The following is a 71,260-nucleotide window of genomic DNA, read 5'->3' on the forward strand; positions in this document are numbered from 1 at the left end:
AGACTAAGGTAACTAAATCAGCACGCATACACTTTTCTGTTGGTTCTTATCGTGACTATGCTGATTTTGATGTTGTACCTATGCAATCATCATCATTATTGTTAGGACGACCATGGGAATTTGATACTAATGCTGCACACCATGGTAGAACTAATACATGTACTCTCATGCATAAGGACAAAAAAGTTAATTTGCTTCCTTTATCCCCAGCTGATGTTAGGAAACACTTTAAAGAGCTTGCTAAAAATGTTAGCAATGAATCTTCTGATGCTAAAACAAATGGAATTAAATTGAAAGAAGGAGTTTATATTGCTCCTACATCTGCTACTGCTGAGCTTTGTGATAATCATGATGCACCTTGCTATACTATGCTTTGTCGATATGAAACTTTTCCAAATGCTCCTATGTCTTGCACAATGCATCCTGCTGTCACTAACCTTTTGCAGGAGATTGATAATGGGATGGAGTCGAGGACGACTCCAATTCAAGAAGGGGAGGATGATGAGAACATCGATGCATCGAATGCGTACACGTTGAAGTCCGACTCATCTACAACTTGGACTTCGTTTCCTTCTCGGATTCCAGAAATAGTCTTCAACAAAAACAACGCCACGGCCAAATACGGAGTCCTTTTGAGGAGAACTTTATATGGTTGGAAAGATAATTTCATAACCTTTCCAACTCGACCAGATTCAGGTCCATAGCTGATCGGAATCAATGGCAATTCACAAAACAAATCGACGTCCAGAATCTGGAAAGGTGCTGCGCCACCTCTTTTGGGCTAATGGCCCGTGTATCATGTCAGGCCTTAAGCCCAAGTTGAGGGCACCCACCTCTAGTCGCCCCAACCCTAGGTCACCTGGTTCTTCTATAAACTCAGTAGCCACTGCCGCTTAGACTCGGGTTTTTTTAGTCTTGAGTTTTCCTTTGAGGAACAGACATTGCATCGTTGTATCTATGGCGACAAATCCTTATACATTGATCCAGGGCCCCCGTTCTTGATCTCCTCCACTGTGTCGATTAGTCCTTTGGAATCGAATTCTTGAACCCCACTTTGATTTTCTCTTCATACACATCTGCAATTTCAGATTGCGTGTTTATCCTTTCTTCCTTGTGTTCTTCGATTCGCTTGCAGGAAAAGCCTTCTCGGCGAGGTCAATCAAGTTGTGCTTGATTGATAACCAGCGGAGCGGTGGTGTAACGGTTGCAGACTTCGAATTCGTGTCTGATTATAAGTCAGATCGCCAACGTCTTTATCTAGGCTTTGACTTCTGGGCGCATCGCTATCGTCTCGTCTAGATTTATTCACCAATTATCGATATCGGCTAGATTTGTAGGTTTTCCTATACTTTTTTTCCATTATCACATCTAAAAATATACTAGACCGGCTTTAGGTTTTGAAGTAACACTTTTGTTATCTTAAGAGCCGGTTTAGATATGTTTTCAGCTTCACATCATCTGAGTTACACATTCATAGCTTAGATCTTGTCGTACATACACGATCGGCTGTTCAAAGCGGGTTTTGTCGTTTAGTGTATCGGCTAATCCTGTCGATACGCTCGTTTACTACGCGCTTGCATTTAATATCTTTTTGTCGTCCAGAGTATCGGCAAAGCTTGCCGATACGCCCATCTGAGAGATATTCGGAATCCCAGCCGATATGCTCTCGAATTTGACTTTGTTTTCTCCCTTGTCAATTTCAGGTAAAATTGACTATCACGCTTGGTTGACTTTTCGTGACTCGGCGAACACTTGCCCTCGGATTCCAGTGTGTTGATTTTTGCATCAATAGCCGTAAACGAGTAGTCACTTTATGCCGAGGGACACTACTAGTCGAAGATTGTGTAGTAGTGCCTCGTATTCAGCTTCATTATTGGAAACCTTGAATAGGATTTGGAACACGTACTTTAGTTGCTCTCCCTTGGGGGAGATGAATAAACTCCTGCGCCGCCTCCGTCGAGCTTGAGTGAGCCGTCAAACTACATTACCCAATGCTCTGGAACGTTATGAGGTGCTGGGATCATATTTTCCCACCATTCAGCTAAGAAGTCGACTAGTGCCTGTGACTTGATTGCTATTCTTGGCTTGAAGTTGATTTCCAAGGATCCCAGTTCAACTGCCCACTTTGAGATTCGTCCGGTGGCATGCCGATTGTGGAGTATATCCCCTAATGGGAAGTCAGTTATCACTGAGATCTTGTATTCATTGAAGTAATGCCGGAGCTTCCTGAAGGTGATTAGAATTCCATAAAGAAGTTTCTGAATTGATGGATATTTAACCTTTGATTCAGAGAGTACTTCGCTGTTGAAGTATACTGGTCTCTGGACGCCATAGGCATGGACTTCCTCCGGTCGTTCAACTACTATCACTGTACTGACTACGTGAGTAGTTGCGGCGACGTAGAGTAGTAGTTCCTCACCGGGTAGTGGAGCTGTCAGAATTGGCGGTGACTGGAGGTGATGCTTGAGATTCTCGAGTGCTTCCGCGGCTTCTGTAGTCCACTCAAATTTATCTTGTCGTTTCAAGAGCTTGAAGAAGGGTAAGCCCCGTTCGCCAAGTGTAGACAAGAATCTGTTCAAGGCTGCCATGCAGCATGTAAGCTTCTGGACATCCTTGATGGTAGCTGGAGCATCCATGGCCATGATGGCATTGATCTTCTCTGGATTGGCTTCAATTCATCGGTTACTGACGATGAATCCGAGTAGTTTTCCAAAGGGTACGCCAAAGACACACTTAGTTGGTTTGAGCTTCCAGTGGAATTTACGGAGGCTGTTGAAGGTCTCTTCCAGGTCAGTAATAAATTGATCCTGGGTCTTGGTTTAGATGACGATGTCATCAACGTAGGCTTCAACATTGCGATGTAGCTGATCGGCAAAGCACAGCTGTATCGCGCGCTGGTAGGTAGCTCTAGCGTTCTTCAACCCGAAGGACATGGTCTTGTAGGCGTAAGGCCCGTATGGGGTGATAAAGGCCGTCTTGATTTGGCCTTCTTCTTTCAGGGAAATCTGATGGTACCCTGAGTAGCAGGCGAGGAAGGATAACAGGACACATCCTGTTGTTGAGTCGATTACTTGATCAATGTGTGGTAGCCCGAAGGGATCCTTTGGGCAGTGCTTGTTTAGATCGGTGTAGTCGACGCACATCCTCCACTCATTGTTGTTCTTTTTCTGGACAAGCACAGGGTTAGCCAACCATTCAGGATGGTAGACCTCTTTGATGAACCCTGCTATGAGTAGTTTTGCCAGCTCTTTCTTTATGGCTTCTCGCTTGTCTGGTGAGAAACGCCTTAGCCGTTGCTTCTTTGGTATGGCTTTAGAATCGATTTTCAAGGCATGCTCGATCAACTCCTTGGACACCCCTGGCATATCCGCTGGTTTCCATGTGAATACGTCTCGGATGGCCCTAAGGAAGTTGACGAGCTAGAGTTCCTATTTGTCACCCAGTCCTGCTCCAATGACGGCTATTTTGGAGTCGTCTCCCTCTTGTAACTGAATAGTTTTGGTGCTCACGTCACTGGTTGGTTTGACCGATGATTGGCTTGGCCTTTTGGAAGGCATCGGCTCCTTGAGTGATAGTTCCTTAGCAGCCGCAAGTATTTCACTGACAGAGCTAGGAACCCGGATTGTGGAGGCATGGTCTATTGCTTCCTTGCCGCACTCGAAAGATTTGAGGAGGTCCCCACATAATGAAAGAACTCTTGTGTTGCCTGGCATCTTGAGGAGCAGATAGACGTAGTGAGGTACGGCCATGAACTTGGCTAGTGCAGGTCTTCCCAGGATGGCATGGTATGAAGATTCGAAGTCGGCTACTTCGAATTTGATGTATTCTTTCCGGAAGTTCTGTTCTGTATCGAATGTGACTGGGAGGGTGACCGAGCCAATTGGTGTAGAGGAATTTCCAGGGATGATACCATAGAAAGGAGCCTTGCTTGGAGTGCGCAGACTCGTGTAGTTGAGGCCCATCTTTGCCAATGTGCTTGCAAAGATCAAGTTGAGCCCACTTCCGTCGTCGATGAGTACTCGAGTAAGCTTGGATCCCTGAACGACTGGATCGAGTACTAGCAGGAACTTTTCGGGTTCAGAGAAGCTGGTCCATTGATCTTCCCAGGAGAAGGTAATGGGGACCTTGCTGTATTTGAGTGGCCTCTGAATTGCTGGCTCAACTGAGAGAATCTCTCTGAGTAGGAGCTTCTGAGCTCTTATGGAAAAGCTGGGGTCTCCTCCAAATATGACGTTGACAACATTTTGTTGCTGTTGGAAACCGTCGTGGTCCTTCTTATCGTCTTCATCGTCTTTGTCTTGTTCTTTCTTAGGGGCGGCTGCGGGTGCCGACTGGAAGGACTTGTGCAGGATAGTGCATTCCCACATCGAGTGGTTGCTCTTGGGGTGGATTGGACACCTCTTGTTGTGGAGAATCTTGTTGAACTGGTCATGCGGCTTGTCGCCCCTCTTACCACGTGGTGTGCGATCCATAGTGTCGACTGTATCGTCCGGCTTATGCTTACACGTAGGATCCCACTGGTTACTGGGGCCTCCACGATCATTGTGGCATCTGTTGTTGTCATTGTTGCGGCGGGGAAAGCGACTGCGTTCTTGCTTCTCTTCGTCTGCCCAGCGCTGCATCATGTCACGTAGATCTACCACAGTTTTGGGCCGATTGCGCCCAAAGTCGCGGTATAGTGACTGGACGGTGATGCCGCTCTGGAAGTAGTCGATGACATCATCGTCGATGATGTTGGGGATGGTGGCTCTTGTGTCGAAGAAGCGCTTGATGTAGGATCTGATTTACTCGCCTTGCTCCTGCTAGATCATAGATAGGGCGTGGCGAGTGGCTACTCGGTGTAGCGACCCTTGGAAGTTGTCGACGAACGCCTTCTTGAGGTCCTCCCATGAGTGGATTGACTCGCGCGCCAAGCTTTCGAGCCACGTGAGGAGCGCGGGTTCCAGGGCCATCGGGAGGTAGAGGACATTGGTGTTGGTGTCTCCCCCTGCAACACTAATAGCGGTCGAGTATAATTGTAACCATTGAGCAAGGTCTTGCTTACCATCGTACTTTTGGATGTTTGTAGGCTTGAAATCCTTCGGGTACTCGATGTTGTCGAAAGCCTTACTCAGGGCTTGGAAGCGGTCGGAGTTGTCTGCAAGTTGCGCTCTGCATCTTGCGTTGATAATGTCCCGTGCGTCCATAATGGAATCGGCTATCTCTTCTATGTTATTCCCACGGTTGTTGTTGTTGTTGCGGTTTGGCTGAGGGCTAGGAGCTTGATTTGCTTGTGGTTGGCCATCTCTGAGGTGATGACTACTCGCAGCTTCCTGATCCTCTTGGTTTCTTCGGTTCTGTTGCTCCTGCTGCTGTCGACGCTGGTGGCCTCCGGGGGTACGGCTTGCCTGAGGTATGACTGTTACGGTAGCCCTTGATCGTGTGACATGGAGTGAGGACAGCGGGTTTTGTCTCTCGAGTTGTACAACAGCATTCCTGGTGAGATTTATGACTCAGTCTATCTCTAGATTCTGGGGCATCGTCATGAGTTGTAGGGTTGCTTCTGTCATCGCAGCAATTGGTGTTCTAAAAACCGGATCTGTGATGTTGTTGAACTCATTATTGAGGTTGCGTGGTGGAATTCAAGCACGTTCAGTTGCATGAACCATGCGTGCTTCTTTTCATTGATTCCTTGCCCTACGGGCTGTGCGATTGGCTTCGTCTTCATCAGCTGGAGCGTCTTGGGTCAAATTGTCTGCTGAGATCTGATCCATGGCTTCGTTTGGATCATGGTGGCTTGGAGCACCCCCGGGCTCGATGATTACCGGAACCAAACACTCGTGAGAGAAGCTTTCCAGGTCTGATTCGTAGTCAGCTAGAACAGTTCCGCCAGAGCCAGTTTCCCTCTCAGTTTCGAGGGGAGTGCCGTGTTGAAATGGGAGATCATCAATGCTGGCGACTTCTCGCAGGTTGTCGAGTAGTTCTGCGAGGGTATGGCCTCGGCAAGATTTGAGTTGCATCCTAGCCAGCGCATTGGTGACGAAGTCCAGGCTGTCTTGAGGTGACTCGACTAGATCTGGGTAAACGTCGAAAACGGGTGCCTCCCGGCTAGCGGTGGCTGATTGGTTTTCGACGTGAAGTTGGCGATCCAAGCTATTTTCATAAGAGGATCTAATCATCTATTTGTAAACAAACGATGAATTGCGCAAACCAAAGACGGATTGCACAATAAGAGTCTCAATCCGAGTAGAATTCGGTCTGAGATCAATCTGAGTCCGAGTAGAACCCGACTTGTCTTCAAGTTTCGCCTCGATCTCCTTGGCGAGGTTGGGAAGCAACGTGACGCCGCGATTACTAGTGCAACTTGACGGCACGCACTAGGAGCCATGCACCATCTCTATATATACGGCAGCCTGAACCAAGGATTCGCCCAATCACACTCTTAAGGAACCAGCCCACACAACCTGGAATCAAATGGACCAGGAGCACAAACAGGATGTCGATGAAGCGGCGTTGCATACAGCCTCACGAAGAAGATGCAACACAAGGGTTAGATAAGGATCCCTCCATAAACTCACATGTTACAATGGAGAAGAAGATGCCATGTGGCTGTTCTAAAAAGTCTCAAATCAATATTGCATCAGATAGAGGAGTACATGGTGGTATATATACTAGGAACATCCCTCCTAGTTGGGTGTGAAATAATCTTACAGTTTTTGGAGTTATGGTAACTCACAAGTCACCACGAACTCTGAGGAGTCTCGCGTGGCTGTTGGCCTTCTGTGCCGTCTCCACTAAATCGGTCATAACTCTTTATCGGAAAGTCCAAATGATATGAGATTTGTTGCGTTGGAAAGTAAACTTAATTATCTTTCCATCCATGTGTAGCTTGTACAATGAAACTTTGTAGATTGGTTCAGTTTTGCATGTGAATTTGGACCAAGCTGGATCTGCGAGAAGCCCCTTGAATTTCTGACCAGTTTTCACTAAAGTACTCGGATCTCATTAGTGGATAATACAAAGTACTTGGAATGAATGCCATTAAGAAGTAGACTTGGTAAGCTTTCTAAAATATCCTCATTGACCTTCATAGCTTTTGGAAATCAAAAATTATGACTGATTATATATTTCAGACTGTTCTGCAGGATTGGTCGGATTCGAGTGCGGTCCTTCTCTGTATGAGTAACAACTAAGGAATATGTAGTTTGCACCCATATATCCTTATCATAATCTCTTTTGCGTGTTCACGCTGCAGGAGGGACCATAAAGCCCAGCCAACATGCACTCTGAACTGCATGCATAAAAGAAGTTTTTGCCCTCAAAAACATATTGTTTGGAGTGCAGCATACCCAACTCAAACATATATAACAGCAGCCACTCTCGCAGAGATTGAACTTCTTTGGTCACATCATCCTCTTCCTGCAGTTAGCGAATAATTGCCAAGCATATGATTTACAGATTTAGGTGGAATTAACTAAACCAGTAGTACGTAGCTGCCTAAACAACCGCCCTCAAAATAGATTTGGCATGCTGACAAGTGACAATCAAATGATAAATGTCTAATTATTTCATTGCAATCAGAGAAACAATATTTTTTTATCTCTAGTCCATTAGAATTCTTTGTAGCTAGCAAGTTTATTCATTGTTAAAATAACATCCCCTATGGAGGTACTAAAGAAAAAATCTATATTTTTAAAAGAATCTTAAGCTTCCATATAAATTTATTAGTAAAAGGAACTCTGCGACCTGCGTGCATCAAAAACTCGCCACCACGTAACTCAAAACCTAACAGGCCAGAAAGCACCGTGCGCTACGCCGCAACGAAAAGACACCTGTCGATCATCCGTGTCGACTACCGTCTTGATCCTAATATAAATATAATAACACGACACTACTATCGTCTAGAGGTCCGATCATAATTTTTCTCAATGGACGGTTCGTCTCGACATTAATAAATAATAGTTGTAACATTACAAATCAATGCTTAAAATATCAAAAAAAAAATATGTATACAAATAATTCTGGCATTTGATTCAAGGATGAAAATTCCTACGGCAAACACCATATTTCGTGCAACATCCACTACGAAACATAAAGAAACAATAATTGCAATAGTGGTGCTCGTCTCTTTGCGACATGTATGGAGCGTCCGATGGATGAGCAGCCATCGAACGTTTGATCCGTTCAAAATGAAATTGCCATTCAGCATGTCACGTACGGGTCACATTGCGGGCGGCGCCAAGGATTTTCAATTGAATTCATTGGAGAAATAATAAATTAAAGGCGAGCGTTTCGTTTCCCATGCATACCTAACATGTACCTAACACGATATCAATTCCAAATCCATGGAGCGCGCTTGTGCTACCTCCACCAGCCTTTGCAGCTTTTTTTCCTTTTCTATTTAAACATTCTGTGCATGCATATAACCGTAGGAGGGCGTAGCAACAGGTCCAAATATAATTAAGCTGGTCTGCTCGCCTGATAGCGATCATGTGCTTTAGACTAAGAGGGAGAGGGGGTGAATTAGTCACTCTAAAATTCTTAACATATGGCTCCAACTAGTTTACACAAAACTTAAACTAAAAGAAGCTATCTAGATGTGCAACTACGGTTCACCTTAGTGTGAAACCCTCATCCCAAAAGAGTTTTGCAACCTATAGCCAATCCTAACAAGATATTACACTAAGAAAGTAAAGGCACACAAGTTGCAATATGAAATGCGGAAGCTAAAGGAGAGGGATGAGAGAAAGCGAACTCTCGACACGAGGATATATCCCGTGGTTCGGTTTGCCACAAAGTCACCCCTACGTCCACGTTGTTGAAGCACTCACGAAGAGTATCGCTTCCCGGCAATCAAGTCTCTTCCGTGAACACAATCACGATCACCTTGATCCCGATCTTCACTAAGAGAGATTGCCCACGAAGGAGGGGTCTCCGTCCCCCACACAATATTGTCGACACCACTCCACACCAAGCCGGAGGGTCGTTGACTTGCCGGCGAGCCTAACATGTACCTAACACGATATCAATTCCAAGTCCATGGAGCGCGCTTGTGCTACCTCCACCAGCCTTTGCAGCTTTTTTTCCTTTTCTATTTAAACATTCTGTGCATGCATTGATAATGTGCAATTGTGATATAACCGTAGGAGGGCGTAGCAACAAATATAATTAAGCTGGTCTTCTCGCCCTTTAATTTCAAGCGAAGAATGCATGCATTCAATAAAAGATTCATTCTTATTGCAATCCATCATGGACATTTTAGAGGGAAAACAACATGCGGTCGGACCTCATACAAACTTTCTTTTGTCCATACATATCCCTCCCTGTGTCTTCGAATTTATTTGTTGCATCCAAATACAACATTGGAAATTTCTTGCACTTTGACACCGCCAAAAAACAGAGCGTTGGTCCATGGCCATTAGTATCGCGCTGACTTTCAGCCAATACTAACAGGCAAAATTTGTATTATAAATAGATTATTTTGACAATCTAATGATGTATTTTTTCATGCTTACACTGAAACTATCGAGAAGTCAAAAACATATTTATTTCCAAATATTTATCTTTCATTAACCTTGACCATGCAACAATGACATTGTCATTCGGAGCCAACATGACATCCGCGACACGATGCGGTATAAGGATGTGATGAAGGAGTACGGTATTGGTCTCAATGAAAAAAAAATCCTCACCTTTGAGCGAGGTGCGGATGGCACCACTCGGACCAAGACCGCTCATCGCATCCTTGTACCGCATCGTGTCATGGATATCAATGTTGGCCCCGAATGGCAGTGTACCGCAGGGTCAAGGTTAACGATAGATACATGATTCGAAATAAATATTTTTTACTCTCGATGGTTTTAGAGAAAGTGAGCCAGAAACAAAGTTGTAAACCTTGATTGCATCCCATATGGCATGGGACAACGTACATGTTCGCCTCAAACTAAATAGTATCAAAATTATTAGGGTTTACAAATAGTGAATGTGAAATATGAAGTTGAGTGTGAATGCAAAGATATAATTTTAATATAGCCAGTGAGTATGGGTATATTTTCATTGTAATTCTAAGAATTTATTCAGGATTTATATTTATTTGATAACAGTAGTGAAATTAGTTTTATTTTTTAAAATAGTGCAAATTTCATATTATGTAATTAATAGTGTATAATTAATCATGGTGTGCGATAGATATTTTCACCTTTTAATTCTGAACCTCTTAGTTTATTATTCATTTGTGTGATGGATATTTCAGACCTTTTAATTATTCATATTTTTGTAATAGTAAAAAATATGCATCTTTGATTATACTTCCTTAATTAAAACATATGAAGCTCTATCCCATTGACTTAAATTGCTCATTCAAAGTTTTCGTTATTAGAAAAATCTGATGGTACATGGACCGACAATGGATGTATGGCGATCGGTGCACCTTGGCGTGGATTAATGGTTTTAAAGTCTTTTTCTTGATGCGGATGAGGCCCACAGGTTATCTAAAGATTTCATGTGTTGTCCATGCCGCATTTGTGGAAATAACAAGGAATTCTCTAGAAGAGACACTCTACACATGCACCTTTATGAAAAGGGTTTCATGAATAACTGTACTCTTTGGACCAAGCATGATGAACCTGGAGTTCTGATGGGAGATGATGATAATAACAACATTGCAGACTGGGCTCACTTATATGAAGCGAGTGCCTTTGAAGATGAACCAATGGACGAGGCTGAAGAAAATAACGCAGTAGAGCAACCAACTGCGAACTAGGTCAGATGTTGGTAGATGCACAGAAAGATAGTGAAACTCTGAAGGAGTCGAAGAAGTTCAAGAAGATGTTGGAGGATCACAAAAAATTGTTGTACCCATATTGTAAACAGGGGAACAAAAAATTCGGTATCACACTAGAAATACTGCAGTGGAAGGTAGCAAATTGTGTTACTGATAAAGGATTTGAGGAGCTACTGAGGATCGTAAAGAACATGCTTCCAGATGATAACGAACCGCCCTCTACAACATACAAAGTAAAAAAAGGTTATTTGTCCTCTTGGATTGGAGGTACAACAGATTCATGCATGCGCTAATGATTGTATCCTCTATTGTAGTGACGAATATGAGAAATTGGATGCTTGTCCTGATTGTGGCGCAAAGCGGTATAAGATCATGCAAAATGATACTGCTGATGTCGACGGGCAGCTCACCAAGAAAAAAATTTCCGCTAACCTATAATACCATGTTTGAAGTGCTTGTTCAGAAACAAGGCACACTATGTTGATGCAGTGGCACAAAGAAAAGTGTTAGCAAGATCGGATGCTTAGACACCCCGTAGATGGGTCCCAATGGAGAAACATGGATAGAGATTTGATAAGGATCCAAGGAATAGAAGATTTGGTTTAAGTACAGATGGAATGAATCCATTTGGCGAGTGGGGCAGCATTACAGTACATGGCCTGTGACTTTATGTATGTTCAACCTTTCTTCTTGGCTATGCTTGAAGTGGAAGTACATGATGATGACGGTGCTTATCCAAGGCTCAAAACAACCTGGCAACAACATTGATGTGTACCTATTATCGCCATAAATTAACAGGATTAATTTATGGGCCGAAAGCAAGATGGGCTTAAAGCAGAAGATTAATAAGACTTGTAAATCGGCTCCTGCGTGAGCATCTGGGCCGCATGGGCCATGTATCCTTAGATTTAGTTTAAGATTAGAGATAGAGTCCAATCGGGACAAGATTAGCTTAGATTGTTTCCCAAGTCTCCGGACTATAAATATGTACCCTTTGTTATTCATGAAAGGGAGCGTCATCACGTCTCACAAACAACAACTCTCGGCGCATCGCCACCCCTAATCTTAGGGTTTCATCCAAGTAAGCGCCATGCTGCCCTGATCGCTTCTTGCGATCAGGGCAGTATTGTTCTTGCTTTTACCTTGGTATTACTCGTACTGAAGCGTTTTTTATGGCGAGTAGTACTAGTTATCCTGATGTTCGTAGCATGGCTTTTAGTAGACCCATTGTGCTTTGTTGCTTATCATCTATGAATATCATGTTGTCTCTGTGCAGTCACGTTTCAATCTTATGCTAGTTCTTGTCGTATAGAATTAGTTGCACAGAGGCAACACCCTACTTCTTTTATGTCTAGTAGATCTAATTTGTTATGGTTTGCTCTTATCTTAGGAGTCTGCGTAATATCTGCTAAGTTAGGCCTTGCAAACGGATTGGATGATCCGGTGGTGTAGTAGATGCTTTATCTTAGCCTTAATAGGGATTGTTCCGGGAATCGGCTCTTGCTAGTTCTTAGGCCTCTGTTTTAGGTTATGGTTCAGTTATCTGTTACATTCATTAGGCCTAGTCACGTGTAGGATGTTCCGATCTAGCAGTGAAGCTGTTACCATCATGGATTAGATTAATTAGATTTAATTAAAGCAGTTTCACAGTTATTTGCTTTATTTATCACATCCGGATGCAAACAGATCCCATCTGACACCGGGACTCGATCGGCTCTTTAAAGCCGATGCAAGAGTCGTCCCGGGGAGCCGACCACGGCTCGGACTTACGTTTACCCGTGTCTTTGTACGCAGGAAACTGTTCGGAGCACGTTCGCACCCTCCTGATTGGGTATAGGTCAGGTGGCATGCCCGACTTTCACACATTCTCCGGGCGCGTGACGGAATTGCGGACCGTCGATGAGGGAGCAGTGCCTGCCAGCGCCCCAGCAATCTCCCGGCTCTTCGTGTTGCCCGTCGCTGCTCGCTGGTGGGTTTCGACCGACAACACATTCTGGCACGCCTGGTGGGACACTTCTCGGCAACAACATCCACTGCAACAATGACTGGAGCTCAAGATCAAGAACCCGCTCCCAAGCTGGTCACGTATGAAGAGCTCTCTCCTGAACACAAAAAGAAATATGATGAGATTAAAGCTCTGCTGGAAGCCGATCTCATCGGCTCTTTTGAGAGGACCCGCAGCCATGGCATCAGGTGGAAGGGGTTCTCACCAGAAGGCGCTCTCGACAATGTAGATCTGTATGTGCCGTCAGAAGAACGCACCAGAGCCCTGCGTCAGAAGATGAACTACATGGTGGCCCATGCGCTTCATCGGCACTCTCAGAGCCTGATGAACGAGCTTGAGCGCATGACGCATCGCGTCATCCAGGAGATAATCAAGAACCAGTACTCTCCATCGGGGCCAACCCTGGGGAGTCACACAGAGGAAGCTGCACTGCATTCTAGACCGGTATTGCCGTTCTCGTTTGCGTCCCCAAGACCACAAAATTCGCCGATCTACGTCGTCCACAAGATCGGCGGCGATCCTGGAGAAGGTCAATTCCTCACCGAGCCACCCAAGGAGATCCCGCACGGCTACACATGCGCCTACATCCCTGACAGCGTCAATCCAACACGCTCGGTGCAGATGGTAAACCCAGGAGCTTCTGGAGCAGGCGCAGAGAAACAAGCATGGCTGGCAAAGTACGCTACTGGGCCGAGTGCTGAGCCATCGGCCCCAGGAGTTCTTAGTGTGGAGCAGGTCAGTGCAATACTGAGAGACCAGTTCGGCATCCTGCCCAAGAGGAAAGCGATCGGCTATTCCAGCCGTATCCAAGTGACTATGACTTGATCCTACTGCCACCCAAGTATCGGCTTCCTGAGTTCACCAAGTTCAACGGGTCAGAGAGAGCCAGCTCCATCGAGCATGTGAGCCGATACTTAACGCAGCTTGGGATGATCTCAGTGTCGGATCCATTGAGGGTCCGGTTCTTCGGCCAATCCCTTACAGGCCCAGCTTTTGGATGGTATGCATCACTGGCTCCGGATTCGATCCGAACTTGGAGGCAGCTCGAAGATCAATTACATACCCAGTACCACTCGGAGGCTGCTGAAGCTGGAATTGCCGACCTCGCCCAGGTCAGGCAGAAGCGAGGAGAGACTGTGTCAGAGTACATACAGCGCTTCAGGGAGGTCAAGAACCGATGCTACTCATCGCGCATCACAGAGAAGGAGGCAGTCGATCTGGCCGTCCTGGGACTGGCTAAGCCGATCAAGGATGCGGCTTTTCAGTTGGAGTTCACATCTCTGGCGCACCTGGTGCAAAAGCTCATAGCATACGAACATTACCATCCTGAGCTGTACCAGGACAAGTTCAAGCGCCATGTAAACATGGCCCAGGCGGATGAATCTGACGACTCGGACGAGGAGCAAGAAGTGGTCGTGGCAGAGTGGACTCGGGGGGCAAACCCTGTCCCGTGCAAGTGGGTCAAACAGCAGGGGCTTGTGAAGGGCTTCGACTTCGATGTAACCAAAGCAGAGCAGATATTTGATCTACTCCTCAAAAAAAACAGCTGAAGCTCCCAGAGAATCACAAGTTACCGACGGCACAAGAGCTGCAGGGAAGACTGTACTGCAAATGGCACCACTCGTTCACTCATCCCACGGGTGAATGCAAGGAGCTACGTCGTCAGATACAATCGGCTATCGAGCAAGGCCGATTAATCCTGTCTCAACACACGATGAAGGTTGACACAAAGCCCTTCCCACAAGCTAACATGGTGGAGCTATCAGATTTCGGATCCAAGGGCCAGGATTTGGCGTTCCAGATCAACATGGTGGGACCCATGCGCCGCCATGACAAGCTGAGGAGAGAGGCTGTCTCTGGTAAATGGCCGCAGGATGAACGCGTGTTAGAACAGCAACATGTGACCGAAGAGCAGGTGCGTCACATCCGCAATCAGCTTCCAGCTTCTAATCGGCTTCTGGAAAAATACCAATACCAGTACAAGTTGCGCCGCCGATACGAATCGGAAGAGGATGAGTACGAGCACCGCACAGGGAGGACACTGGGAAGACGCCAAGCTATACGCGACCACTGGCACTGTCCATTCTTCAGGTATTGCTGGAATTTCAGCATGAGCCGATTGCCTACTATAGATGATTGCTTGGAGTGCAGGCCTCGAGGACGCCAGCAGGATGAAACATCGGTGTTCCAGCGCTTAGGGCCCAGAACACGTCATGATGACCGTGTGAGGTGGCCATCCAGGGGTGGTTCCGAGCCAGAAGAAGAAGACAGGTACCATCGTCCACGTTGGTGTCCCGACGGACTCAATCGCTCGCAGAAGCGCAGGGTGCAGCGCTTGCCCAATCTGGAAGAGGCAGAAGCAAAGTACCTCGACGTGCTAAGGAAAATGCGTCCGGATCTCGCGGAGCAAGTCAGGCGACCGCGAAGGGAGGAAAGGCGCCCTCCAAGAAAAGAGTGGCACCCCAAGCAGACAAAAGCCGATGAGAAGCCATCGGCTGATGTGAACATGGTGTTCGTGCTCCCATCGGAATTTCGGGCACCCCAACCAGGAGAATCGGCCATCGCACAGCTGGATCTGGGCCCACAGCCGATCATCTTCGAGAAGCCCAAGGAGAAAAGCTACAAGCATCTAAAGGGACTATATCTCAAGGGCTTCATCAATGGCAAACCTATGAACAGGATGTTGGTCGACACTGGTGCTGCAGTCAACCTGATGCCATATTCTGTGCTGCGCCGATTGGGTCGTTCTTCTGCCGATCTGATCAAGACCAATGTGATGCTCAATGACTTCAATGGACAACCATCAGAGGCGATGGGGGTTCTTAATGTGGAACTGACAGTGGGCCGCAAGACTGTACCAACATCGTTCTTCATCGTTAACAGCAAGAGTACATACACAGTGCTGCTTGGGAGGGACTGGATTCATGCCAACTGTTGTATCCCTTCCACAATGCATCAGTACCTCGTCCAATGGGATGGCAATGAAGTAGAAGTGGTCCCTGCAGACGACTCCAGCGAGGTTTCGCTCGTGGATATGCATGCTTGGGATGCATAAGGACAAGAGCCGATCTCAGGGATCGCCCTGGAAGACTGTGATCGGATCGAGGTGACAAAAAACGGACTGAGGCTGGTCTTATCCACCGGCCTCACAGAGTAGACGCATCCTGGCATGCCACGAGATGTAATAGAAATAGAGAGGCCAGTCCCAGCGATCGGCCCCAAAAAATAGAAAAATCCTATTTTGGTTCGGAATTGTTACATCATGTACACACGATGGCCTGCTCTGGCAGTTGGCCGCTCATCGACTATTTGGTTTCAAATGATAATGGAAGTGTAGAAGCGGCCAGCCCACGCGGTTGGCCAAATATTTTTTCTTGTCATCTCCCTGTGTTTGCCGCTGATCTTGAGGATGACGAAGACTCGCTTGCGTTCGCAGCTGGTTTTTCAGAAGACGGCAAACTCGGATACGGGTTCACGTCGGCTGATGATTTGGAAGAGGTTGACATCGGTCCTGGGGATAAGCCACGGCCGACATTTATTAGCAAAAAGTTGGATCCGGCTTTGCGAGAGGAGATGATTGCATTACTAAAAGAGTACCGGGATTGCTTTGCATGGGACTACACCGAGATGCCCGGTTTGGATAGAAGCATCGTCGGGCATCGTCTCCCGCTCAAGAAAGGGTTTCGGACATTTCAGCAACGAGCACGTCAGATGAAGGCCGAAGTCCTAGAAGAAGTTAAGAAAGAGGTGGAGAAGATGCTGGATGCTGGGTTCATCAGGCCGTGCCGGTATGCAGAATGGATCTCTAGCGTGGTACCGGTACAAATGAAGGATGGCCGATGGCGTGTTTGCGTCGATTTTAGAGATCTCAACAGAGCAACACCAAAGGACGAATACCCGATGCCTGTTGCAGAAACATTGATCAATGCAGCTACCGGCCACAAAATGATGAGTTTTATGGATGGCAATGCTGGTTACAACCAGATCTTCATGGCCCCAGAAGACGTGAACAAGACTGCGTTCAGAGTACCAGGCGCAGTCGGCTTGTTCGAATATTTGGTTATGACCTTCGGACTGAAAAATGCTGGTGCAACGTACCAACGTGCCATGAACTATATTTTTCATGATCTCATCGGCAAGCTGGTGGAGATTTATATTGACGATGTCGTGGTTAAGTCCAAATTAGCTGGGGGGGCATCTAGAAGATCTGCGCCAGGTTTTGGAGCGGACTAGAAGGTTTGGGCTCAAAATGAACCCAAAAAAGTGCGATTTCGGTGTGTCGGCCGGTCAATTTCTGGGATTCCTGGTGCATGAATGGGGAATCGAGATCGGCCTAAAGAGTCAAGAAGCTGTGAAAATGATGAAGCCACCTACTACAAAGAAAGAGTTACAGAAGCTCATCGGTAAAATTAACTTTGTCAGACGATTTATTTCTAATCTGTCTGGACGCATTGAGCCGTTCATGGGTTTAGTAAAGATCAAATCCAATGATGAGTTTCACTGGGGGGCAGAACAGCAGCAAGCTTTCGATGAAATCAAAGAATATTTGTCAAAGCCTCCAGTATTGGTTCCTCCTCAGCAAGATAGGCCGTTCTACGTGTACCATCCGTGGGTGACACTTCCATTGCTTCGGTGTTAGTCTAGAAGCATGACGGACAAGATAGGGTGGTTTTCTACCTCAGCAGATGCATGTTAGACGCCGAGACCAGGTATCCTGAAATCGAGAAGCTTTGTCTTTGCTTATACTTTACATGTACAAAGCTTCGCCATATTTTGCTCTCGGTGGAAACAATTGTCATATGCAAATCGGATGTCATAAAGCACATGCTGTCGGCTCCTGTCCTGAAAGGCCGACTTGGAAAATGGATGTTTGCATTGTCAGAGTTCGATATCCGATACCAGCCTGCAAAATCAGTCAAAGGACAAGCACTGGCGGATCTTGTTGCAGACAGGATCGGCATTGATATTGCTGCATTATTTATTCGTGCTTGGGCTATGTTCTTTGACGGATCGGCTTGTGATGATGGGTGCGGTGTGGGAATTCTGTTGGTGTCACCTCGTGGGGCGACTTACTCCTTTTCCATCAGAATGACTGCCCCATGCACCAATAATTTGGTGGAGTATGAAGCCGTTCGCAAAGGGATGGAATTACTACTTGAAGCTGGAGCAGAAGCGGTGGAAATTTTTGGAGATTCAAAGTTGGTGATTTCTCAGCTCACGGAGGAATATAGATGTGAGAGCGAGGCTCTATTTCCGATATGAATGCAGTGCCGTGAGTTGATGTCACAATTCAGGTACATCAATTTCCACTGGATACGCAGGACTCTGAACAATGAAGCCAATGATTTGGCACAGATGGCTTCCGGTACAGGGAAGCAGCCGATGGAGTTGACGTGGAGATTCAGTTTCTAGAACCCGGAGACTGGAGAGCCGATATCTTCAATTACTTGAAGGATTCGGCTCGGGGGGCACCTAGAAGGATAAGACTCAAGGCCATGAAGTATTTTCTGATAGGGGATGACATGTTCTACAGGACTTTGGAAGGACTACTACTTAAATATCTGGGACCTTCGGAGTCAAATCGGCTCTTGCATGAGGTTCATGAAGGAGGCTGCGGTACTCACCAATCGGCTCATAAGATGAAGTGGCTGATTAGGCGATCGGGTTATTACTGGCCCACTATGCTTGAAGATTGTTTCAAATATTATAAAGGATGTCAGGCATGTCGGAGGTTTGGCAAAATTCAGATAGTGCCAGCATCAGTGATGAATCCTATCATCAAACCATGGCCATTCAGAGGTTGGGGCATGGACATGATTGGACAGATCAACCCGTCGTCTAGCAAGGGTCACCAATGGGTCTTAGCTGTCACAGATTATTTCACAAAGTGGGTAGAGGCAGTGCCCATGAGGTCAGTAGCATCGAGAGATGTGATCAGCTTTGTCAAAGAACACATCATCCACAGATTTGGGATCCCTCAGACCATTACGACCGATGGAGGATCGGTCTTTATATCAGAGGAATTCAGAAAGTTTGCTGATGACATGGGGATTAAGTTGATCAGATCATCTCCATATTATGCCCAAGCTAATGGATAGGCTGAAGCATCCAACCAGAGCCTCATCAAGCTCATAAAGAGAAAGATCGATGAATATCCTAGGCGCTGGCATGAGGTGTTATCAGAAGCTTTGTGGGCATATCGTATTTCATGTCATGGGTCCACCAAGACGTCGCCGTACCATCTAGTCTACGGCTAGGATGCCGTGCTACCATGGGAGTTCACGGCCGGATCAAGGCGTGTTGAGTTTCAGAATGATCTATCTGCTGAACAGTATGCAGCCTTGATGAACGATAATGTGGAGGACCTGACAGAGCTAAGGCTTTGGTCGCGGGAGAAGATCAAGGAAAATAAGGCTAAAGTTACTCGTGCATACAACAAGAAGGTCAAGCCTAAGGATTTCCAGGTGGGAGACTTGGTTTGGGAGGCAGTATTGCCGTTGGGAACTAAAGATAAAAAGTTTGGTAAATGGTCTCCAACTTGGCATGGGCCGTACAAGGTTGATCAGGTTTTGCCTGGGAATGCGTACATGCTCGAGGAATTGGACGGCGTTAAGTTTCCTGTTGCTGTCAACGGCCAACATCTCAAGAAGTACTTCCCGAGCATGTGGAAAGGCGACTAACAAGAGCCGATGAGATCCATCTGGCTGTAATCATGACAGGCCAACACGTTGAGTTGGCCGGTAAAAAAAAAAGATAGGCCAACACGTTGAGTTGGCCAGTAAAAAAAATCAAAAAAATCATGACAGGCCAACACGTTGAGTTGGCCAGCAAAAAAAAGGAAAAAGAGAAGAGGCCAACACGTTGAGTTGGCTAGTAAAATATATATAAAAGCAAGACAGTCGATGTCTAACCATCGACTTAAGATGTTTTTAAGACAGTTACAAGTTTCAGGTCAACAGGCAGTACTAATTGTCTCTTGAGCCTATCTACTGGTTCAGGAATTCTTCTATGACGTGGATGGCTTCTATGCGGACGGCGTCTGCCCGTGCTATGATCGCTTCGTCATCCTTGTCATCGCCTATTACTATCCGTCGACTCAAGGTGCTTATCTCTGCAAACTCTACTTGAATCTGATTGGCTATTTCCTGGGTTTCTTGTTTGGAGTTTGCAATGGAAGTTTCCTCGGCCTGGATGAGTTCCTTGGTGGTGCGGACCTTTTCTTCGAGTTCCGCCAGTTCTTTCTTCAGGAGGTCGAGTCGATTCATGTTGGCAGACACGTCAGCTTTGATATCTAGAGTTGCCTTCTTCTGGTTAAGGGCCTTGCACTTTTGGGTAATGTCAGCTTTCAGAGAAGCTTGAGAGTGACATGCTTCCATCCTTTGTTGTGCTTTACTCACTTCTATCCGAAAGAATGGAAGGTTGCTGGCTGGCCAGAGCTTGATTTGCAATGGTTCCGGGAGTTGGGATTCTATTTGCTCGAAGATGTTCTTTATCTTGCTGGAATCATCAACTAGAGCAGTGATTGGAGCAGATAGAAGATCCTTGATGAGTTGAAGCTGATGTGCCAGATTAGCTGATTGCTGCAGAGAAGATGTCTCTGCTCCAGGGACAGTCAGACCCATTGATGCCGGGTCAAAGGAAAGTAAGCCTGAAATGTCAAAATCCTATGGACATATCTGGAGTTAGAACAAGATGCATTTATGAAGCTATCGGCTGGTTCAGAATTGGTTTTGGAATGTTACCTGTTCTGAAGAAGAGGTGTTGACGGTTCAAGAGCAACTGTCCTGTTAGAGCTAGTGTTGACGTCAAGAGCATCTACTGCATCAGCTTGTTCTTCGTTTGTCTCCGTCAGTGCATCAGGAGTAGCAGTCATCCCATGTTGTACTTGGCTTTCTGCATTGGGGATTTCTTCGGCTGCGTCCTGGGAATAAAATTACAGTCAACCAGGGTACATATGTATGAAATAAAGAAGAAGTTCTTGAATGATGAGTTACCTGGTTGGTATTGGACTCTGATGGACTCGGGGAAGCTGGTGTTGGTTTCTTGATCACTCGCCTCGTGATCATCTTCCTTTTCTTGGTCAAGACTCGGGGGGCAACGCTTGCAGAAGTTTGTCTTCGTTTGGAAGCCGATTGAAGTAAGTCTGGCTAAGCAGTCATTATCACTTTCTTCATTGGTGGTGACCCTTTGCAGAAGAGTACATCAGGAGCAGTTGGAAGAAAGTGGAATGGCTCCCCAGTGCTGGTCGTAGGTTCTGGACCATCTTGTTGCTGCTAACAAAGAAAGCAGGATTAGCCAAGAGAAGGGAATAGAAAGTTTGAAGGGGACTTCTGCCATTTTGTGAGCAGCAGGATTAGGAGAACTAATGTCTAGGCCAGTGATCATGGTGACATCCAGCAGAGTAGGGGTCATGGGTCCATGACCAAAGAGGAAGCAATTCAAAGTATCAGACCAGAAATAGCCGATGGTTTTCAGAAGATTTTCATCTTTGTCATGTGGAGACAATGATAAACTAAGTGCATCGGCTATGTTCAAATCCTGCCATAAGGGCATGTGAGCTTTTGCTACTCTGTTGTACCATGTAATCCAGCTTTCAGGTCGATTAGGCCAGGCTCTCAAGCAGTCGGCCCATAGGTTTAGATCGATGTTTTGACTTACAAATGGGATCCTATTTGCTTCACAAGAGATCAAATCTATGGGGTTTTCATGGGTTTGTGGGCCAAGACAGAAAGATTTTGGATTAGAGGGATGCGGCAAAAGGATGTCTGACACCTGAAGTTCAGAAATTCAGAGATATGTGTGTAATGTCACGTTTCAGAGTTTCAGTTTCAGAAGTTTGGTAAGTTGAAGAAAACTAAAAGATTAGGCCGAATGTTACCTTCAGGCCGTGGATTGCCGCATCGTTGATTGCAGAGCTTGTCGTCTGAGCTGTAGAATCCGCCATGGTTCAGATCTGTTGGTTTAAGGTTTGGTTGCTGTGGATTCTGATTCGAATTCTGGCTGCTTGGAGAGTTCTTGCTCGAATTTGTAGAGCTTGGTATTCGAATTGCGCTCGGATTCGAGAGTTCGTCGAGTATGGTTCAGGCTGGGAGTATTACTCTATTCTTCTGCGGGTTTGCTTCTAGTTTGAATTCCGTCGGCTCTTGGATATTTATAGAAGCCTGATGCATTGCCATCGGCTTTTATGGAAGGTAATCGAACACACAAAATTAAAGGGAACTCGATTTCATTAAAGGAAGGTTCATTACAAGGAAAGCCGATTTTTACAAAGAAATCAATCCTTCGGCTTTGAGATCCTACCCCTACGGTGCTACCTACATCTACCAGTCGTAGGTGTCTGAATGCCTACGGCGCTTCGGGTTTCGCGACGGTGTGTCTCCGCCATCGTCGTCGTCGTCATCGCTGCCGTCACTGCTGCTGCTGCCGTCGTCTCGGCACTGCTGCTGCTTCGCCCGCCGCTGCCGCTGCTTTCTTCTTCGCTTCCCTCCGTTGGGGCTTGGAGGAATTGGTGGGGATTTCCTCCTGCCGCCGTGTCGTCGCTGGAAGGGGAGCCGATTTCTTCGGAGGAGTCGGCTCCTTCCCAGGAGAAGGCGTCGTCTTCGCTGCTCTCCAGTTCCTCTTGGAATAGGAACTGGAGGTCTTCCTCTCCTTCAGTCATGGGCTCGTCCTCCTCGGAGGCGACCCTGAAGTCGAACTCCCCTGCATCCCAGTGCAGAGGAGCCAGCGCCTCGTAGGTCGCTGTTGGGTCCCATTCGGGGGTCGGCTCTCGGCTCTCTGAGATAGGATCAATGGAGGAGGCGGAAAGGGAAGAAGAGGAAGAGGGGGAAGAGGAATCTCCAAAGGAGTTGGAGCCAGAGGAAGAGGAAATCGCCATTGTTGGCTGGTAAAGGTGGGGGTTTTTCTGTGCTACTGGCTTTGGGAGGAAGAAGGAGTTTTGCTGTGAAGAAGAGTCAATTCGGGGTAAGGTTAAATAGTGAAAGGATGGAAGACGGATCGGCAGTTTTCACGTTCTACGAGGAGCCAGTTGCAGAGACGTTGCATCTTCCTTGGTGGTTGCAGTGAGTTTAATGAGCATTAACGGGAAGATGAAGCGACGGATTGGTTTTGGAACTATCATTGCCAAAACCAGGGGGCATGTGTTATCGCCATAAATTAACAGGATTAATTTATGGGCCGAAAGCAAGATGGGCTTAAAGCAGAAGATTAAGAAGACTTGTAAATCGGCTCCTGCGTGAGCATCTGGGCCACATGGGCCATGTATCCTTAGATTTAGTTTAAGATTAGAGATAGAGTCCAATCGGGACAAGATTAGCTTAGATTGTTTCCCAAGTCTCCGGACTATAAATATGTACCCTTTGTTATTCATAAAAGGGAGCGTCATCACGTCTCGCAAACAACAACTCTCGGCGCATCGCCACCCCTAATCTTAGGGTTTCATCCAAGTAAGCGCCATGCTGCCCTGATCGCTTCTTGCGATCAGGGCAGTATTGTTCTTGCTTTTACTTTGGTATTACTCGTACTGAAGCGTTTTTTATGGCGAGTAGTACTAGTTATCCTGATGTTCGTAGCATGGCTTTTAGTAGACCCGTTGTGCTTTGTTGCTTATCATCTACGAATATCATGTTGTCTCTGTGCAGTCACGTTTCAATCTTATGCTAGTTCTTGTCGTATAGAATTAGTTGCACAGAGGCAATACCCTGCTTCTTTTATGTCTAGTAGATCTAATTTGTTATGGTTTGCTCTTATCTTTGGAGTCTGCGTAATATCTGCTAGGTTAGGCCTTGCAAACGGATTGGATGATCCGGTGGTGTAGTAGATGCTTTATCTTAGCCTTAATAGGGATTGTTCCGGGAATCGGCTCTTGCTAGTTCTTAGGTCTCTGTTTTAGGTTATGGTTCAGTTATCTGTTACATTCATTAGGCCTAGTCACGTGTAGGATGTTCCGATCTAGCAGTGAAGCTGTTACCATCGTGGATTAGATTAATTAGATTTAATTGAAGCAGTTTCACAGTTATTTGCTTTATTTATCACATCCGGATGCAAACAGATCTCATCTGACACCGGGACTCGATCAGCTCTTTAAAGCCGATGCAAGAGTCGTCCCGGGGAGCCGACCACGGCTCGGACTTACGTTTACCTGTGTCTTTGTACGCAGGAAACTGTTCGGAGCACGTTCGCACCCTCCTGATCGGGTATAGGTCAGGTGGCACGCCCGGCTTTCACACATTCTCCGGGCGCGTGACGGAATTGCGGGCTGTCGACGAGGGAGCAGTGCCTGCCAGCGCCCCAGCAACCTCCCGGCTCTTCGTGTTGCCCGTCGCTGCTCGCCGGTGGGTTTCGACCGACAACAGTACCTAAGACCATTGGTTGATAAACTTTTGCTGTTGTGGATGAAAGAAGGTGTTTGTGTATGGGATGAGTAAAAACAAGAGACTTTCGACCTCCGAGCATTGCTTTTTATAACCATCAACGATTGACCTACACTTAGCAACCTATCCAGACAGAAAAATAAGGGATACCTGGCTTGCACCCAATGTCTAGATGAAATCGACAGCTTTTATTTGAAAAATTATTGGAAGATCGTGTAAATGGGCCATTGTCCATTTCTTCCCCTCAATCGTCTCTTAAGAGGGAAAGGGAAATATTTTAAAGGTGAACCAGAAACTCGTGCTAAGCTTATGTTCCATGATAGAAGGCGTGTTTTCCCTATGATAAAGGATGTGCATGGAGTGTTTGGAAAGGGTCGCGGCAGCTAACAAGTTTTGAATGTGGAAAATGGATATGCACCAATATAAAAGAAGAAATCTATATTGTGGGAGCTATCTTATTGAGAAGTCTCGGAGGTCTGCAATGCAATCAACGTGATGCACCTGATGAAGAATATTTGCGTGAACTTGCTTGGTTTCCTAGGAAATTATGGGCAGGCAAAAGATACAATAGAAGTAAGGTATGACCAAAAAAAATGAAACAACGAGAAGACCTACATCCTAAAAAGATAGAGAATGGACAACACTACTTGCGTCCTGCTAGCTAGATTCTCAGCAAAGAGGAAAAAGAAAGCATGTCTGATTGCTTGAACAGTATGAAAGTACCATCTGGGTACTCCTCAGATATATAGGGAAGAATAAATATGAAAGAGAAGAAGTTCACAAACTTAAAGTCTCATGACTGCCACGTCTTGATGACACAATTGCTTCCGGTTGCACTGAGGGGTATTCTACCGAAGAATGTTAGATTGATAATCGTGAAGTTATGTGCCTTCGTCAATGAATTTTTGTAGCATACAATCAATCCAAATAAGCTCATAAAGTTACAAAATGATGTGGTCCAATATCTTGTCAGCTTTAAAATGATGTTTCCACCTTTAATATTATGACACATCTCCTGGTTAAGATTGTCAAAGAGATAAACATTCTAGGCCTCGTATTCGTACACAATATGTTCCTTTCGAGAGGTACATGGTACATGGCAGTCCTAAAGAAATATGTTTGCAATCATTCTCGTCCAGAAGGATGTATCACCAATGGGCTACGTAACAGAGGAGGTAATGGAGTTTTGTGTTGACTTTATTGATAATCTAAGTCAGATCGGGTCTCTATGTCACGCCATGAGGGGAGACTGAAGGGAAAGGGGCACACTAGGGAAGAAATCTAATATGCACATCCCTCTTAGTAAAATCCGCAAAGCAAACTTCACGGTTCTACGAAATTCAATCATGTATTAGTACATATTTATTACAAGTTTCGTGAAACTCCAATATATACTACATCTTTCTATCTGTTTCTATGCTTTGATCGAGAATCATGTATTCCAGAGAGAGATCCAAGGAGGCCTTCCTTTGAAGACACTTTTGTTTTATAAGCTAGCTAGCTAGATTGATTGATGCGCGCGACTATGGGGCTACTTGGGAGAGCTTCACCTAAAACGGCTTCACGTGAAGCTAAAGCTGATGAAACCAAAAAAACTAGCTTTACCTGACTTCTAGTTCATTTTAGTACAGGTTTGTAAAAAAGGTTTCATACAACGGTATCTCGATTTACGTAAAACAGGTTAAACAGGTAAAGACGAAAAGGAGAGGCTAGCTGGACAGAAACTACAAGTCCGTTTATTTGAAACTTGACTAGAGCTGCGGCTAGCCAGAGTTTGTCTGCTCGCATCGTATTGGTATGGGCTGGCAACTAGTCAACTACGCCCGTCGATCGAGTCAAAAGCCAAAACCCACTCCACGATTCGGGTAATGAACAAGAGAAAGCTAGCTAGCACAAGATGAGAGGGCATTTACAAAGGTGGCCGTTCGATCTTTAGCATCCATGTATATATCTTAATTAATTAGAGATTATTAGGAGAACTAAGCTCATTGGGAGACATTCAAGCAGTTACGTGAAATTACTATTTCACATCACAAACATACTTAATACACACGCACAACACACACTAGCTAGTTACTATATATGCAAAATTTATCTTATTTTTTTCTAATTTGGATTCATATGTCGACCACCGGAATTGAAGAATATACGTACATACATATATTATTAGCTAGCTTGTACAAATAATTAAATAATGAAGAGAAAGCTAAATAAAGCCATATGCATGATGACATGATGTGGTTGCGATCCAAGTCAGAGCCACCGTGGGCAACAATGCAGGCATAACTGACTGCCTGACTGACGGCAATGCCATCGATGATCTCCACCGCACGATGCGATGCGAGTATAGTATCTCCATTAACGATAAGAAGAAGCCAGCCAGTTACTGCCTCGCCCACATGTAGCCTGCTGTGTCAATCCTAATGCCTGCTCAGCTGCCAATATATATACCCATCGAGCTGGGCTAGCTGCTCATGGAGCATAGCATAGCATAGCATGCTAGTATAAATAGAGAGAGAGAGATTAGAGAGAGAGAGATAGTACCCCGGCCGGCCGCAAGACAAGAATCAAGATCCACGCTAGATCGATTAATCAGATTAACGTAACTGATCATGGCTCCCGGAGACGAAGCCGCCGCCTCCACCGCGGGCGCCGTCTCCCTCAACAACAACGAGAAACCCCGCCGCCGCCGCCCCGCCGCCTCCGGCAAGGAGGAGAACCACCCCCCCGGCCCGTGGGCGATGCTGACGCGCTTCCACGCCGGCTACTTCCGCATCAGCCTGGCCCTCAGCGGGCAGGCCCTGCTCTGGCGCACGCTCACCTGCAGCGATGTCGACGACGCCAACTCCACCACGGCGGCGGCGCTGCGGCCCCTTCCCCTGGTTCCCTCCGCCGCCTTCCTGCTGCTCTGGTCGCTGGCGCTGCTCGCCCTCCTCGCCCTCGCCGCCCTCTACGCCGCCCGCTGCCTGCTCCGCTTCCACGCCGTGCGCGCCGAGTTCCGGCACCACGTCGCCATGAACTACCTCTTCGCCCCCTGGATCTCCTGCCTCCTGCTCCTGCAGTCGGCGCCCTTCCTGCGCCCGGACGCGCCGCCCTACCACCTGCTCTGGTGGGCCTTCTCGCTGCCCATCCTGGCGCTGGACGTCAAGATCTACGGGCAGTGGTTCACCCAGGGCAGCAGGTTCCTCTCCATGGTGGCCAACCCGGCCAGCCACATCAGCGTCATCGGCAACCTCGTCACGGCCAGGGCGGCCGCCAAGATGGGCTGGCACGAGGGCGCCGTCGCCATCTTCGCTGTCGGCGCCGCGCACTACCTGGTGCTCTTCGTCACGCTCTACCAGAGGTTCCTCGGCTCCGACTCGCTGCCGGCCATGCTTCGCCCGGTCTTGTTCCTCTTCTTCGCGGCGCCGAGCATGGCGTCGCTCGCATGGGACGCCATATCCTCCTCCTTCGGTACCGGCTGCAAGATGCTCTTCTTCCTCTCCCTATTCCTCTTCGCGTCCCTGGTACGTAGTACGTAGCTAGTTAGCTAACTGTTAGTACTAGTAATGCATATATATACAGTATTAATTATTTTAACTATATGGATCATTATGTTGATTCAATGCAATAATGAAACATGCATGCATGATCAGGATCGATCGAGTAGGATATATATGATGCCTGCCTGTGTATACTACTAGTATGCATGCATGTCAACCCTTTTAATCCCGGGGGACCCGGGCCTGGTGGTGGACAGAAATAATTAAGACACCTACCAGCTGATGATCCGATAGATCGATCGATGATCCCATCCGCATATATAGGATATATACAACATATATAAGTCGTTAGTGCGTACAGACTCATTGCCAACCACAGACAGTAGTACGTCGACTGAATATAATCAAATATTCGTTCGAATATGTGTGTGTGTGATATATATATATATAGAGAGAGAGAGATATACTCCCTCCTTCCCCGTTTATAAGACATGGTGGAACATGACACGGTCTTCTAAACAATATTTTGACCATTTATTTATTATATATTATATCATTTTTGATTATAAACTTATAATCATTGTAAAATATATTTGATTATGAATCTAATCATATGAAATTTGCATTATAAAAATAAAAATTTAATAGTCAAATTATTGGTCAAAGATGACAAGGTTTGAATCTTGATATACGTGTATGCCTTATAAACAGGGAAGGATGGAGTATATATATATATAGACACACACACATATATATAATATAACCTGCACAAAAACACATATATTATAATAATATAAATAATGAAAGCAGCAGGTGTTAATTAATTCGTTGGTTTGCATTGCAGGTTTCCCGTCCGGCGTTGTTCAAGCGCGCGATGCGGCGGTTCAGCGTGGCGTGGTGGGCCTACTCCTTCCCTCTGAGCGTGCTGGCGCTGGCGTCCGCCGAGTACGCGCAGGAGGTGCGGCAGGCGGCGGCCAACGGACTCATGCTGGCGCTCGCCGTGCTGTCCGTGGCCGTCACCCTCGCGCTCATGCTCTTCACCACCCTGCGCACCGCTGACCTGCTGCCGCACGACGACCCCTTCGACCACGCCCGCCCGCAGCTACCTACGTAATTAATATCAATCTATCTCCCTCTATGTGTGTGTGTGTGTGTGTGTGTCAAGCTCTGGCTGAACACTAATACCTTGTCGCACAACTCAGTACTTTTTGACAAGATATCAAGGAGCAAAATCATTTTGCCACTGTAATCTGCCTCCATATAAGTTCCTCCCACCGGTTACTTTCCTACAATAAAAATTAATTAAAAGGTAATACAAAAGGTGTAATCAGAGCTAAGTATTTAATGTGTCATGCAGATTATTCCACCCCAGAAGTATTTATTGGCAGACTGATTTGAATTAAGTTATTAATCATCCATTATTTATGGCACATACATAGAAACCAGAAAGATACCTAGTACACAGCTAGAGACAATAGAAAAAAATGTGCAAGAAGTCCCTTAGAGTACTATAGAACGAAAGCTTCAAATATTGTGTACTAAATACCTCATTCACAAAGTTGCTTTTTGTGGACTGCTGATCAGCTCTATCCTTCTACTTCTCTGTAAAAATATTAAAGTTAGAGTAGGTGTACGTCATAGCCTCATAGGGACTTCAAATGATAACACAAAAAGTACACTTTGCAGATTGGCCAAACTCTGGTGAGTATTATAAAATGCGGGATATAATAAATTACCTCCATTAGGCAAGAATATTTGGATATTATCATCATTTGAACTCTCATCCATCAGGTAGAAGGATAGGAGACTGCATGCATACCCATTAAGTTTCCGCATTTCATCACTTTCACTCTGAAAGTGTGTCGCTGTAGAGCGCCTGCAACAACCAGGCTTCGTAGTTACTTCCTCGGAATCTCGGATCGAATAACATCATAAGATTCTTAACTGCCAAATCTAATCATCCCTAATTTACCCAAACATCCCACCTTTTAATTCAGAGGCACATGCAGAATTAGAGGCTATATGAAATAATTATGAATGGTCTGAACGGAGGATTCTGCAGATTATACCTATGAATCAGATATGGATTCCTTGTTGTCTGAAAATACTCCATGTATCTCTCTTTTTCTCTACTCCAATCAATCTAATCTGATCAAATTGCAATTAATATCAATGAGACTACAGAACACAGGAATCAGCGCAAGGCAGGGATACAATATACTGTACCGTAATTGGCTTCTATCATTTCACATTTCCCTGGTGCATTTCATCGAACACAAAGCATGCACATGACAAGGATGGTTGTTCAGATTTGCAACACTAAGCAACCCGCGACGGGTTTTGTTGAAAATAGGCAAAAATGATGGAGGAGATGATGAAGAGCTCACTTGTGATCCTGGGATGCTGTGAGGATGAGCATCATCGATGTGCTCGCGGCCTGGTCTCGAGCTCCAGCGGTGGGGGCGCGTCTTGTCCTTCTCGTGGGTGTTCTCTGCAGCTGCAGCAACCTCCCTGGGAGGTCGGCGGTTTGTTTCGAGGGCGAAGGCCGGCGTCCCGTTTCGAGGGGGCTGGGGGGAGGGCTCAGGGGTCCCGTTTCGAGGGGGGAGGGCTCAGGCTATTGTGAGGGGGAGGCAGGCTGCCATTACGTGTCGAGGGGAGGTCCGCGTGTCGCTCCGAACGCGGTGCGCATGCGGCGCGCGCCGCTCTGCACTCGGCTGGGACAGCGGCGACACAGAGGGGCGACGGCGAGAGTGGTGCGGTGGTCCGCGAGGACGACGGTGTCGACCTGAGATGGCAGCGAGGATGGAGGCAGCGGATGCGGGAGGACGGCGGCGGGGATGGAGCGAGCGGTGATCCGTGATTTGCTTGCGGCCTAGATTGTTTAGCGGCAGGACAACGGCGATAGAGGGCCGCGGAGGCAACGTACGAAGTGGCGCAGCGGCGATGTACGACCAGGGTTCCCCTTAACCGGTCCGGTTCCGGTTTGGGCCGGTATCAAAGATACCGGCCCCAATTCAAAATTCAAATTTAAATTCAAAAAAATGAAAAATTCTCAAAAAAATCATAAAAATACTTCAAGGTGCGACGAATCTAATGGTGTTAAATTTTCTCAAAAATTCGTTCGTTTAACATACTTTTCGGGCATTTAAAGTTAAAACAAAAAAAAGAAAAAAATAAGACGGCCCATTAAGGCCCACTTGATAAACCGGTCAAACCGGCCAGTATACCAGTCCAAACTGGTTACACATGCGATTTTAAATTTAGATTTGAATTCAAACCGGTCAAACCAACCGGTAAACCGGTCGGTATACCAGTACAAACCGATTGAACTGGATTTTTTGAATTCAAATTTGAATTTGACCGATTTCTACCGGTAACCGGTCAAACCGGTCCGGTTTACCGAAACCAGAGTGCTCCGGTTTGGGGTGTCCGGTTGGGGAAAAAAACCCTGTGTACGACGCGGACGGATGACAAACCAAAAAAAGTGACTCTTACTCCTTTTTTATAGTAATAATAAGTTTGTGCCCGTGCGTTGCCACGGGCTGCAAAAAAATCAGTGCATTACAAATACTATAGCACTTATTGAATCCAATCCAAATACTAACAAATCCATAATGCTTGATTCAAAAACACAGTTGACATTCAAACTCGTGATGCGAATTTGGAACCAAATCGAAGAGTTAATATATTCCAAGACATTCAGACAATTATATGTTAGTCTGGAACGGTTGAACCATCTAATCTATTTATAGAGAAAATAATACGAGCGACAGGTCTAAGGTATCTAACAAAATGACAATATGCCAACACTTGGGCCATACGAGAATTAATTGAAACAATGTTTCAAAACTATCAACGTAAATCAATCTCTTTGCGGATCGGCGGAGGGAGTTGTCACTGCTATTGCGCCTTAGCAAATAAACCTGGACAGGGATATGGATAAGACAAGCAGTGGTATGAGAATATTATCCACTTTGCAACCCTGAGAAGGCTAGTGATACAAAAGCATTTCAAGCTTGGACACTCCACAGTATGATGTTAGAAGCAATGAAAATGAAATGCCACAATATGTGCACGGATTAGAGAAAGCAAGAGGCAGCCACATGATGGCAAAAATAAGGAGTGAAATCCTTCTAAATATATCTAATCTCTGCGACGAGCTCCAACAGTAACAAGCACTTGTCATCCCAGAGGTTGACATTTAAATTTCAGTAACAGGCAGATGAGTGACCACTAACAAGCTTCCTAACAGAGACTACACAAAAACATAAGAGGAAGCTATGCTGACGCACCTTGATTGAGAGCAAACAAAGTACAAAACCTGCAATTTATGGAGCAGGTTAGGGTCCAGGTCTTTATTTTAAGGAAACAGACAGTAGGAAAATTCTCAGGTTTATGCAGGTGCTTAATCAGATTACTATGGAAAAACAGTTGATATGCAGGGTCAAGTACACACCAGGGCTGGACAAGTTCATACATGGCTTGCATTGATAGAGCTTCGTGGACATCTCTGATCCAACTCTGATATGATTTCTTGCTGAGTGCCTAATGCACTTGTACAGGTTTAGCATAAGAGCCTGAATTGCTTGGCCTTGCACCGGATTCTTCTAGGGATTGTTCATTGTAAAGGCCCAAAAAATTGAAACAGTACACCCTAAAGCATACCATGATGGAATATCAAAAGGATATATTAAATTAGCGAACAATCCAATACCTGAGCAAAAAATTATCTTGAAGGAAAAGGGCAAATCCAATACCAGAGCAAAAAAATTCTCTTGCAGGAAAAGGGCATTTCAAGCAGGACAATGGTGTTCTTGGTCATGAATCTACACTGTCGATCAGACTGGAGGTTCACTGGAGGACTATTTATAAAACATAAATTGCTGTTCTAACCTGGTGAATACCATCTCACCCGTGAGAATCATCATTAGCCCATCCCAACCTAACATCCTGACTCAAAAGCACCATGGTTGGACATGGAAGGAGCTCGTTCATGGAGGGAAGCATGATTTTTGTCGAAAAGAAAGCTGATAAGCAAGGGACTCGTACAAAACACACACCAGCAGCAAAGCCATGGGATCCAACACAAGCTCCCGCATCCAACAAGAATCCCAGATCCGCACCATGGCCACCATCTTTGCCATCGCCCGTGCTCCACAATAGACACCTATGTAAATATGTTTGGGAGCAGTTGATTAACTTTTCAGCACAAATAACAATTGCTCCAACAGTGCTTGAGCATGTGACATAATTCAGCTAGTGATTAACTTGGCAGGCGATAAACCAAATAAAATTATGGAGCGGGACCTATATAACTTAATAAGCTTTATATGTTACATGACCAGGAAACAATTTGAAACTACAGTTTATCAGGTAAGCCACATGCCCCAGAATTTCATAAGATAATATTTCAAACTGTGAACATGAAAATTAGGCATCAATGAAAATAAACACAAGTCACCACATGCTCCCTCTCCGCTTGACAACATGCGGTGATGAACCAAAACCACCGAGATCCCATCAAAAATCAAGGAGACACCACCCACAACCAACGCAAAACACAACTCTAGTAAGCAAGCCCAAATAAATATGAGGAAAATTACACAAGATACCAGCAGCAGAAACTGTAAAAAAAACTTTGGTAAACAATTCATTATGTCCTTTATCCGATATTGTTTCTCTGCTTTCAATAACATCTGTCAGGCCAAGGCTTGACAACCTTAGTATGATGCTCTTACAGGTTACAGCATAATATATGAATCTAATGAAAACAAAGATAAAAAAAATGCAAATGACATAGCTATAAAATATACCTCCTTAGTTTTCACTGCATTAAGACCCAAAGGCAATATCTTACAATTTGAGAAATCTCACATAGGCAGTGGAAGGGCTAGAAAGGGAGAATGTGGCCTGTGGTTTAGTTACTCTAGTTTTTGAGCACGAATGAGTTCCATATATTTTAGAACTTGAGGATCAAATATCAAAGTGGTGAACTCATATTTTTTTTCTTATCTATGTTCTACTCTTTCAGTTGCTCATTGATGAATCAGGTTGAATCAAAAAGTATCTTTAAGAAAAAATAAAGTTACCTCTGTCAGGATTCATTCAGTTCATTGAACTCATTTAGTTTTAACCAGTTCACCAATATCACCTTGCAAATATCACCTTAATATAAAAATTCAATCAATCTATAAACTATAATCATTTGCCTATTCTGTTACCACCTAAGACAGTATGAGAATATTTGGTCATGAATACACTACAGATGAACACTGCAGAACAAAACTTACTGATGATTTCCGAACTGACGGTATTTGGATCTCAATAAGAAATCTAACAAGCAACAGGTTCTCATATCCTGTTTTCACCATTGGACGGAGCTGAAATAGTGGAAAACATTTTAGTATTACTACTACCACCAGTGTGTGGGGCTATTAGATGGTTGGGCACGAAAACCTGCAGGGAGTTGAACTTGACGGTGAGCCCGCCGCTGTTTGCTCTCAGCACCGTCAGCATGAAGGTCTTCCCTTGCTCCTTGTGCACACGCACAGCTTCCCAGTCCGCAGCGAACTGCAGGTAACACAACTCCCTCAATTGATCAACATTTTATCGAGCAGTAGCCGCGTGCTTCGACAACTGACAAGAAGGGAAAACCGAGCAACTAACAGGGTACGAACCTAGGCCAGGCGCCCCTCATCGATCGTGGCAGCGGTGGCGGTGGTGGAGCACATGTCTCCCTGGCTGGCGGGGGCACTGGTGCCCTCTGCACACTATGCTGACGCATGAATAGGGAGAGCAGGGAGGACACAACCTAAGTACCTTGTCGATCTTGTCGAAGGGGTCGGCACGGCGTGGATGCACCCATACGATGGCTCGCCAGCAATGGTGGCCGGGCGCTCCCTGCCTCCTTCCATCCACGCACGAGTCGAACCTTTCCCCACCCCCGCGGGCGGCGCTCCCTGCCTCCTTCCATCTGGACTCGATCTTCACTCACGAGCTGAGCCCTTCCCCTCCCCCGAACGCGCTGCCGGTGTGGGGGCTCGCTAGATCTGGCCACCACCATGAAGAATGGGACGGAGCTGGAGGGAGTCCATGGTGGCTCCGGCAGATCCGGGGCGCACCGGTCCTCGCTCTGGATCCGGACGGCCGCACCTCCCCCCGCCCCCAGCGCGCAGCGTTGCGCCACCCACAGGGTGCGGGCTGCCGTGGTACCGCAGGAGGAGAGGGAGGGCCGGACGGAGGGGGAGGCTGCGCAAGGCAGCGAGGATGGGGAGGAGCCGCAGGGGCAGGGCAGTGGTGGGGAGGGCTTCGCGAGGGGAGCGAGCGGGAGGGCAGCGGAGCTTTGGCAAGGGACTTCCTGGGTATTTAACTATTTGTCATCACTTATTTGTTTGCCATACTTCCAAATAAATCTAATTTTTTTGTCATCCTGCTGAATGCGGAACTAACTATTTGCCAATTTTGCCGACTTGGCATGCCAAGTCAGCCGGCCAGCGTGGAGCGGGCACGCGAAAAGACCATCTACCCCTACCTTATCTCAGATGTTCTCCCATGTCCTATCTCTATGGCTGGTGGGACCCACCCATCTTCTCCCGCCTCCCTCTTCTTCCTTTCACCGCCGGAACGCGCCGCCCTTGCCGAGGACCTTGAGGACTAGCTCCGCTCAACGCCGGCGTTGAAGGCAATATCTACGGGCCGGCGTTGAAGGCGGAGTAGGAGGTCCTGAAGGACGGCGGCGGCGTCGCCTAGGATGGGCAGCAGCCGGCCTTGAGGAGCTCGACAGCGCTCAGGTTCCGGGGGTCACGTCCCCAGAACGGGCAGCGATTCCATAGGAGCTCGACGCGTCGCCACCATCCGCCGAACCACAGCACCGGAGGAGGGGGCCTCGACGTGCGACGCCCCCCCCCCCTCCCCCCGCCCCCGTTGCACCCAGCACCGGAGGGGGCCTCGATGTGCGCGGCGCGGAGCTCGACGCGCCGCCGCCGTCCGCCGAACCACAGCGCCGAAGGGGGGCCTCGACGTGCGCGGCGCGGAGCTCGACGTGCGCGGCGCGGAGCTCGACGTGCGCGGCGCGGAGCTCGACGCGCCGCCGCCGTCCGCCGAACCCTAGCGCCGGAGGGGGGCCTCTACGTGCGCGGCGCGGAGCTCGACGCGCCGCCCCCGCCCGCCGTACCCCAGCACCGGAGGGGGGGCCTCGACGTGCGTGGCGTGGAGCTGGACGCGCCGCCGCCGCCCACCACACCCCTAGCGCCGCCTCCACCCGCCGCACCCCTAGCGCCGGAGAAGCGCGGTGGGGACGTGGTGGTGGCCGAGGGCGCAGAGAGGGGTGAGGCGGATGGGGGAGTAGGCGAGGAGTAGGGGCGACACGGCGGCCATGAGGAGAGCGAGGTGGAGGACTAGGCTAGAGGTTGAAGAAAATGAGCAGGTCCCATTAGTCATAGAGGTACAGAAAGGAAGAGAATATGATGATGGCATGCTCAGATACACAAGGGTACGATGGTCTTTTCGCATGCCCATTCCACGCTGGTCGACTGACTTGGCATGCCACATCGGCAAAAATGGTAAATAGTTAGCTTTGCGTCCAGTAGGATGGCAAAAAATTAGGTTCGTTTGGAAGGATGTCAAACGAGCAGGTGCAGTCCGTAAGAATGGAAAATAGTTAAATACCCCCTTTGGGGAGGGAGAGGGCGGAGGGGTCGCACTGGATGGGGGAGGGTGCGAGAGGCTCAGATTGCACTGGGTCAAACAGATGGTCAAGATTTTCTCGAGGTTGGACGAAGCATACAGACACGAGGGTGCAGACGAACGAAGGAAAAGTGACCCTTAGCCTGTTTTTAGTAGCAGACACTATCATAGTGCCCGTGCGTTGCTATGGGTAATATAATAGACCTACGTAATACTATCAATTTTGTGTTCGGCCACTTCATGTACATACCATGCCATGATTGTCCTATTAGAATTTCGATTGATTTGTGTGGACTCTGATCAGGATTCCGATTGATGGATGGAGAAAACATTGCTTGCTTTAGAAATATATATAAATATATAGTAGAGATACATAATAACAAAAATGCCGGTACGTTGGTACGGGTCAATTATATAAAAAAAAGAAATCCTTTAATTTTTAAAATCACAAATCAATTTTGATCCCTACTATGAAATCCATCATTTTTAATTCTTTCATGCTTCCAATAAAAAATTATTGCTTGAACGATATAATTTTACGACCATTTGAATTATTCTAACTCCTATTTTCTTTATAAGGATTCTAAGTGCTTTTTATTGGTTTTAACAAAAATTAAGAATGGAACAAAATTATTTTGGCCCAAAATAATAACGAGAATTTTCATTATTTGGGTCGCAATTTGTTTTATTGTCAAATTCTAAAAAGCTTGCTAATCGAGACCTAATTTTGAAATTTCTCAAATATGACCCCTTTAAATTCAATCAAGATCTGATGCCACTATTTAATCTCCAGTTTACCCTTAAGCCCCTGGTCTTCTCCCTCACATCGCCAACATTCTCTCTCATCTTCTCCAACATAGCAATAAGACAAGCAGCTCGATCTTTCTCTCTCTCCTCTGCCTAACTGCCTCCATGAAATCGTCAACGCTAACTCTTTCTCGGACCCCAAATAGGCAAAACCAAACCAAGCAGCAGCCACGCACATCATGATGTCACCATCATGGCATCGCGTATGGCATGCTGGGAGCCACCGTCTTGGGCAGGCGCTAACCACCAAATGCAGAGCGAGCGCTGATGGTCGTCGGCATAGTGCTCCTCTGTCACCGCCACTGCCTGGATGGTGAGGAGAACAGCAACGGGGAGAGGTACGCTGTCCAGAGCCGCATTCCTTCTCGTGCTCCTCGCCGCTTCTTGGGCGTGATCGTCGGAGGTGGCTGCCGATTCCACCTCAGCTAACGGCTACATGGGCGCAAACGCCGCACCTTGCTCCAGCGCGGGCACCATCGCGGACGATGATACGTTCGCAGGGAATCTCCACCTTATTGATTATGTCCCTCCTCAAGAGTCGAAACCAGGGACCCTGCCGTAGTGTTCGAGGTCGGCACGATCGGCGACGGCGGAAAGCGTGTGCACAGCCTGGCGGCTGGCCGGCGCTCTGCCGGCCTGCGGCGACTTGGCGCGCGGCGCAGCGTCGGGCCCTCCCCTGTGCATGTCCACGAAGGATGTTGTCGTGTGGCTGGCTCGACGCGTGCCTCCTCCCTTCTTCGGCAAGTTCGACTTCGACCGCGATCACCACGCCTTCACGTCCGACGACGACACCATCACGCTCCGAGCCGCGTTGTAGCGAACCTTGTTAGACTTTGTATCAAGAGATGTAATGCGCACGTGAAGAATTGGATGAGCGGGATTGAGGGCTTATGGAAGGGTGATAATAGGGACGAAGTGATGCGGAAGAAGGAAAGGACTCTAAGTCACTGGACGGGTTCGAGTCGCTCGACATATAAATTAGGCCCACTTTTCAATAACACAAAACAGACTAAATCAAAAATTTAGGTAGAAACCTTAGACTAATGACACAAAACGGACCAAACCAAAAATTTAGATAGAAACCTTACTTGCTTTATAAATAAATATAGATATATATAGTAGTAGAGAAGAGATAGACATAGAGATTAGAGAATAGACGTCGCCAAGAGGTGCTGTCGTTTTTTTTTATCGCCAAGAGGTGCGTGCGATATCTAGTAGACCTAACCTGCAAGGCTAATTAGTTTAAGGCCCAACAAGATGTTTTCTAGTGCTGCGGTCCGCAGAGACAGTAACAAAAATATCATTTGTCATCAGCACGGCATATGCAAGTGGGCGCTCCTATATATATCTCGTAGAGAGATGGTTAATCAACTCATCTGTAAAGCCCATCAAGATCCAAACGATCGTCCGTCCAATATTTTACTAGAAAAATATTGAAAATAGTATTTCGAAAATGTGAACCAGCATTTCGAAAATTTTGAACCAATTTTTTAAAAATGATGAACCAATATTTTGAAAGTGTCGAACCTCAATATTTTTCCCACATTCTTCTCCAGCGCCGCTGGCCGGCAGCGGCGGAGCAGGCGGACGAGCCAGGCACGCGGCAGAGCAAGCGGCGTAGGCAACGACAACGGAGCAAGTGCGCGGCATCGGTGCAGTGGCGGGGCGGGCGGGGCGTGGGCAGGGGCAGCGCGCGGGCAGCCAGCGATGGCGGCGGGAAGAGAGAAGGTGAGAGAGGAAGCTAGGGTTTTGAGTGGATCCAAGGGTTGTGGTTGTTTTGCACGAATCTCAAACAGTGGAAGATGGGGAAGAAAAAATCTTCTAGAAAATGTGTAGGATTCCTGCATGCAAGTCAGTTTGCTAAACTTATGTTGGCCAGTTTTGTTTGGGCTGCTACTTACACGCAGCCCAATAGAGGTGGATCCTAGCCCATCGTGCTCTTCACTTTTTTCAGTCAACTAGATCTATTTGCACCACTGCTACAGAAATCTTTTCCGAAGCGGGAAAAATCATTAACCGAGGTGGTTTTTGCAACCGCCTCGGATCAAACGTCATGGTTAATCATGGCATTAATCAAGACGGTTTCCATGCCGGACTAGGTTAATTAAATAAAAAAATAAAAATAAAAAGTAAAAGCCCCCCGAGCCCATCACAGGACCGCTGAGCCCATCACAATCTGTAACACCCGGTTTATAAAAGGACATAAACTGAACAATCATATACGTGACAGGATCAAGTCACACGTATATACAACAGAATGAACGGTATATCACAGCACATATCACGTAAAAAGATATATTAAAGCGAGTACGAATGTTATTTATTATATTAATGACAAAATGTCTGATACAGAGTATGCGGAAGCATAAAACATATACGAAGTCTCTCGGAAGCTGGGCACCACAGGGACGTCGACTGGGAGACGAACGCCTAGAAGTCCTCGTACTCCTGGTAGCTCTGGGTGAACTCCCTCGCGTCGGCAGGAACTGAGCAGCAGTAGAGTATCCCCAAAAAGGACAAGGGAAAAAATAGAGTAGGCAAGAGTGAGTACACAACTTGTACTCAACAAGTATAACACAAAATATGAGGCTCTAAGGTTGGCTGACTTATCTGCATTAGCTTTTAATCTTGGCAAAATTTTATTAAAGTTAATTACTACAAGTTGATGATTTACCATAACCCAGTTATATAGTAATTAATCAAAATTAACCATGAACCACTGAGAACCAAACCGAAACCACCAAGGTAACCCCACTAATCAAAAGAAGGATCTGGGCCGCTCATGACCGTGAGCACGGCTAGTATACCAGTTTTACACTCTGCAGAGGTTGCACATCTTTACCCACAAGTCGTGAGCTACGCTAGTTATTCATCACACTTCCTTAGGTGAGATGACTAGCAAACTCACTACGAGGCCATTACAAAGGACCACGTTGGTAAGGGGTAACCGCTAAGGATTCATGCTCCGCAACGATGGGCCCCCCTCGAGGGGGTACAAGATAACACAGACCAAGCCTCGCAGCGCAGGGACCATTGAAGCTCACCCCCTCTTGCCCCGTCGGTAAGTTACTCCCGAACCAAAATGACCTAATTAGTAAGCCAAGACCGTCCCATTACAGTCTTGTGGTTGCGTGGTTGTCCCAAGTTGTCGCTCTAATGACGTACGGTCCTTATGAAGAGTAGCTAGCACAAAACACAGTGCGAGCCCCCAAACCAAGTTTCTAGAAAAACCAATTTTAACGAGACGTGAGCCACTCAAACGGGCTACTACCAGAATTAAGTTGCATATACCATTAATCAAATTAATTAAAAAGGACCAAGTGTGTTATAGCGCGGCACCTAGCACAACTAACCAAAATGCAACCCAAGGGATATATAAAGGATATAAAGTGGCTAAGAAAGTCCTTATAGGCATTCAGTATTAAAATGCAGTATGAAAATGTATTTAAAGTGATAGGTGTTGTTCATGTTATACTTGCCCTCCTCAAACTGTTCCTGCTACTCAAACGGCTTTGAAGATGGATGCTCCAGGTACTGGTACTGAGGCTCCTCCGGTAGCTCAACGTCTACTCACCAACACATGGCCAAAAACAAGGCACAACGTAAACATACAAGCAAACAAGTGCAAACACTAAGAAACAGTACAACAATACATTAAAAAAAAGCAAACAAAACCAAGCTAGGACTATTTTACGCATTACAACGATCGCGTGGACATAAAGAACGCCTAAAACGAAGCTAGAACGGGAAAACTACGCTTAAAACAAGATCCAGGGGCTTAACTGTAAGAAAAACAGAGTTTCTAGGGGTTTTCTGCAAAAACCGAGGGCCTAAACATAATTAAACCTTAGATCTGGGGTCTAACCCGCAAAAACACCAAGGCTGGATGGCGGGTTCTATTTTTAAGAAGCTCAGGGTGGTCCGTCTAAGATTTTGGGCTGAACTGCAAATACTTTTGAATGGCACAGGACTGCGGGTTGATTACCCAAAAGGACAGGGGCTCTTTAGCAAGATTTCTAGGCCGAAGCGGTAGGGGTGACTTTCGGCCATTGGATCTAGATCTAACGGTTTGGATCAAAGGGGTAAGTTGTTCTAATCTTGGCCGCTGGCTTCTGATCGGATGGCTCAGGTGCTTTGCGCGCGGGAGCGGCGGCGGTAGGTCGCCGGAGCTCTGCTCCGCGGCGGGGGGGGGGGGGGGGGGTCGCCGGGTTTGGCCAAACTGGCACCCCAGGGGTCAATTCGACCCGGCTCTGTGTCTAGGATGGACTACGCGCCATGCGTAGTCCACCTGGGGCCTTTGCGGGCCTCGGGGAGGTCCGTGGCGGCGTGTGCTGCGACGGCGGCGGCCCTGCGCGGCGGGGTTCGCCGGCGCGTGGCGTGCAGGCTGCTGGGGTGCGCTACGTGCTAAAGCAACTAGCGTAAAAGCATGGCGGGGACTAGGGGTGCTCACCGAGGCTTGAAACGGCCGGGGGCGTGACGCAGCGGGGTTGGCGGCGAGCTCCGGCGGCGAGGGAGGTGCGGTGCTCGTGGACGGGTCGCAGGCGTGCAGCTCCGGTCATCTTGGTCCCGCGGGTCGACTTGCGAGTGTGCTGTGAAACCAGAGGAGGGGTCGGGCGGGCCGGAGATGCACCAGTGGCGAGTAAATTACGGTGAGGAGCAGGCTCACCGTGGAGGCGCCCCGGTGAAATTCCAGCCGCTGCCGGGCAGAGGTCGGGGATGGCTGGCGCGGGGTCGTTCCTGGGCCCGAGGCGGAGCCGGTGCACTGTTTGGCCGGGGCTCCGGTGCGGCGGAGTGGCGTGGCCGCGGCGGGGTGCTCTGCTCCGAGCAGAGGCAAGGCGGAGGCGGCGGCTAGGTTTTGGGCGTGGCGGCTGCGATGGGTGGGAGGCGCAGAGAGGGCCCGGGGTGGAGTTTAAAGGAAAGAGCCGGGGATCTCGGCGTGGGAGCCCGAGCGTGATCCCGGCGGAGATCGCGGGGTGACGGGCGCGGCCGTTGCGTGGCGAGGAAGACGGGAGGAGGGGGGATGACCGGTGGGGTCGCTCGGTCAGTGAGGGGAGGGGCGACGCGCAGGCCGCACTGTTGGCTGTGCGCGAATGCTGGGCTAAGCTGCGAGGTGACGGAGGGGAGCTGGCCACGTGCGGGGAAAAGAAGGAGAGCGGGCCACTGCGCTAGGCCGAGCTGGGAGGTGGGGCGAGCTGGGCTGAGCGGGAGAGGTGGGCCGGTGCTGCTTGGCTGGAGAGTGCTGTGTGCGTTTGCTGCTGGCGCGGGCGAGAGCGAGGAGCGCGACGCGGGCCGAGCAGCGGTAACGGTTCGAGCAGCTGGGGGAAAAGCGTGCGTGTGCTATTCACGAAGGGTGCACCGAAAGGTGGGTTTGCTCTGGTATGCGGGAGAGGGCGCGTGCGGAAGGAGCTAGCTGAGACCGACAGGTGGGCTCAGGTGGCAGCGAGGAAAACGCGCGCGAACGCGGCTGAAGCAGGCAGAGGCGCTGGGCTGCGGTGCTAGGTTGAGGAGGGAGAGGTCGCGGGTTGGGCTGGCTAACTGGGCTCTCTGGTTGGGCTAGGTTTTGGGTTGTTTCCTTTCCTCTTTTCCTATTCTATTTCCTATTTCAAACACCACTCAACCTATTTGAATTCAAATTCAAATTTGAATTCAACTCTAACACTCAAACAAAAAGAACAATGCACCAGCATGAATGCAACAACAAATGTTAAACTTAGACAAGTTTTTAATTACTTGTGGAACAAAAATTAGATTAAATGCAAGTCTAACTAAATTAAATCCAAGAAAATTAAATAAAGCCAATTAAATTTATTATTAAATGCTAAAATTTAGATTAGGGTGTTACAAACCCTACCCCTTATAGGAATCTCGTCCCCGAGATTCAGCTGGACTAGCTAGCAAAGAGATCTGGATATGTCTTCCTCAGCTCATCTTCTCGCTCCCATGTAGCCTCAGCTTCACTGTGATGACTCCACTGAACTCTGCACATCTTGATGCGCTTGTTCCGTGTAACCCTCTCTGATTTCTCCAGAATCTTCACCGGATGCTCAATATAGGTCAGATCTTCCTGCACATCTAACCCATCTAGTGGTGCCTGCTCCTCAGGTACTCGCAGACACTTCATCAGCTGAGAAATATGGAAGACATCATGCACTCCAAAGAGATCAGTGGGCAACTCTAGGCGATAAGCAACTTCGCCTTTCCTCTCCAGCACCCTGAATGGACCAATGTACCTTGGTGCTAATTTCCCTTTTATATTAAACCTGCGGATTCCCCGCATTGGTGACACCTTCAAGTACACATAATCGTTCACCTTGAAGGTTAGGTCCCTCCGTTTGCCATCTGCATAGCTCTTCTGCCTAGTATGTGCAATCCTCAGATTCTCCCGCACAGCCTGTACCATCTGCTCTGCATCTTCTATAATGTCAGGGGCAAAGAGCTGCTTCTCACCAATCTGATCCCAATAGAGAGGAGTCCTGCACTTTCTGCCATACAATGCCTCGAAGGGGGACTTCTTCAGACTGGCCTGGTAGCTGTTGTTGTAGGAAAACTCAGCATACGACAGGCACTTATCCCAACTGGTACCATACTGAATAGCACAAGCTCTCAGCATATCCTCCAACACCTGGTTGGTTCTCTCTGTCTGCCCATCTGTCTGAGGATGATAGGCGGTACTGAAGCGCAGCTTCGTATCCAATGAATCATGGAGCTGCTCCCAGAACTGTGAAGTGAACTGAGATCCTCTGTCAGATATGATCTTCTTTGGCACACCATGCAAACAGACAATCCGGGAGATGTACAACTCTGCAAGTTTACAAGTTTAGCACCGGAGTAAGTAGTGTTCACTGGAATGAAGTGAGCAACCTTCGTCAAACGATCCACTACTACCCATATAGAGTTGTACCCCTGCTGAGTACGAGGTAATCCCACTATGAAATCCATCGTGATCTCCTCCCATTTCCACTCGGGAATCTTCAACGGCTGCAACAAACCGGCTGGCCTCTGATGCTCTGCCTTCACACGCTGACATGTGTCGCAGATGGCCACATACTCGGCGACTGAACGCTTCATCCTGGGCCACCAGAAATGCTCCTTAAGATCATAGTACATCTTAGTACTGCCCGGATGAATAGAGTAAGCCGTATCATGAGCCTCACTCAGAATCAACTTCCTGAGATCATTCCCCCCTGGCACACAAATCCGGTTCTTGTACCACAAAGTACCCTGATCATCCTCTCTGAAATGAGGAGCCTTGCCTTTCTTGAGCAACTCATGAATCTCCTGCAGCTTCTCATCTTCCTTCTGATGCTATCGGATCTCTGCCTCTAGAGTGGGCTTTGCCTTGAATGTCGCACTCGAAGTATGATGCAAGAAACCCAGACTCAACTGCTCAAACTCCTCACATAACTTTGGAGGCATCTGGAAAGCAACGGCCATGTTGACATAGCTTCTTCTGCTCAGAGCATCTGCCACAACATTGGCCTTACCCGGATGATAGTGAATCTCTAGGTCATAATCCTTGACTAGCTCTAACCATATCCTCTGTCGCATGTTCAGCTCATTCTGCGTGAAAATATACTTGAGGCTCTTGTGATCAGTGTAGATATGACACTGCTGCCCATACAAGTAATGCCTCCAAATTTTCAGAGCATGCACAACTGCGGCTAACTCAAGATCATGAGTGGGATAGTTCAGCTCATGCCGACGTAACTGCCGTGAAGCATAAGCAATCACTCTGCCCTCCTGCATCAAAACACAACCAAGACCATCTTTCGAAGCATCACAGTACACCGTGAATCTCTTGCTCTGGTCTGGCATAGTAAGGACTGGCGCCGTAGTCAACCTCTTCTTCAGCTCATCAAATGCCATCTGACGCTCATCAGTCCATATGAATGCCGCATTCTTCTCTAGCAAGGAAGTCAAGGGCTTCGCAATCTTGGAGAAATTCTCAATGAACCTCTGATAATATCCTACTAAGCCCAAGAATGACCGGACTTCCTTCACCGTCTGCGGTGTCTCCCACTCGAGCACATCCTTCACCTTGCTCGGATCAACTGCAATACCTCCCTTGGAGATGATATGACCGAGGAATGGAACCTCGTCAATCCAGAACTCGCACTTGCTGAACTTAGCATACAGCTGATGCTCCCTCAATCTCTGCAACACGAGCCTCAGATGAACTTCATGCTCTGCCTCTGTCTTGGAAAAGATCAGAATATCATCAATGAAGATCACCACGAAGACATCCAGATAATCCATGAAAACCATGTTCATCAGGTGCATGAAGAAAGCCGGGGCATTAGTCAAGCCGAAAGACATGACCGTGTACTCATACAGCCCGTACTTGCAAGTGAATGTCGTCTTCGAAATATCCTCAGGACGGATCCTCAACTGAAAATAGCTCGAACGCAGATCAATCTTCGAGAATACACGAGCACCTCAAAGCAGATCAAATAGATCCTCAATATGGGGTAGTGGATGCTTGTTCTTAATGGTAACTGCGTTCAGCTCCCGATAATCGACACACATTCTCTTCGAGCCATCCTTCTTATCTACTAGCAACAACGGAAAAGCCCAAGAAGAAAAGCTGCGACGGATATAGCCCTTGGCTAGCAACTCATCAATGGTCTTCTTAACTTCCTCATGCTCTATAGGTGCCATGCGGTAGGGCCGCTTTGCAGTAGGAGCAGTGCCAGGCAAGAGATCAATAGAAAACTCGATGTCGCGTACAGGCGGCATACCTGGCAAATCATCTGGGAAGACATCCGGGAATTCAGACACCACGCGAATACCGTCTGTGGGTCTAGCCTCCATCTGATGAAGAAACCCTGAGAGCTCTGAAGCACTGACTGTCACCTCTTGGCCATCAGATGCTGACAAGTGAACTGCCCGCTGAGCACAATCAATTCTGACTCCCCACTTGGCAAGAGTATCCATTCCCAGAATCACATCAATACCCTTGGTGTCTAGCACCCTCAGATCAGCACTGAACGTTGCCCCCCTTATGGCTATACTGACTCGGGGGCAAATAATATGGGATCTCAACTCCCCTCCCGGTGAAGAGACTAGTAGACACTTCTTTAATGCAGTGGTAAAGAAACTATGCTGCTCAACATATGACTTGGTGATGAATGAATGAGTAGCGCCAGTATCGAAAAGCACTGTAGCTGGATGGGAGTTGACCATGAATGTACCAATAACCACGTTAGGAGCCTCGGCTGCTGACTCGGCCGTCACGTGGTTCACCTTCCCCTGTCGTGGCGCCCTGGGTTGGGCTGGGTGCCCCTGTTGTCCCGCCTGCGCCTTCCGGGGGCAAGAGTTGGCGTCGTGCCCCGGCTGGTTGCAGTTATAGCACGCGCGAGGAGGTGCTGGAGCATGCTGTCCGACAGGAGGAGCTGCCTGCCGTGGGGCCTGAGGTGCTGGCGGAGCTGGTGGAGCGGCACGAGCCGGAGGTGCCGGTAACCTCGGGCCCTGACCTGCCTGCTGCTGTCGAGGCGGGTACTACTACGGCCAATGCTGGTACTGCTGAGGAGGCAGGTACTGCTGCTGGTACTGCTGAGGAGACTTCCTTAGGTGAGATGACTAGCAAACTGTAACGCCCGGTTTATAAAAGGACATAAACCGAGCAATCATATACGTGCCAGAATCAAGTCACATGTATATACAACAGAATGAACGCTATATCACAGCACATATCACGTAAAAAGATATATTAAAGCGAGTACGAATGTTATTTATTACATTAATGACAAAATGTCTGATACAAAGTATGCGGAAGCGTAAAACATATACGAAGTCTCTCGGAAGCTGGGCACCACAGGGACGTCGACTGGGAGACGAACGCCTAGAAGTCCTCGTACTCCTAGTAGCTCTGGGTGAACTCCCTCGCGTCGGCAGGAACTGAGCAGCAGTAGAGTATCCCCAAAAAGGACAAGGGAAAAAAATAGAGTAGGCAAGAGTGAGTACACAACTTGTACTCAACAAGTATAACACAAACTATGAGGCTCTAAGGTTGGCTGACTTATCTGCATTAGCTTTTAATCTTGGCAAAATTTTATTAAAGCTAATTACTACAAGTTGATGATTTACCATAACCCTGTTACATAGTAATTAATCAAAATTAACCATGAACCACTGAGAACCAAACCGAAACCACCAAGGTAACCCCACTAATCAAAAGAAGGATCTGAGCCGCTCATGACCGTGAGCACGGCTAGTATACCAGTTTTACACTCTGCAGAGGTTGCACATCTTTACCCACAAGTCGTGAGCTACACTAGTTGTTCATCACACTTCCTTAGGTGAGATGACTAGCAAACTCACTACGAGGCCGTTACAAAGGACCACATTGGTAAGGGGTAACCGCAAAGGATTCAGGCTCCGCAACGATGGGGCCGACCTCGAGGGGGTACAAGATAACACAGACCAAGCCTCGCAGCGCAGGGACCATTGAAGCTCACCCCCCTCTTGCCCCGTCGGTAAGTTACTCCCGAACCAAAATGACCTAATTAGTAAGCCAAGACCGTCTCATTCCAGTCTTTTGGTTGCGCGGTTGTCCCAGGTTATCGCTCTAATGACGTACGGTCCTTATGGAGAGTAGCTAGCACAAAACACAGTGCGAGCCCCCAAACCAAGTTTCTAGAAAAACCAATTTTAACGAGACGTGAGCCACTCAAACGGGCCACTCCCAGAATTAAGTTGCATATACCATTAATCAAATTAATTAAAAAGGACCAAGTGTGTTACAGCGCGGCACCTAGCTCAACTAACCAAAATGCAACCCAAGGGATATATAAAGGATATAAAGTGGCTAGCAAAGTCCTTATAGGCATACAATATTAAAATGCAGTATGAAAATATATTTAAAGTGATAGGTGTTGTTCATGTTATACTTGCCTTCCTCAAACTGTTCATGCTGCTCAAACGGCTCTGAAGATGGATGCTCCGGGTACTGGTACTGAGGCTCCTCCGGTAGCTCAACGTCTACTCGCCAACCTTCAGAGTGAACGTGGAGGCTCGGTTTGTTGGCCAAATAATAAGATAATAGTATATGTTTGTAACTTATACATAGTATTTATTTTTTCATAATGACATTGGTGGGTGATTTTTAATTAGGCATAGGGGTATTTTAGGCTAATTTTTATCATAATGACAGTGGTGGGTAATTTTTATTTTTCTATTTTTCTCCGATTAACGTGGGAATTTCTAGACTTTGAGAGCGAATGTGAAGGCTCCGTTTGTTGGTCAAATAATAAAATAATAGATAAATATGCATTGATAAAATAATAAGTTACTAATCCAATATTATTTTCTCCATACATCATATCCGAGCAAAAAAAAGAGAGAATCATTGAAATTTTGATAACTGATAGGATCAATGAGTAGTCCAAAATCATGCACATTTTCTATTGAGAAAACAAAAGGTTACTCCATGAAAAAAGGAGTCTCATTGAAATGTTGGTAACTTATGGAAAATTTACATTATTTAATTTTGCTCTATTATATATGTTTTCTGCTCTTTCAGTGTACTATATACACATGAGACTTGAGTTCATGTCAAGCACGATTCAATTCTCAAAGGTTTAGAAGTAGCAAGCGTAGAAATTTGAAGAGAATGGATTATAACTCAGTAAATATTTATAATTCAACATTAGGTTATACAGGTTAGCAACAGATTGATGTATTAGCATAGCAATACCTCATAAAGATACACATGTATGTGGTATTAGAATATATATGTGTGTGTGGGATCCTTTGCTTTACATATTGTTAATCTCAACCAAATAAGTTGAGATATAATTTCCGGTGGCATATAATATAAAAACCCAATGCTTAGAATGATGCATGGACTGGGCGTTGGAAAGATGAACAAATTGGATGCGTACGGTGTCACCATCTCAGGCGCTTTAATCTATTCTGTGAAAGGAAGATGAATGTCGAAAGTGGCTGAATGGATTGATTGATATGTTGTACAGTGTGAAATATATATATATATATATATATATATATATATATATATATATATATATATATATATACACACACACACACACACACACAAGCCAGAGGGCAGTTGCCATGGCCGAAGGGGTGCCTATTGCCCCAAAGGGTGTCTTGTGTCCAACGTAACCTCCCGAAGGGATGTCATGTCATTAGCAGTTGCTAATGATGTGATTATTCTAATTGATCATTAATTAATTAATCTAATTAATCCTAACACTCCCCCTTGATCAATTAATTTTGTATAGGCACCGTTGCTTGTTCATCAGTCACAGTCTTGAAACTTTGGAAAAACCCTGTGGGAAAAAAACCAAAGTATATCGATATACCAGGTAAAACTCCTTAAAAACCCAGTGGGAGAAATAAGGAGAAACGACATGATATATATATCTCCCAATGTTCATAGACCCTTTAGGTAATTCTAAAGACATAGTCTAAAACAATTTGATCTAAGATCAATATGTCATATATTATCCTTGAAAAACCTCTGTGAGGAAAAATAGATAATATGACAATTACCATGTGTTAACATTACCTCATTAAAAACTTTATGTGAGAAAACCTTTTAGAAGTAAAACTCATATAAAGAAAAGACTGTAATGTGATGCTTATGTAGATTATATCTTAATGAGATTCTCCCCCCTGATTCTTGCAAATCTCTAAGCCTTCTCATACCAATGCCCTCAATGTATTTACGAAATGAGGTGTATGGTAGAGACTTTGTGAATAAATCTGCTAGATTATCATAAGATTTAGTTTGCAAGATTTCGATCTCTCCATTCTTTTGGAGTTCATGGGGGTAGAACAACTTAGGGATAATATGCTTAGTCATATTACTCTTAATATAACCTGACTCCATCTGAGTAACACATGCTGAATTATCCTCAAAGATAATTGTTGGTGTATCAATCGTACCAATACCACATGACTGTATTATGTGGTTTATCATTCTGCGGAGCCATACGCATTCGCGTGATGCCTCGTATAAAGCTATTATTTCAAAATGATTGGTGGATGTTGATACTAAGATCTGCTTTGTAGACTTCCAAGATATTGATGTACCACCTTGTAAGTATACAAAGTTAGTTTGTGATCTGTCATTGTGGGGATCTGATAAATAACCAGCATCTGTATATCCTAACAAAACTGGATCTTGACTTCTACTATAAAATAATCCAAGATCTCTAGTGCCATTGAGGTATCTAAATACTGTTTTAATTCCTACCCAATGACGTTTGGTAGGAGCAGCACTATACTCAGGTATGGGACATGTGGTCCCAATACCTCTTCTCCTTCCTCTCGTGGTCTAAAAGGATCCTTCTCAATGTCTAAGGATCTTACTACCATGGGAGTCTTTGTAGGATAAGATTTGTCCATATTGATTTTTTTCAATATTTTCTCGACATAGGCAGCTTGGTATACAAATATACCAGTGGGTAAATGCACAAGTTGTAAAGCTAAGCAGAATTTTGTTTTACCCAAATCTTTCATTTCAAACTCCGTCTTTAAATGATGACGTGCTTCATTAATATCGATTTCGTTGCCAATGATATTTAGATCATCAACGTATACCGATATGATACAAAATCCTGTTGTTGATTTTTTTAATGAAGACGCATGGGCAGTCATCATTATTCGTGTATCCCTTCAATTTAAGGAATTCACTTAACCGATTGTACTACATTCGGCCTGACTGTTTTAAGCCATATAATGACTTTTGCAATTTAATGCAATACATGTTGCGATTTGCCTTGGGATTTGGTATGCTAATTCTCTCAGGAACTTTCATGTATATATCCGAATCTAATGACCCATATAAGTATGCAGTCACGACGTCCATCAACTGCATAGATAGACGATTTTTTACTGCCAGAGATATTAAGTATCAGAACGTTATTCCGCTCATTACCGGAGAGTAAGTTTCGTTGAAATCAACGCCAGGTCTTTGCGCAAAACCTTGTGCCACTAGCCTTGCTTTATATCTCACCACTTCATTGTTTTCATTCCTCTTACGAACGAAAACCCATTTGTATCCCACAGGAAGGATACCATGAGGTGTTGGCATTACAGCCGAAAATACCTTCTTATTATTAAGCGAGGCGATCTCTATTTCAATTGCAATCTTCCATTTATCCCAGTCCGAGCGCTTCTTGCACTCAGTCATAGACTTAGGATCTGAATCGATTTCAAGGATATTTGCAATTTGCTTAGAGAAGTAACAGTCGACTATTATGGACTTACGGTCATAAGACTCTCCAGTCTCAATGAAATTTATAGCTATTTCATTTACCCTTAAAGATTCATCATGACTTCCCGAAACGATGGATCTAGGGTTTTCCAATGTTCCAGCCTTAGTGTTTATGTGCATATCTGAGCTGGGGTGTGGATTATAAATATCCACATGACATACAATGTCCTCTAGGTGTCTTTCAACCAAAGGTTGAGTTGCATTTCCAGTCTTCTTTTGCTTGTTTGCAATTGCATCCTGTTTCTTGGAAGTGCTTCTCCCCCTCTTTTTGCCAAGTTGGAGATGAGTGGTTTTATTAGGTACCTCCACTCTTTCGGGCACATTCCTTGCAGGATGGAGAGACTTTGTGACACCTTTATAATCTGTAAAAGCGTCTGGCAGATTATTTGAAATATTTTGCAAATCAATAATTCTCTAAACCTGTTGTTCAACTTCTGTAGTACGTGGATCAGAAAATTGGATGCCTTTTGAATTCCAATCTATTTCCTGGCATTCCTTTTGGTACAATTCTCCCCTAATGCCGGGAAATGATCCTCATTAAAAATACAATCAGCGAATCGGGCAGTAAATAGATCCCCTATCATATGTTCTAAGTACTTTATGATCGACGGAGATGAATATCCGATATAGATCCCCAGTTTCCTGTGGGGGCCCATGGATGTTCGCTGAGGTGGTGAGATGGGTACGTATACTGCGCACCCAAATTTACGCAAATGGAAAATACTTGGTGGATTCCCACGTACTAACTGTAATGAGGAGGTTTCATGATATGCAGTTGGTCGTAGTTGTATTAGGTCAGCAGCGTGCAGAACTGCATGACCCCAATATGACGAAGGAAATTTGTAATTCATCAACATAGGTCTTGCAATGAGCTTGATTCTTTTAATCAATGATTCAGCCAAACCATTTTGAGTATGTACGTATGGGACTGAATGTTGAACCTGAATTCCTAATGCCATGCAATAATCATTGAAAGCACTGGAGGAGAATTCAGCAGCTTTGTCCATACTTATTGACTTAATCCGATGTTCAGGATAATAGACTTTTAACTTGATAAGTTGAGCCATTATTTTGGCAAAAGTATGGTTGCGTGTCGACAAAAGAGACACGTGAGACCAACGCGTAGATGCGTCTATTCTATGTAATTTATTCTATGTAGTGTGTAGTAGTCCAAAACAATTTTTTACTGTACGCTGAACACTAAATCGAGACTGGATACTAAATCGAGTTTGGCGATATGTGCTGTACAAAACCATACTAACCATACTATTATATGGTTTTCAACCATGCCAAGCCACACGCATGCAACGACGATCGATTAGACAACAGGCGGCTGGGCCCCACCTCCTCACTGGCACTGCCTACCTTTTTGCTCTTGGGCGATGATGAGAAAGCACGGCCGCCGATATCCAATGCATGCCTATCTTGGCCCTTGTTTAGACTGTTTGCACTCGTCGTACTCTAAATCCATCCTCTAAAATAAATATTCTGTCCTGATCATCAAGATTCTCTACTGTATATCCAGTTTTACTGCAACCATCAATCCTCTACATCGTACTCTATACCAACTACCAAAAGATGGGACCCACATATCAGTTCTTTTTACCCCTCACACCGACGCCATCCCTCCCACCTCTCTCTCTCTATCTCTCTCTCTCTCCACGCCCTTCTCCCGTGCTCCGCCCCGCCGGCGTGGCGGCCCTCTCCCCCTCCCTGCCTCACCGGCCCTGCTCGGCTGCTCCCTCCGCCGCTCCCTCTCTCCCTGCCCTTCTCCTCTGCTCCTCTCCGCCGGCGCGGCGGCCCTCTCCTCCCCTGTTTCTCCTCCATCGGCGAGCAGGACTCCTCCCCGCGCCGGCCTTCCCGGCGGCCAAGGGAGCCGTCGCCGGCCATGCTCCTCGCCACCGCCCGCGGCCGAATTAGCGGAGGGCACGCCAGGCCCCTCGCAGAAGGTGCGCGGCGGCCGGGTGGAGGGCGCGCGGCCCCTGGCGGAGGGTGCGCGGGAGCCGCGTGGCGGCCGGGCGGAGCATGTGGGGCTGGGCCTCGCGTGGGCGGCGGCGGGGCCTCGTGCTGGGTCATGGCGGGCCCCGACGGCGTGGCGGAGGCTCTCGTGGGGCGCGGCGGCGGAGGCCTTCGCGTGCGTGCCGGCCGCGGTGTCGAGCTCGCGCGAGCGCCGGGCTTTGCGGCAGCGGAGGCCTTCGCGTGTGCGCCGGCCGCAGCATCGAGCTCACGCGTGTGCCGGGCTTCACGGCAGCGAGGCCTGCCCCCCACGCGCGCACACTGCCGGTGCTCCGCCCCCGCGCGTGAACGCCGTCGCTGCTCGACCCATGCACGCAGGTGTCCAGGTGGAGGTCGAGCTGTGGCAGTCGGTGGGGCCGGCCTGCGCGGTCCGAGCTCCGCGCACGGCAGCGACGACGAACTCGGGCGAGGCATCCCCGAGAGCGGCAGTGGGACCCCAAGCCCCCTCCCTCGACGACGCTAGAGCGGATCTGGGCCTCCCCCCGCCTCCTCGCCGGAGCACGCGCCTCACGGTGAGCAGGACCCCCTCCCCATCGCCTCGTCTCCCCGCCGGTCCATGGCGGGTCCGGCCATGCCTCCATGCCTCCGCTGGCTAGGGGTTGCCCCGGTGGTGGAGGCCGCGCGGAGCAGAGGCCGCGACGAGGCCGGGCGGGAGCGGCGAGCGGCCGGGGCGGGCGGCGCAGAGGCTGCAGCGAGGCTGGCCGGCAGCTGGGGCGGCTGCCGCGGCTCGCGGCCTGGGCGGGCGGCGCAGAGGCCACGGCGAGGCTGGCCGACAACTGGGGCGGATGCCGAGGCTCGCGGCCGGGGCCGGCAAGCGTGCGGCACGGCGGCGGGCGGCACGGCACCCCGAGCGTGCGGCGCCGGCCGCGGCCACGGCGCGCCTCTTCCTCCTTCCATTCCGAGCCGCGGCGTGAAGGCTGGGTGGTTGGGACGCTGCGGCGATAGCGTTCCGTCCGTACTACGCTGGAAGTCGCGGACGGGAGAAGGACCGCTAAGATAGCGTAGCGTTTACCGTCCCCTAGTGCAGCAGTTTTCCCGCTATGGTGGAACTGCATGCATGCTAGCGTAGTGTACGCCATAGAGTGTCCAGTGCGGGCAGCCTTAGATGCGTAAATGGGAAGCTGTAAAGTACTGTAGCATTTTCGTTTGTATTTGATAATTATTGTCTGGTCATGGGTTAACTAGGCTCAACAGATTCGTCTCGCAAATTATAGACAAACTGTGTAATTAATTATTTTATTTAGCTACATTTAATACTTTATGCATGCGTTCAAAGATTCGATGTGATGTGAAATCTTGTAAAGTTTTAGAATTTTGAAGGAACTAAACAAGGGTTGGTCCTACGTACGGTTGACCATCATCGACTTCTGTTAGACCCTGTTTGGAGGGCTCCCGTCGCCTCCGGCTTTTGGCACTGTAGCAGAAGTGCAAAAAAAAGACTTCAGTGGCTTCGATGAATAGTGCATGACGTCAGTGAGAGAGGAGGGGAGGATGGAAGTGGAGCCACTTTGATAAACAGTAGTGCTACAGTGCCTAGCGCAACGGAGCCGGAGCCGGAGCCGCTGGAAGCCTCCAAACATGACTTTAATCAGCAGCTAGCTATATAGCTAGTAGGACTAGTTCCTTTTAGAAAAAAAAATGTAAACCGGTCAGATTTTTATGAAAAAAATTATGATATTAAATTTCATACCATATCATCAATTTTGCTGATATAAGAAAAGAGAGAGGAAAAAATTTTATAGGATGTGAGAGGAGAGTTCCATCTTTATAAAACTCAACCCTAGTTCTCAATTTTGACAACCGTATCATGAAACTGTGTATTAAGACTGATGTGCCCAAAACCCAGAGAACAATTTTATCCAGGGATTTCTTTTAGCTCTTTGTCACATCAAAAAAACTTATTATTTAGGAATATCAAGTAAATATGTTTATAAAACTTTTTGCGTAGATGGATGATAATTCGCGAGATGATCTAATGAGCCAAATTAATCCATAATTTGCTATAGTAATCATCCACTAATTATATATTAATATATCTCATTAAATTCGTCTCGCAGTTTAGCCTAGCGCTATAATCAATTTTTATTTAATATTTTTAAATAATAAGATTTTTTATACAATATGGTCTAAAAATATAGGGTCCAAATAAGTACGTAACCGTGAGGACGATGGTTGAATCGATGGACAGTGACAAATATAACATTGCATTGATGGGTGTAGCGTGTGCCAACCATTCACATGATCCGAGCAGCCGCATTGATTGAACACTGCACCCTTTTTCTTTCTTTCCTCCTGCCTGGATCATCGCTCCTTTTCCTTGGGTGCTCAGCAATAAAATAATCGATCGGCTCATTCACAGACTAGCTAGCTAGTATACTCGACACGAAACAACAATGCCTCCTCCTAGCAGCAGCTTAGCGGCTCTGTACGTGACCATCTGCTCCCTAGTCTTCATCGCCTCCAAGATGCTCATCTCCTTCCTTCTCTACAAAAAGTGGGCGCGCAAGAAGCGGATCATCGACAACAGCCTCGCCGGCGGCAAGATGGTCATCTTCCGCTCCGCCGGCGGCAAGACTGTTGGCTTCGCCCAAGATCTCTCACACACTCACGAACACACGATGCCGGCGAGGGAGATGATGAACACAAGAATTTTCGGCGACGAACGCCTGTATCTTGGTCTGTTATTTCACTGGACTTGGCAAAAGGAAACGATGGAGTACAGAGGCTATTTATCAGCCAGGGAACACACACATAGGAGCCACGAACTCCCCGCCCGACCATCTCGCCAAGATTCGCACGATCCTACCCTCAACGTCCTGCATGCTCGTTCCGGACGACTCGGCCACCTCCCGTGCTAACCGGCGCCTCCCTCTGCTCCTAACCTCCTCCTAGGATACTGCAGCCTGGACGCAACAACCATGCATCCGTTCTGCCCCAAGACCTGGACTCCGAGTGGCACAGCAGCTCAACTGCATGGTGCCAACACACACACCAGCAACACATCCATGCATGGCGTGTTTATTCCAACAAACTCCCCCTAAACACGACATGTCATTGCCGGAGTTGCCGTCGTCTTCATCGCCACAGCCGCCGCTACGCCCTCCCGACATGACGCGGCCACGGGCCACCTCTGCATGTCCATCTCCGGCGAACGCTGCACGCTTACCGACGCCACCATGGCCGCCACTACGGCCTCCACCCTCGACGCGAACCGAGCACCCGATGGCCTTCATCATCTTCTCCGGCGACACACGCCGTTGTCTCCGGCTCCAGCGACACACGCCGAGCTTCTTCTCCACAAGCAACTTGTGGCCATGGAGAGCACCATACGCACTGCAGCCACCATCTTCGTCCTCAGCGACACACGCCAAGCTCCATGTACGCCGGCGACACATGCCGCGCACGAACGCGAACTGGTTGACGCCTCCTCCTCATCAGCACCATGAGTGCCACACAATTTCTTGCGATGGAGCCAAGCACCATGACTTGCAGACTGCCGCACGGTCCGGGCGACAAACGCCCTACCCCTGGCGACGAAAGCCGCAGAGTAGCACGCCATCTTCTTCTGCCCCGGTGCGACGCACACGCCGCTGAGCACATCTTGCCCGGCAAGATCGACACACGATCCGCTGCCGAGTGCCTCCACCGGCGACCACGCACAGGCCGACACACGGCCCGGCAATTAACCTCGTCGCTCCGCAACCGGACAACGCCATCACGCCGCCGGCAAACTCCGGCTTGCGCCAGCCGCCGCCATGAACGCCGGCTCGTGCCGGCCACCACCAGCACACCTCCGACGAGGTGAACGGATCTCCTGACGACCTAACCTTGCTCTTGATACCAATTGTTGGCTTCGCCCAGGAACTCACACACTCACGAACACACGATGCCGGCGAGGGAGATGATGAACACAAGAATTTTCGACGACGAACGCCTGTATCTTGGCCTGTTATTTCACTGGACTTGGCAAAAGGAAACGATGGAGTACAGAGGCTATTTATCAGCCAGGGAACACACACATAGGAGCCACGAACTCCCCGCCCGGCCATCTCGCCAAGATTCGCACGATCCTACCCTCAACGTCCTGCATGCTCGTTCCGGACGACTCGGCCACCTCCCGTGCTAACCGGCGCCTCCCTCTGCTCCTAACCTCCTCCTAGGATACTGCAGCCTGGACGCAACAACCATGCATCCGTTCTGCCCCAAGACCTGGACTCCGATTGGCACCTAACCTCCTCCTGTGATACTGCAGCCTGGACGCAACAACCATGCATCCGTTCTGCCCCAAGACCTGGACTCCGATTGGCACAGCAGCTCAACTGCATGGCGCCAACACACACCAGCAACACATCCATGCATGGCGTGTTTATTCCAACAAAGACGCTGCAGTCGCTGAGCCCCAAGTCGTTCCTGGGCATGCTCATGGGCCTCTCCAGCAAGGACGTCATCGGCGCCGGCGGCTACGGCACCGTCTACCGCCTCCGCCTCAGCCTCAGCCTCAGCGGCGACAAGCAGGCGGCCGCCTTCGCCGTGAAGAGGCTCAACCGGGGCAGCGCCGAGCTGGACCGCGGCTTCGAGCGCGAGCTGGACACCATGGGCGACATCAAGCACCGCAACATCGTCCCGCTCTGCGGCTACTACGCGGCGCCACACTTCAACCTGCTCATCTACGAGCCCATGCCCAACGGCAGCCTGCTGGACGCCCTGCGGCTGCACGAGCAGCAGCAGCAGGCGATCTTCTTGGACTGGCCGGCTCGCTACCGGATCGCCCTGGGCGTGGCTCGCGGCCTCTCCTACCCTACCTCCACCACGACTGCATCCCGCACGTCATCCACCGCGACACCAAGTCCAGCAACATCCTCCTGGACCACGACATGGAGGCGCGCCTCTCCGACTTCGGCCTCGCCACGCTGATGAGGCCCAACGCCAGCCACGTCACCACCGTGGTTGCCGGCACCTTCGGCTACCTGGCGCCCGAGTACTTGGACACCGGCCGGGCCACCACCAAGGGCGACGTCTACAGCTACGGCGTCGTCCTGCTGGAGCTGCTCACGGGGAAGAGGCCCACGGACGAGTCCTTCCTGGAGAAGGGCGCCAGGCTGGTCACCTGGGTCAAGGAGACCATGGAGGAGAAGCGGGAGGAGCACGCCGTCGACGAGGCTCTGCTGCGTCAGTGCGGCGGATTGCTGCCCGCCGACGAGGTCAAGCTGGTGTTTGCCGTGGCGGACAAGTGCCTCGACTCAGATCCGGGGAAGAGGCCAACCATGGCGCAGGTGGTCAAGATGCTCGAGCAAGGGAAGCCGCACTAGCTAGCTAGCTAGCTAGCTAGCATCTTCATATATACTAGCTTAATTAGCTAGCTAGTAATTATATATATCATGCACATACTATATATGTCATCAGAAGATCAATCATATTACATACAGTACACATATCTACTGATAGCAGCGAGCTAATTAGTTAGTTATTAGATATCTGCTGACTGCTCCATCTGTAGGATCGATGTAGATGAGAAGATGGATGTAGTACTACTATAGTAGCAAGGGTGATTCACGTATGCAGCTAGTACATGATCGATTGAGATCTTATCCCTTTGTTACTGGGCCTTGATAATTCCATGGGCCGTTTTGTTTTCCCAAACCAAAAAAAAAAGAATAGTTGGGCCGTTTGCAGGTAGAAAAAGAACATATCTGATTTCAAAAAAAAAGAACATATCCACATTCTATTGTTTGAGATTCATGCAATACATGCTATCCATCTGAATACTTAGCCGCACATCTATCTCGTCTTCCTCCTCTGGCCGCCCCTATGCGCCCTGCTCCCTATCGTGCGCCGCAGTCGTGGCCGTCCTCCGCCCTCTTCCGCCTCAGCCGTCCTCCAACCCTACTCCCCGCCGCGCACCACCATCGCGGCCGCCGCCACCCCTGCTTCCTACTGCAGCCACGCCCGCCACTGCTTCTGGACGCACAGCCACTGACGCCTCCCTCGCTTCCCGCCACGGCCATCCTCCGCTAGCTCCTCGTGGCCATGGCAGTACCCCCCGTCCCCAACTCCCCACCGCATGGAGGTCTTCACCGCGCGCCGCCACTGCAGCTGGCCCCCACCCCCACTAGTGCCTCCAGCCGCCCCGCCATGGCTCCTTCCCCTTGCTACCGCCCAAGGTGAAGATACGTCAATCTATTAAAAAAAGTTGTTGATCTAGATTTCGATAAATGTTGAATCTATTTTCTTGATATGTTGAAATAGTTTGTAAAGAATATTGAAGGTGGTACTTTTAACATGTTGAATCTATTATTTTCAAATGTTGAATCTAATTTGGGTCTAATGGGTTTTATAAACACATAGCTTATCCATCTTCCGGAAATTATATAGAGCCGCCGCTCTATCATATCACAGCTGTATGGCAGGGGACCGGAAACGAACCAAGCGAAGAGAGCGAGTCATCATCCTCAGCATTAAGATGGAATGAATTTATACACGTACACATACACACGAAATGTGCAGACTTAATTAGGAAGCCATACACGATCATGCATGCTTAGCTTGTTTGGAAACGACAAAAGGAAATTGAAAATTCTGTCTATATATATATATATATATATATATATATATATATATATATATATATATAGAGAGAGAGAGAGAGAGAGAGAGAGTAATTAATCCTGTTATTATTATTACATACAAGGAGTATGAAGTATGTATATCAACACCTAGCTAGCTAGCTAGCTAAGCCTTGGCAGCATGCAGAAACTAATAACTAATTAATAAACCCTAGAATATATATAATCAGCAAGAAATTAAACACGACGTAATGAATGAATACAACTAGATAGCTAGCTTTTGCTGCTGCAATGCAAATTAAAATCATTTGATGAGCTGCTATACTAATCTGATGATATATATGTATATAAATGGTTTCCTTCACTGGGTTTCGCTGTTGGTGTTGTTGCTGCTGCTCGTGACGTTATTATTGTTGTTGTTGGCGCCCTGCAGCCCGTGCAGCTGCTGCTGGCCGCCTCCTCCTATGATGGACGAGATGGCCGCCGCCAGCGACACCGTGAAGTTGGGGTCCGCTGTGATGGCGGCCGCCGCGGCGCTGACGGTGTCGGCCAGACCACCGATCCCGATCGGCGGCGCGTCTGCTGCTGATGGCGACGAGGACATGTGCAGGCCGGAGAACTTGGTGGACTGGTTGTAGAGCGGCAGGTGGTGGAACTGCGTCGGCGCGAGCGGGGCCGGGCGTGCGGCTGCGGCGCTGGGCGGGCCGTGGGTGAGGTCGAGCGTGACGGTGGGGAACGGCGCCGAGGCGGAGATGGTGGCCATGCTGGAGGAGCAGGGCAGCACGGCGCGCGCCAGGAAGCTGTTGGAGGTCATGGGCGTGCCGTCGGCGCTGGGCATGGATCCCGACAGCAGCATGGAGGCCGCGGCGGAGGTGGTGGAGGCCATGGCCATGGCGGCGGGCGGCAGCGGGTGGTTGTGCGTGCCCTCGTAGGTGGTGATGAGGATGGAGCGGTCCTCGGCGCAGCGCTGCACCTGCAGTCAGCAGTTAGCGGTCTTGTTAGTCGTCGGTCAAACGCAAACCCGGCCGGCCTGGCCCCTTGTTTATTTGCCTGTCTCGATCGATCTTGCATTCAAACCTTTAGACTATATCATATTGAAGAGAACCATAATATTTAGAAATATTAAATAAAATCTAATTACAAAGCTAATTGTAGAATTCTAGGACTAAACTGCGAGATAAATCTAATGAGGTATATTAATCCATAATTAGTTGAGGGCTATTGTATTATCACTGTAGTAAATCATGAATTAATTAGGTTCATTAGATTTATCTTACTAATGAACTCTCGTATGTGCAAAAAAATTTATAAACAGATTTTATTTGTTATTTTTAAATAGTATGATTCTTTTTTATGTGATAGGAGCTAAAAATACTCCCGAATTTGCGTGCTCCAATCAAACACCTACTTTTGTTGTTATATATAATATGTGTGAGCCAGCTGCAGTATTTGACCAGCACATCGATTGACGACCAGCAAGGAAAGGAAGGAGACTAATGATGGATGGATGGATGGTGGTCACCTGCTTCCTGACGGGGCAGGCGCTGGCCATGGTGCAGCGGTAGTAGGCTCGCGGGCAGGGGTTGCCCTTGGCCATCTTCTGCCCGTACTTGCGCCACTGGCAACCATCGGCGATCTGCATGCAAGCAATTCATGATCCATTATTATTCCTATCAATTGATCCATCGGAGGATTTAAGCAGATCGATTAGAATGCTTACGATTGGAGCTTCGGAGCGCGCGCGCACCGAGACGCGAGCCTTCCTCATGCTTGCCTCCTGCTGCTGCTGCTGCCGCCCCTCCGCCGGCAGCCACCCCGCGGCGTCCGGGCTGTCCGCCTGCAGCTGCAGGTGGTCCTTGTTGTTGCCGGTGGACGACGACCGCCGCGGGCTGCCCACCACCTCCGTCGACGAGTTGGACGCCGGCTCCTCGGGCTGTCGCGGCGGCGGCGGAGGAAGATGGGGGATCGGCTGCGGCTGCGGCTGCATGAGCGCCAGCAGATGCATCTGGAGCGCCTGGTAGCTGGTGGTGACCTGCGCGAGCATCCCCCGCAGGCGCTGGTTCTCCTCGTTCATGCGGCCAAGCTCCGCCTGCAAGGCCGGCAGCTGCTGCTGCACCATCTTCTTGGTGTCCTCCTTGTTTATGCTGCTGTCCCCAGCCGCGGCTGCAAGGAGCTGGGGGGCGCACCGCGCATACATGCAAGCAGGCTCTTAGCTATACTAATAACAATTAGAGGCACTAATAATAATCCAAGAGCGAGTTTAATTGAGAGTTGAGCAAGCAAGCCAAGGCAAGGAGATAGATAGACAGATAGATGGACTTAATAATTCGATAGAGGATCGGACCGGACGTACGTTAATGGTGAGGTCCTCCTTGTTGATGGCGAGGCCCGGCGGCGCGCCCTCCTTGTGCTTGTCGTCGGAGAAGAAGTCCACCTCGACGGACGACCTCTGCCTCCTTAAGCTGCTGCTTCCGCCTGCTGGGTGGTGGTCCGCCGACATCCCCCTCGGCGGCAGGTGGAGCAAGGCGAGCGGGCGCGGCGACGCGTCGAGAGCCAGCAGCTGGCCCAGCTTGTTGTCGCCCATGCAACGATGGATTGATTATTCTAGCAGCAGCAGCAGCAGCTTAAGCAGGAGGAGGAAGAAGAACAATAGACGACGACGGCGACGAGACGACCAAGGGAGATGGAAGAAGAGAAAGACGGAAAGGCACGGGACGCGCGCGTATAAAAAAGAAGAAGATAAAAGCCATGAAAGCTGACTGGATCGTCGTACCGATTGACATGACATCAGGAGCTGCGTCAGCGCGTCGTGGCGCGCCCTCAGTGGTGCCTGCCGCCTCTGGCCGGCGACCTAGCAGCTTATTTCTCCGTCTCCGGCGGATCGCCTCGCCTGCTGCGTCTAGAAATAAACAAGAAAGACGGAAGATGGGAATCCAAGTAAGGAAGAAAGATGGAGAGGTCGGTCGTCGGTCCAACGATTTTCGACATGCGATGCGATTGCTTTGATATGGACCGTCCGCCAGTTCCGCGAAGCTCCCCGGCAGGCGGCCCCGCCTGTGTTGTTTGCTTATCCACGTGGGGACAAGGTCAACGCCGGCACTTGACTCGCTCGGCCCACCCATTCCCCCATGGCCCACCATTAAGGATGGATTCGGATGTCTATTCGAATGTCAGATTTTTGGTCATTTTTCTTCGATTATGGACAAATAAGATATAGAATTTACTATGTAAATTCATAGCCTTGTATTTAACATTGATCTTGTAAAGATTCATAAAAACTAAACCTCAAATTTATCATATATATTCTCAAATAATAGATATAAAAATTCGAATACGGATCGGATACGGATACGAATCTTTTTTCACTTTTTTAATTGTAGGGAGCAAATAATACATAAAAAATTTATACAAAATTTTATTCTTGTGTGTAATAATATGTTTGATAATATAAAAAAAGATTAGCATAAAATTTTAAGCATATCTATTTTAAAATATAAAATTTGTTCTAAGAATTCGGATGTTTAGATCCATCCTTACCCACCATGCATGAATGGTCAATTTTTCCTTTTCTTTTCATTTCCTAGAGGTTACGCACAGCAGGTTAATTATCACTATAAGGCAAATGTATCCTGTGGTGTGATTCGTAATACAATCAGACAGTGATGTCTACTATCATCACCGGTTTTAAAGCAAATAGCTAGTGATAGACTATCACCATCAGTTCGATTCAAATCAACAGTGATGGAATGTTTGCAATGGGTCGTTCTGTCATACTGGTTCCATATCTTTTTGTTTCTTTAAATTTTTCATAATAAATTTTGTGTCCAAACATTTATCTTTGAGCTCTATATTTCCTGTACTCGAATTTTTTCGGCTGTCTAATTTTTCTTGTTCAAAAATTTTCTAGACTTTTTTCCCAAAATTTATCTCAAAATATTTTCTGCCATTTTTAATGAAAATTTTCTATTCAGATTTTTTTTCATTTTTTCAGAATTTTGTTGCAAATTTTTATATAAAACTGATTTTCATTGTTTGAGCGTGGAATTGAGGAGGCAAACAAGATGACGGAAGGGATTGTGGGGTCAGATGGGGAACGGGCACATGCTAAGCTGGAAAAAGAATGGCCGACCAGACGTCACATGGTCGAAAGTCGACGGACGAGGACTAAACAGGCGATCGTAAATTAGCCGCCTCTCAAATACTCGCTCCATCCTATTTTGATGGTTCGTTTAGTAATTTATCCTACAAAGATTGTTTGTTTAGATTGTAGTAAATTCATCTAATTGAAGCAATCAAATACCAAAAAATAATTGCATAGAGAAGAGTATGCAGCTAATTAAATGCTTAAGTAGATATTACTTTTCTGGCCACAAGGCAATTGTGGTTAGCCCATCTCAAATTGAAACTTTAGTCATCAGTTAGATATTACTTTTTTGGTCTCAATGCATTTATATTTATTGAGAATCTAAGGATCCAAATAAACGTCTTCAATCATCACAACTATTTATAGTTAATTAGTAACATAGTCATTTTCCACTAGTAATATGTTTAAAATTTTCTAAATGAACAATATTTGTGGGACGGAGAGAGTATACAACAATATGAGATATTGGTTGGCAAATCTCTGTCACGACATTTCGGTGGGCACTGATCAGCTGCCCAATATGTTATAATTCATGCTTGCTCTTTCACGACATATTGGCCGGGTTTGTTGTAACATCCCGGATTTTTCTGGAATATTAAAATGTCAAGAAAATGTGAATTTCAAAAAAAAATTCTGCTGATGCTGTAGTTATAATCACACTTAAGTACATTTATGCCTTCTAAATTTTTTAGTAATTAAATTTCAAATTGAATTAAGGATATTACTGCTAGTGTGAGAATATTTAGAGTTACTGGATTTATTTGCATCTACTTTGTTTATCTGAATTCATATTGGATTTAATTTTTTTGCTTGAAATTGTGTGGAATTTAGATTTGGAGTGTGCCCTCCAAATTTAAATTCAAATGCTAACTATTCTAACCCTAACCGTGAAGTGATCCGCGACCCGTATCCACGCTCGCTAACCTGAACCCGGTCCAAACCTTAACCTAGCTTCGACCTAATCCTAACCCGTGCTCAAACCAACCCAACCCTTGCACACAAACAACTCCAACCCAGCACCTTCGGCCTGCCGTGTCCCGCCTTGGCCCACCGCTGCCGCTATCTAGGCTACTTTGCGCCACACACTACCCTGCTCCTTTAGAGCAACTCCAGTGAGCTGCCTAAATTTAGGTGAGCAAATGCCCATTTAGAAGCCCACTTCTAAATTTTACTCACCCAAATATGGGCCTCCAACTCAAATAGGTTGAGTAAATTGGGCTTCCATTTTTTCAACTGGTATCTGGGCCCCACCTATCATTCTCTCACCATGCCACACACCTCTCCCACTCGCCCGTTCCCTACCCCGCGCCGCCGGCGCCCACCACCCCACCGCCGCCCCACTCGTCGTCCGGTTGCCGCCGTCCTCTCGACATCTGCCCGCCAGCTCCCCCGCCTCCCTTCGTCGCCCAGCACCACCTCGCCTGCCCTCCTCTACCCCGACCGGTAGCCTCCCTCGCCCGGCACCACCACCTCCGCCCTCCTCTGCCGGTAGCCTCCCTCGGGCGGCACCACCTCGCCCGTCGGCCTTCAATCACGACGGCCCTCCCCACCGACAGCCTTCAATCACAGCGGCGGCGCCTCGGCCAGCAGGGCCGCGCTGCGGCTAGGGCGGGGGCGGTAGGGCGGCGGCGGCGGCCGGCGGCGTGGCGGCGGCGGGGGTAGGGCGGGGGCGGCAACGACGTGGCGGGGCGGGGGCCGCTCGCCGCTGGGATCGGTTCGACACCACTCGGTCAAAATAAAAAAAGAAAGAAATTGCTGGAGCCCACAGTTGACAGCCCAAATAGAGGGTCATCAAATTGGAGGGGGGGATTTGGAAGGCCTATCAAAATGACAGCTCATTTGCTCTCTCTGCTGGAGATTGATTTTTGATGTCCAAAGACTAAATCTTCATATAGTAGCCTATTTGCTCTCCCTGCTGGAGTTGGTCTTACCCTTTGCGGCTGATCGCTCGACCCCACACATTAGTTGTGCCCCTGTTGCCTTTTCCCTTTCCTCTCGCTTCTGCCTCCGCCAACGCCGCACCTGTTGCGCTCCGCGACAACGGAGCGGGACTGACGGTGGGTGAGTACCGCGAGCAGGGATTCATGGGAACCCCCATTTAGAGATTCGGCCAGGGTATAAACCGTGCAAGGATCTCCCCTAAGGAAGCGAGTTGAGACGGTGGTTTTTAGACAGGTTCAGATAGCCCGGATGCGTAATACCCTACGTCCTGTGTGAGTTGTGATTGGTTCTTTGCTGATCCCGAGTTGGGGAGCCCAAGCCCGGAATGTATGAGTTAGGCACCAAAAGAGCCGGTCCCTTTACACGTCCAGAGACCTGCCAATTTATAGACAATGTCTGCCTTCTTTATTGCTTCTATAACTGGGTGATCCGGGGCTGTCTAGCCGGTCCTCGCGCTCCCAGTGTGTTTCAGGGGACGTCCGGGGTGGCACGAGTGCGGCCACGTGGTGACTTCAGGGGTCGCCCCGCGGACTCTCCTGGTCCGGGGTGACCCCGGTCAACCCGGGGCGTCGCCCAGGGTCACTACGGGAAAACATGCTTTTGCCGAGTGCCTAAAGGTTTGCTGAGTGATTTTCATCGGGCACTCGGCAAACATGCCATTTGCCGAGTATCAAAAAATATACACTCGACAAAAAATAGGCACTCGGCAAAGATCTTATTTGCCGAGTGTTTTTTAGCACTCCGCAAACAAGCGAGTTTGCCGAGTGTTTTTTTTTGGCACTCCGCAAATAAGCGAGTTTGCCGAGTGTTTTTTTGGGCACTCGGCAAAGAAATAAAAAAATTTCCTCTCCTAACCTCAAATTTTTTTCTAATCTCCACATACAACATTTAGTACTCTATGTTAAAATTTGGTATATTTTTTGAATTTGTTTGCTATATCTAATTAATTAATTAATTACATTTCAAGCAATTTTTTGAATCAAGTCAAATTTGAACTAAAAGTGAATCAAATAATAGAATAGAATGAGTAGAAAAATATATTCATGTTATTTAGCTCAGTTTGAGGCCTTGCCCATGAAATGAAAAGAAATTTCGAACTTTTTGTTCAGGAAACACGAGTACAAACTTGTGTCCAAATGATTTTTAAATTCTAGAAAAAGGAAATGAAGTCTGAAAATCATGAGATTTGTCGTGATGGGATGGTATCACACATGGTGGTTGTGATAAAAAAAGAGAAGATTTTGCACATTTTGTCACGTAGGATGTTTATAAACCGAAGTATCTCACAAGAAGAATCGTAGCGTTCAGAAGGATTCGATAAGATTTGGAGTCAAAGAGATAGTCGAACTGTGGATTGTCTTCAAAACTTTTTGTATACACAATAGACATCATAGATTGGTTCATGTTAAATTTTGGTTATTTTTTGAATTTGTTTGGTAATTTTAATTTTTTTCTAGAAATTATATAGGATTAGTTCATATTAATTGAAAGAAGGAAAAATAATAGAAAAAGAAAAAAATGTTTGCGAGTGCTAGATCTGGGGCACCCGGCAAACTATGACTATGCCGGGTGCCCGTTCTGCGGCACTCGGCAAACCGTCGTCCCCACCCCACGCACTTAAACTCAGCATACACACGCACACACGCACACAGTATACACCCCACACACGCCCACACGCAACAGAGGAGGCGTGGCCCCTCCCTCCTGGCGTTGCATCCCGGTGGCGAGGCCACCTCCCTCCCGGCGCGGCGCATCCCAGCGGCGCGGCCCCTCCCTCCTGGTGGCGCATCCCGACGGCGCGACCACCTCCCTCCCAGCGGTGCATCCCGGCGGCGCGGGCACCTCCCTCCTGGCGGTGCGGCCCCTCCCTCCTAGTGGCGGATCCTCCCTCCCGGCGGCGGCGCTCGGGGCCCGACACCCTTCCGACGGCGGTGCTCGGGGCGCTGCCCCCGTCCTCTGGTGGCCGCGGCGCTCGGGGACCGGCCCCCCTCCTCCGGCGGCGGCGGCGCTCGGGGCGCGGCCCCCTTCCTTCAGTGGCCGCGGCGCGCGGGGCCGGGCCCCCTCCTCCGGTGGCGGCGGCGTGCGGTGCCCGGACCCCCTGCTCCGGTGGCAACGGTGCGGCGCGCGGAGCCCGGCCCCCCTGCTCCGGTGGCCGCGGCGCACGGAGCTCTAGGCTGGCATTGGCGGCGTGGTGGTGGCAGCGGCGGCGGCGTGGTGGCGGCGACTGTTAAGGGGAGGGGCTGGTGGCGGCGGCGGCATCGGCGGCGTGGTGGTGGTGCCGGCCCAGAGCAGCGGCGGCGGGTGTTTTTTTTATTTCTCGTTCATTGTTTTTGTCGTGAGTTAACCTAGCACACAGCGAACTCTTTGCCGTGTGCCCGCAAAATGGCTCACAGCAAAGCTATCTTTGCCGGCCGCTGTCTGCCGTGTGTTGTTTGCCGTGTGCAACACACGGCAAACTCTTTGCCGTGGGTATTCGGGTCTTTGCCGTGTGCCTCTGACACACGGCAAACAACTTGCATCCCGTAGTGGGTGGCTCTGGCTTTTACCACGATGGGGGGCGCGGTAAACGGCGGTGGGTCCCGGCCACCGTCCATCTTCAAGCCAATGGGACGGGTAGCTCAGGGATAAGCTATCAGTCGCCTATCATCTTATCTTCTGAGCACACAGCATCACCGTAATCATGATGTTCTTACGGGGGAGCCGCGCACCCCGTCGGGCTCTGCGTCGAGCCCATCGACTGGGCGCCGTAACCGTCTGGTGAAGATATTTTTACCAAGCTGGTGTCTTCGAGGGGAAGGAAACGCTCTTCTCGGGCTTCATGTGCCGGGTCAGGCCCGGCCCACTCTTGGTGGGTGCCCACCTCCGTGGGCAGATGTCTCTGGTGGGGGCCCACCAGCTGCGCTCGGCTGACGACGTCGGCTGACGCGGCTGGTGGGTCCCATCTTCCTTAATTGCGTATGAGTCCGGGGTTATGAGGACCCATTCCCATTTCGCTGACAGGGACCACTAGCCGACGTCACAGTCGTGCACCGCGCTTCCTTTCCCAGCTGCTCCCTTGACCGCCCCGTGCCAAACCCCGCAGCGCCAAGCCACGCAGTGCACGCCACGCGTCCCGGCGTGGACGCCTAGATTCATCGCCCGTCCATGCCATACGAGCCGCTCCCACACCCGAACCCTAGCGCCGCGCGTATAAATCCCAAGGCCGCTACTCTCGAAACCCTACGGTCTCTTTTCCCTTCCGCTGCCACCAGCATCCAAGAAATAGAGGAGGACTCAAGGGAGAAGAAAGGGGGGAGAAGGAGAAGGGAGGAAGACAAGGAGGAGCCGAACCACTGCCGCCGAGACACTGACATCATCGCCAAGCGCCAGAGGAAGCAGGGGCAAGATGCCGCCGCACCAGGAATAGAGCGAGGAGGACCCGACGACGAGCGTGCCAAGGAGGAAGACAAGGAGGAGCCGAACCACCGCCGCCGAGACACTGACACCATCGCCAAGCGCCAGAGGAAGCAGGGGCAAGATGCCGCCACGCCAGGAATAGAGCGAGGAGGACCTGACGACGAGCGTGCCAAGGAGGAAGAACCGCCGCTGCCGGACTTCTGCAGGCCTACGCCCGTACAACGATGCCACCGTAGTTGTGCATCCTGCTCGGCTACGATTTGCCTGCTACGCCTCTCCGCTGCACCAGGCCACCTCCGTTCACGCACATATGTAGGCCACCAACCGCGCCACCCTCCGTGATCTCCCTGCTACCGACAAGCTAGATTTCGTCGATGAACCATCCGTAGATGGCATTAGGACCTCCAGCCCTAGCGTTCTTGTGCAGGGACCCTTCGTGCCGTTGCTGAACCTTCACAGCCCACCGTCACTGTTGCCACGCCCCGCTCCGCAACCCAGCGCCACCACAAGTCTAAAGTGCCAGACATTGCGTGTGTGCGCGTTCCCATGCTCAAACCAGCCGAAAGGCCAGGACTTTAACCTGCCGTGCGACGTCTCGCCCTAACCACTCTCGACCAAAACCACGTTCCTACCCTTCTTATGACAGAGCCGAGCCCAAGCCTCATCATCACCCCTTTGCCTAGCTTACCATGGCTGCAACCTGAGTCGCCCTTGATCTATTCGATGAAATGCTCGAACCACCGATTGTCATGACGATAGGCTCCCCCACACGCACGAACATGCGGCACCTCGACCGAATCCTGAGATGAGGACCTTGACGTGCCTTAGCCTTGGTCGTAACCCTTGTCGGACAATACTGCTACGCCGCGGCCTCAGCCTCATTCTCGCCGAGGACTTGCATGCATTTGCGCTCCGCCGTTGGCCAAGGCAAAGCCTTGGCCGAACCGTCGAGCTGTACCGCCCTGACCACCTCATCGACCCTTATCCCTGACCTGCCTTTACCCGTCACGCTGCCATGGACTGGGAATGCCCGTGCTCCGCATGCGAATGCGCACCAAAGCCATGCCCTGCTTCGTCTCACCCTTGTTCAATACTGCTGGCCGTGTCGCGACCCTGGCTTTCCAAGTCCCCGTGCATGCATCAGTGCCCCGGCCGGCCGAGCCCAAGGCTATGCCTTGGCAAGGCCGAGCCAAGCTCGCCACCCTTGTCCTTGACCCTGCACGGTGACCGCGCATGCCACTGCATTTGCGCGGCATTGTGCGTGTTCCCCCTTTTTGGAGCCTTTGATCGAGAGCACATGGGGCGTTGCTAACACCGCACGCACGCACACCTGAAGTCCCCAGAAGCTCATGAGACTACAAGACATTGCCTGGTTCACGCCCATCTCTAATCTTGGAATCCTATTAGGCATCGCATGCTAGATATGCTACCGCTTTACTTACTATTATGATGGACTGAACCTGCATGGCCTACTTTATTGCCTATTCCTTGAATTCCTACTCTACAATTTATGAATGGTTGAGATATCTTGCCTTGCTTTGCATGTGTATTTGCGGGACTCAGTGATATATTGTTGGTGTCAGTGGAGATCCACATATGAGGAGTTCGTGATTTGGAATATTCAGCAAGGGCGAGCAACTTAATCCGATCGTTTGATTGGGGGCTTGGGGCATGTGTTGGGCACGCCCTACGGAGTACCTGTTGCAGGTACATGTCTTCCTTTGGGAAGCCGATCCTTCGGTATCTTTGAGGGACTGGAGGAGACATGGGGGGGCAATACCTGTGATGGGTGCCAACTGCGGACCTTGCGGCGAAGACGCACATGAGACAATGATGCTCGTCTCG

General features: G+C 48.3%; 2 protein-coding genes, 2 long non-coding RNA genes and 1 pseudogene across 11 annotated transcripts; 2 read left to right on the plus strand and 3 right to left on the minus strand.

Annotated features, from left to right (window-relative positions):
* The first annotated feature begins 26,225 nt into the window (after window positions 1-26,225).
* LOC120676409 (S-type anion channel SLAH4-like) lies at window positions 26,226-28,955 on the plus strand. 2 transcript variants are annotated; one of them, XM_039957674.1, is made up of 2 exons: window positions 26,226-27,642; window positions 28,463-28,955. In XM_039957674.1, the coding sequence occupies exons 1-2, from the start codon at window positions 26,749-26,751 to the stop codon at window positions 28,730-28,732; spliced, it is 1,164 nt and encodes a 387-aa protein (XP_039813608.1). In that variant the 5' UTR covers window positions 26,226-26,748; the 3' UTR covers window positions 28,733-28,955. The 2 variants fall into 2 exon arrangements, with proteins under 2 accessions (XP_039813608.1, XP_039813609.1); XM_039957675.1 differs by having other exon boundaries at window positions 26,226-27,589.
* On the minus strand, window positions 28,400-30,564 carry LOC120676410. 3 transcript variants are annotated; one of them, XR_005675806.1, is made up of 6 exons: window positions 30,006-30,564; window positions 29,845-29,874; window positions 29,688-29,761; window positions 29,355-29,494; window positions 29,165-29,220; window positions 28,400-28,904 (listed from the first exon to the last, which is right to left on the minus strand). It is a non-coding gene; the product is annotated as an uncharacterized LOC120676410 (long non-coding RNA). The 3 variants fall into 3 exon arrangements; XR_005675804.1 differs by having other exon boundaries at window positions 29,688-29,766; XR_005675805.1 differs by lacking the exon at window positions 29,845-29,874 and having other exon boundaries at window positions 29,688-29,766.
* A 672-nt stretch (window positions 30,565-31,236) lies between these two features.
* On the minus strand, window positions 31,237-34,965 carry LOC120673447. Of its 4 annotated transcripts, XR_005674657.1 has the most exons (7): window positions 34,296-34,965; window positions 34,075-34,188; window positions 33,909-33,998; window positions 32,376-32,785; window positions 32,075-32,272; window positions 31,911-31,939; window positions 31,237-31,541 (listed from the first exon to the last, which is right to left on the minus strand). It is a non-coding gene; the product is annotated as an uncharacterized LOC120673447 (long non-coding RNA). The 4 variants fall into 4 exon arrangements; XR_005674655.1 differs by having other exon boundaries at window positions 31,270-31,541; window positions 32,075-32,785; XR_005674656.1 differs by lacking the exon at window positions 31,237-31,541 and having other exon boundaries at window positions 31,627-32,272; window positions 34,296-34,964.
* Window positions 34,966-55,302: 20,337 nt separating this feature from the next.
* Window positions 55,303-58,984, plus strand: LOC120672087 (annotated as a pseudogene).
* Window positions 58,985-60,019: 1,035 nt separating this feature from the next.
* LOC120676703 (WRKY transcription factor 6-like) lies at window positions 60,020-62,883 on the minus strand. 2 transcript variants are annotated; one of them, XM_039958033.1, is made up of 5 exons: window positions 62,708-62,883; window positions 62,288-62,538; window positions 61,655-62,107; window positions 61,457-61,570; window positions 60,020-60,907 (listed from the first exon to the last, which is right to left on the minus strand). In XM_039958033.1, the coding sequence occupies exons 2-5, from the start codon at window positions 62,516-62,518 to the stop codon at window positions 60,296-60,298; spliced, it is 1,410 nt and encodes a 469-aa protein (XP_039813967.1). In that variant the 5' UTR covers window positions 62,519-62,538; window positions 62,708-62,883; the 3' UTR covers window positions 60,020-60,295. The 2 variants fall into 2 exon arrangements, with proteins under 2 accessions (XP_039813967.1, XP_039813966.1); XM_039958032.1 differs by lacking the exon at window positions 62,708-62,883 and having other exon boundaries at window positions 62,288-62,639.
* Window positions 62,884-71,260: the final 8,377 nt, after the last annotated feature.

Source organism: Panicum virgatum, chromosome 5N (genome assembly GCF_016808335.1).
Source record: "Panicum virgatum strain AP13 chromosome 5N, P.virgatum_v5, whole genome shotgun sequence".
Taxonomy (NCBI): domain Eukaryota; kingdom Viridiplantae; phylum Streptophyta; class Magnoliopsida; order Poales; family Poaceae; genus Panicum; species Panicum virgatum.

Excerpts from the sequence above, each read along its gene's own strand:
- LOC120676409 (XM_039957674.1), top strand. The coding sequence starts at position 26,749 with ATGGCTCCCGGAGACGAAGCCGCCGCCTCCACCGCGGGCGCCGTCTCC. Across the intron at positions 27,643-28,462 it reads TATTCCTCTTCGCGTCCCTG|GTTTCCCGTCCGGCGTTGTT; the intron begins GTACGTAGTACG and ends TTTGCATTGCAG.
- LOC120676703 (XM_039958033.1), bottom strand. The coding sequence starts at position 62,518 with ATGGGCGACAACAAGCTGGGCCAGCTGCTGGCTCTCGACGCGTCGCCG. Across the intron at positions 61,571-61,654 it reads CGCGCTCCGAAGCTCCAATC|ATCGCCGATGGTTGCCAGTG; the intron begins GTAAGCATTCTA and ends GCTTGCATGCAG. Across the intron at positions 60,908-61,456 it reads CCTGCCCCGTCAGGAAGCAG|GTGCAGCGCTGCGCCGAGGA; the intron begins GTGACCACCATC and ends TGCTGACTGCAG.